This window comes from Gymnodraco acuticeps, unplaced genomic scaffold (genome assembly GCF_902827175.1).
Source record: "Gymnodraco acuticeps unplaced genomic scaffold, fGymAcu1.1, whole genome shotgun sequence".
In the NCBI taxonomy this organism is placed as follows: domain Eukaryota; kingdom Metazoa; phylum Chordata; class Actinopteri; order Perciformes; family Bathydraconidae; genus Gymnodraco; species Gymnodraco acuticeps.
In genome coordinates this window covers 848,713-920,801 of record NW_022990358.1, presented here as the reverse complement: position 1 = coordinate 920,801, position 72,089 = coordinate 848,713, and the positions used below count along the sequence as shown (strand labels likewise).

Below are 72,089 nucleotides of genomic sequence, written 5' to 3'. Positions count from 1 at the left end.
ACACAACGATGGAGAAACTTAACAAGAGTTTCAGTGTTTCTGCCATAGACTGTATAAACGTTTCTGCTCATGGTGAAGCAACGTGTCTGCGTGTTAAGGTGGAACCTGAGCATTCACGTTGATCACCTCTCATTACAACTCATTATAAATCTATAAAACTATAAATATTAAACTTTACTTCACGTGTTCATTTGAGAACAGCTGTTACATACCTGGGTGAAGGTTACAGTTCATTTAAATGAAAGATACAACGTTACTCCACACTCATGGTTCAGTCCAACTTAAGAAATAAGACCGACCTCGGAAGCAGTTGTGTTTTAAAAAAACCTTTATTGGCACGAGTACACTTTTTTATAAGAATATAACTAAACCACAGAAATGACTCCGGAAAAGCTGCAGATAGAGCCATAAGAAATGAATGCAACTGATTTCATCCGCGCGGTTTGGCTTTATGAAGCAGGCACGCAAACGGTTACGTCATGACGCAAACGATGACGCAAACGATGACGCAACGACGCATTACCAGTCGGACTCTGGGCGGTGGGAAAAGAGCCAGAGCTAAACCGAAGAACTGGTTCTGAACCTGAAAAGCTCTAACACGGAGCTTGAACCGGAGTTGCATTGGTGTGAATGAGGTATTAGACACCCCGGGCCAGCATAACGTACTTTCCACTTGCCCGCTCAGGCCACTAAAAATATTGTTTAAAAAAAATGTTTCCTGTGGTATTAGTATTTTGACTAGCAATTTTGTTAAATTGTTTCTTTTATTAACGCTACAACATAGCGTTTCGTGAGTCGCTTGTCGTTGTTGGGTGAAAAGCAAACAGCTGTTTGCTGCGGAGCGCAGCGCGAGCAGGCTCCCGTGAGCGGGAGCGCGCTCCTTCACTACAGACTATCGCGCCACCTAACCATTCGCCAAAATGTTTTTAATACCAGCGGTAACCGGCCAAGTGCCGTGCAAAAAACAATCTTCAAATAAAAGAAAGTCACCGGAGGAGTTAAATGAGAGTGACAGGGAGCATGAGAACAAGAGGGAGAGAAAGTTTCAGCTTGATTGATGGAGTTGGCTTCTAGTGGTGCAGTGACGCATCCTAAAACCCTTTTATAATCTATCGATTAGATTTATGATTCGAAAATTATAAAAGTATGACATGTGGAGATTATCCGGCTGAACAAAACGTGCATTTATCAAACAGGTTTGTTTTCCACAGACCTTATTTCCAGCTATTTTCCAAAACCCTGTGGAGAAATCCCATTGCTTTTTGTCGAGGGAACCAGCAGCTAACTTCCTGGTTTTAGGATGCGTCACTGGCTGCACCTCTCAATATGAGGCCAATATAAACAAGGTCTTCTGTCGGCTCTGTACATCAATGCCGACCTATGCTGACAAGTAAGTGAAGAGTAGAAAATATAAAGGTATTGGCTATAGGGAAATGTCCCAGCAGTTTAATGAAGGATCTAATCTAATCTATAGCCATTACATTTCTAACTCCTAATGACAGGAAGGCAGAAAGTGCATTATACAAATAATAATACTCATAATAATAGCAGACATTTTTTAACAATGACCACAATATCATTATTTTAATAAACCAAATATGAACAATTGAGGAAAATGAGGAAGAACTGATTGTTCAAATGTTGTAGTACAAGTAGTAATGTAGTTAGTGCATAAATTACTATTGCAACAAATGTGTTAATTTTCTTCATTATTAGTCGATTTTTTTGGACGAATGCTCCGGGCCAGTGGTTACAATGGTGGGGCCAGTGACAATACAATTCCACCGGCCCGGAGGGCCAGTGGCTTTTTACCCTTAATGTCTACCCCTGCAAATACATACAAGCTCACATATATAGATTGTCACTTGAGTAATGTTGTCAAATCAGCACGATATGAGATAAAAAGACAACACAATTTCCAAATGTTTAATCTGTAATTAATTTCCAGTTTCAGTATCCAAAGTTCCAAATAAAAATCATGCTTAATTTCATATTGTAGGCAAGACCATGTGTCCAGTGGTGTAAGATGAAATCAAAATATGGCTAGGTATTTCTTTGATATAGTGATTTCCTGTCAACTATTTGCTCCTGCCTTTATGAGTTCTGGAAAAGCATGCTTCAGCTGACTCTCTCACGCTCCCAAACAAACAAAACGTAGTCGTGACGCACACTTCTTACATGTGCAGCACTATTGCCCACCTGGTCCTGTCCCAATGAGTTTAGGGAAGGAGGGTAGATGCTAGGGCGAGGCAGACTGTGCAACAACATGGTGTAAAAATATATCTTGCTTTGGTAAGACGACACTTCTGTTACCATGACTACAAGAGGCCATTCCAAAGCCCCACAACAACATGCTCAAGGTGGTGTATCGTGTCTGAGACGGTTTCAAAATTGTAACAATACTGTTTTGGAGAAATAAAGTAAGCTTATGCTTAAAGAAATACTGAGCATGGCTGTTATTATTGTTGCGCTCATATACATTCTTTATTTTCCGTAATGACATGTTTTTAAAGATTTACACTGTTGACCCCCTCGCCACAGAATACAGAAAGTTCAATTGTGTTTTTCAATAAATCTCTTTATTTATCACTTTTTGCCTAACTTTTAATATGCCATCTTAACCAATAAAGTGTTTGCATAGACCCCAAATCTATTTCTTCTGAGAAGCAACACACACACACACACACACACACACACACACACACACACACACACACACACACACACACACACACACACACACACACACACACACTAAATGCTACATTTTAGTGCTTCTTAGTGACTAAATTGAAATCATGTCTAGTCGGTTTATGTGACACAATATCAGTAAAGCTTAATTTCAATGCTTTTTCACATGAATCTACTTTTATTTGTTCCTGAAAACCTACAAAGTTACTACATTACAATTAATCTTGAAATACAGAAGGATCAACTCAAAATTGTTAAGCAAAAAATGTTGAAGTGTACACAGCATGCACCAATAGTCCAATAATATTCTCTATTGCTTATTAAATGCTATCACCACAAGAACCACAGGTGGTCATTTCAAGTGTAATTTTCTGTTAATTAAGCATCGAAAGTGGACCAGAGAAAAGTGTAATGGTCCTGCAGGAACATTATAGGAACTAATAAAAAATAATGTCCAAACAAAAGAAGTTAGAGATATGCAAGGTGTAAAGTCAAAGACAGTAGGAGCTCTGTGGCAGGAATAATGCACCGACAGTTGTGAGAGCTGGATAATAACAGCATGAGATGAAATTACTTGAAGTGAGATCATGTTATGAATATGTCTTCAGAAAATTACTCACAATTAAATGAAACAGACTCTCCAAAAAGTAAATGTTCCAAGTTGTATGCAAATGTAGGCAATAATTATGCCACATGTCCAAGTGTAACCAAGCTCTTGAACAGCCTGCTACTTTTTCAAAGTGCGTTCAATATACAGCTGCAGTAAAGCAGTTGGTGGTCATTGAGCTATTATTCCCCACAAATGTATAAAAAATATAAAAGCTTACTCAAAACGTATCAACTAAAGTGTGATCAACCCACAGAGTTTAGTCAATGGATTTAACTTTTGTTACATTAAAGGAATGCTCCACTCATTAGATAATTAATCAAAACTTCAGTATTTAGTGAAACATTATGTTTAAACCATACCCTGAAGAAATCAGCGATATTCCCCGGTAAATAATGATTTTATAGCTCTTTTTTATCAAAACCTGTATATTCCGTCAGGCCGCTGCCATTTTGCCCATTTTCAGTAGTCACGTGATGGTCGTGACGTCATCCATGCGTTCACTTTGTAAACACACGAAAACATGGCGAAGTTTTGAGCAATATGAAGAGATTGGAAGGGGGAATTCAGCCATACAGGTTCGAGCCTACTTAGTACTACTTAGTAGATACAATGATTTTGATTCTCCTGTTCTGGCTGCCTTACACTGGCTCCCTATAGAACACAGGATAGAATTTAAAATTCTTCTTCTCGCCTACAAAGCCCTTAATGGGCAGGCGCCATCTTACCTTAAAGAACTCATTATACCCTACTGTCCTACTAGGGCATTGCGTTCCAAGAATGCAGGGTTGTTGGTTGTTCCTAGAGTCTCTAAAAGTACAATGGGAGCCAGAGCCTTTTCTTATCAAGCTCCACATTTGTGGAATCAGCTTCCAGTTTGTGTTCGGGGCGGCAGACACCCTATCCGTTTTTAAGAGTGCGCTTAAGACCTTCCTTTTTGATAAAGCTTATAGTTAGGGCTGATTAGATTCAGCCCCTAGTTTTGCTGATATAGGCTTAGTTTGTCGGGGGACATCTTACTTCTTCCTTCTCTCTGTCTATACCTGTGTACTCTCATGTTCCGATTAACCCAGCTTCCCCAAATGTCTTTCTTTTTGGTGTCTGTATACGCCGGGATCCGGAGTCATGGATGATCCTGCGCTCCTCTGTCCTGGATCTTGAGTCGTGGCTGTGGTCCTGGATCATAGGTCCTGGATGGATATCCTCGTGGATTAATCTTCCTATTATACACACATGCATTTCCAAACATTTGGACTACCTATGTTGCAAATGTATTATCTTTTCAATTTACACACGGCATCTATTGCACGTCTGTCCGTCCTGGGAGAGGGATCCCTCCTCTGTTGCTCTCCCTGAGGTTTCTCCCATTTTTCCCTTTAAACTGTGGGTTTTCTTCGGAAGTTTTTCCTTGTACGATGTGAGGGTCTAAGGACAGAGGGTGTCGTATTGTCATACTGATATTTTGTACAAACTGTAAAGTCCACTGAGACAAATGTAACATTTGTGATATTGGGCTATATAAATAAACATTGATTGATTGATTGATTGATTGATTACTAGATATGTATGCATGTAGTACCACCCTTGCTAGCGATTCCCTCTCTAGTTTAGCATACTCAGCCTCGTTGTCCCTGGCCCTAGAACCACGATTTTATGGGGCCGGAAAAACTGGGGGAAAATACCCACTAGCCGGTACTACGCTATATGGAAAGGCCACCAAAAACTGGCCTGGCCTGGACGATAAAGGACGTTTAAACGGGGCCGCCCGCTGCAATGGAAATGCGCTATAACATACCTTATTCTTACTCCGAGCACTACTTCTGGTCCTCCGTCGCTTCACACTTGCAGAGGGCGATTTCTCAACTGGCCGAACTGGTGTCCTGGTCGGTGATGACACCAGAAAGACCGATGGTACTGCATCTCCATTAAGTAATGGTTGTTCAATAAATCCCATGTTATGTTTTATCATACTCTCAGAGTAGTCGTCCGGAAACTTGAAATGTTCGCTGCATACATGCGTCTGTGGATCTTTCGGTTCGGGCCGGCCACATTTCGCTAGACACTGCCTCCGAACGTACTTCCTACGCTTACCTTTTGGCAACAGATGGAACCGAGCATTCCGTGGATTGTTCCCATCAGAATTGTGGCAATGTTTCGCGATACAATGAGCGAGGCATATTTGAAGAGAGTAACTACAGTAAATAACATGAACATCAACGTGTCCTCGAAACCAAACGCATGGTTTACGTCACGTGCGGTAAAATGGCGCCGCCCACAGTGTTGATGTTATTTCGGTAATTAATCAGTTTAAAATCACTGATAATGTCATCGGATTAAAAAATTTTTAAAAAGACTGGCAGAGACTGGTCTGTTGTATCGGATGATAATTATTTAAAAATGAGTGTCATGAGCATACCATAGCCTACTGGACTGTTTTTTGACAACTAACATGTTAGCTAGCTAGCTTCTGTAACCACCAACAGCTAGCCTGGTTCTGTCCAAAGGTAAGAAAACAAACAATAAAAGCTACATTCTATCATATAAAGATGATAAATTAGACAATTGTTTTTAGACTATTACAGTCCTAATACATGTTGGCAGATTTCCTTCTCTCGTTTCGAGCCAGCTGTTTCCAGGCTATATGCTAAGCTAAGCTAACCATCTTTTTTATCTAGATTTCTGATTAGCTTAAAGACATGACAGCTTGGCAATTAACAGAGCACTAGTTTCATTTAATTCAATACAGACAAAAGATAATCATTATTATTTTCCAGCTAAATGAGAATCAGGGGACCATTCAATTTATTGCACACTGAGCTGCCATCTTTATCATCAGGGATTAGCTTGTGTTCATTGTGTTGTTTGTTTATTTTTTCATCTTCTTTGCTTCTTTTCACCCGTTGAATGTAATTTGATAAGAGTCTGCTAAATGTTTCCCTCACAAAATCTAATGTAGCCTATAAGGTAACGTCAGCAAAATAAGTTGAATTACTTAGATTTTGAAAAATTCTGCATATCTAATACAAACTGCCTTGTGTTTAAATGGATTATCAACAGTTTGTCTTTATTTGATTGTTTTTTTTTCTATATGTTAAGTTGATAAGGACAGACGGGAATGAATAAGCATTCCATTTTTGTTTTCCCTCTTGCATATGAGATATCTTATTATGCCTGACGTTTCATCAAAACATTACTCCAATGTGCTTGCCTAAAGTTCCTCATGATTTCTCTCTCTGGCAAGAGCCAAAAACTTCCCTTAGTTACATTTCTTTAATGACCACAAGTCAACATCTTTATCTGTAAAGACGGCCAACACTGAAACACACTGCAAAAATAGATATTGAGTTTTAAATGTTCAAGATCGGCACATGTCCGCAATATCAGGTATCTAACTTTGTACTTGCGGGGGACAACATTTAAAAATAGACTCACACCCCGAGACTACCGGCTCAAGCCTGGACTCATACTGAAGTCCTGCAACACACGTCTGAATCCTCAACCGCACGGCTATTACAAGGGTACGTACTACACGCATGGCTGAAAAAGCCCTTCACAGGCTGTCAACTGTTCCAATACCTCAAGTAATATTTATATGTTTCATCATGTGTGAGTCAGCTGTTATGTAACTTGTTAGACATGTGTTTGTGGTCTTCCTTTGGGAATGGTAAATGTTGTCAATTCCACTGCGTTGTCTGACTGCTGACAGGTTGACACACTCGGCTTGGCTGCATTATAAACATATCATACAATTTGTGAAGCATCAGATTTGAATCCCTAAAATGATTAAAAATTAAAATTACTCAACAATATTTGTTTGTTTTTCTGTTTATTTGTAGCCCTCGGTGTTGAGAATGTCTTGAATTATGAGGCCTCTCGTTTTCTGATTTCTAAAACCGCGTTTCTTATTTACTCGAGCTCTAGTCTTTCAATCAAGTTGTTCACATACAGAGCTTTTAAAGAAGCAGTGGTCTCTTGGGGCGTGTTGTGTGCTTGAGGACGGATCTATTTTGGCACAGAGAGCCAAGTTGACATCGAATTACAAGTTCTTGCTCTCAGTCACCCAGGCGCTGACAGCTTTATTGTTTTTTGATGTTGTTATAGATCAAGTCCTATCTAGTGCATTAATCAACCAAGCCAACAACAATTATTTCTGATTCATATAACACCTTTCAAGTGCCTCTGAGAGTATGATACCACTTAGAGAATTGGGACATTAGTATGCACACGATAATGAAAAAGGTAAATATGGAATCAGTGTATGGCATATCACACAGATTGGCTTCATTTAAGGAAAACAATCCATAACATTATTATTAAGACATGTTTTAATGCATTTTGCATCTTGGGCATTGTGTGAAATGTGTTTACAGATTATCCAAGGTGTTTGTCAAGTCAGGATCAGTATTCCTTGGTAAACACTTCAGACCTGCTCTAGGTGTCCTTCACTGCAGCAGGAATGTGACGAATGCAGGTCATGGGTGAATATGTGCTGGTATTTTTCCAGTGTCGTTTGTCATCGGTTCCCCTCCTGCAAACTTGTATATCAGGGTGCATGTTTTGAAGCCTCCCCCTTCAACACTTCACATCAGGCTTGTGCACGTATATTAGGTTGGGCAATGTGAATCTAATATGGGTGCCCTTTAGACACAGATGTGCTTTTACAGTCACATTAAGTCTCTAAATATTGCAGATGTAATGAAACCCAGCTGAAATATTAAGAATCAACCCCAGTGTTACTCATCAGTTCCATGTCATTTTGGTTACCTATATTTTTAGATTTACTTGAAAACTGCTTAACAATAAACTTCTTCAAATGCGTTTTAAGACATTTTAAAGTTAGGAGTATAATGCAAAATGTGTGCATCAATGTAGTTGTTTAGTAAATACTTAAATCAGAAGAACCTGACATGTTTTACTACCTCTTAGTTGTGTAAGACAATAATGAATGTAGTCTGGGTCTGGTAACAGCACAACAACACACACTGGACATCTTTATCAGCTACAGGGTAACAACAAGGAAGGTTTCCTGTTGATAAGGTATGTCAAGGGCCCTTTAAAAGCCTCCAAAATAGATGCAACATGCCATTTAAAAAAAAGACATAAATAGATAGAGGTAGATAGTGGACCTTACTTCCAATAACTCTATATAACAAATCACCTCTGGCTGGAAGGGAACTCTCTGCTCCAGCTTCTCTTTGGATAACTGGACACACTGTACATTTTATATTTAATTTAATATTCCATTCCCTACACTCTTAATGTAAATAATAGCCTGCTTTGTATTGTATCTAAAGCCCTTCAAAAGTGTTTTATTGTGAGAGTTTATAGATTTGTTATCTTCACTCTCTACTGTATATTGTCTACTTTTTAATGCTGTTTTAATTCGATTTTGAGATGTTTAAATCCTAGTATTGTTTATATTCCTTGTTTTGCTTTGTTGTTTTTTTATGCTGCTGCAATGCAAACATTTCCCGATTTGGGATCAATAAAGTACCTCTTATCTTATCTTATGCTTCATATCAAGGAGGTAACTATACTCAAGTGCCTCAGATAAGAGATTATTTGACTGTCTGATTTCACTTTGCAGGTACTAAATAAATACAGTTGGACCCAGGGGAGAAAATGTCTCAAGAAACGCCAAGCAGAAACACGCTTCCTGCTATTTGTCCCACGGCTTAGCCTGAAGTTGGAAGCTGGAATCTAGCAGCACAAGATGGACCTGTCACTCCATTGCACAGATGAGAAAACATGTTCCCTTCCAGCTCTTACAGACTGTCTAACTGAGAATTGAGTTGCTCCTTCTCTTATGCACAGTCTTATCGAAAACATGCTGTCCGCAGAAAAAGCAGGGGCAGAGGTCGAGTTAGATATCTCAGACCCTAAAGTCAAATCAACTGAGCCTTTATTAAACACTGCCAACTGTCTCAATCAGGAGAAAACCCCCAACTCAGACTGCTTGAAGCCCCCATCATCCAGCTTTGATATGTCCGAGTGTTTACCATTTTGCTCTGATTCTTCACCAAAGGATGATGATTTCAGAGTGTGTAGCTATTTGGGTTCATCAGAACCTGTATTACCAATATTACCTCACTTCTCTCATGATTTGATTTCCCCCCTCTCTGAATCTTTTTCAGAGTTTCACTTTTCAAAAGAACCAACCCTGTCCTTTTCATTAATACAAGACAATGGTACACCTCAGCTTTTTGGGGCCATATCTTCTACTTCTGAAAGTTCGACGGAGACATCTGACACTGAGCCTCTTTCAAGCTCTGAACACTGTCGAGCCACTTTTCTATTAAAGTCGTTATCACATGAGTCAGATCGTTTAAAGAGTGATACAGCTATACCACCTGTGTCAGACCTTTATATCTTTGAAAGTGACACACAAGAGTTCCTCCTGACCCCTGATGTAGATCCGCAGGAGATTAAAAGTCCTGAAGACAAAGGACAAAGGACATTTTCAGACACAGAGGGAGGAAAGGCAGAACCTGACTGCGGTACATGTGACCTTGTGTGTGATTCAGAAAACGTGGTGACACAATGTCATAGCGGCTCGAGTGAGGAACGAGCTATGGTGGGTTATGAGTCAGACGTAAGCCAACATTCAAAGTCAAGACCACCTGCTGTGGATGCCTGTGAGGCAGGCTTGATGTCGGTAAATGATGGGAGGCGAGGAAAAGCAGAGGTCTCTGATTCGACCCACCAAACAAGGCGAAGCGACAGCCCTATCGAGCTGTGGCTGGACGCATGCCAGTATCTGACAGGTGAGGATACACAAGATAAGGATGTTTGGGACCAGACGGGACTTTATATGATTCAAGGAGAGCTCACCAGTGACGTTTCCTTTCCCCCAGGAGAGACAAAAGTGTCAGGTTACAACCCTGATGGGAGCGAGGGGATTGGCTGGTCCAGCGATGACACCAGGGGTTGGGGGCCACCAGTTGAGCGGTGGTCATCCATAGACAGCTGGGCCAGTGCACTCTCAGACTGGAGTGGGATCATCACAGCTCCACCAGAGGACTTTACAGCCGCTTTTACAGAAATAGGGGCCGGGATTGATGCTCTAACACAGGCACTAGCAGAGGTGAATACTCATATTAGGACAGAGACGTTTAAAGAAGGAAAGGGTCTAGAGCCAGGAGTACAGGCAACCATGGGCATCCAGGATCAGCCCCTAGAGGGGCAAAACATCCCAGAGAGCTCCTTCCTCTCTGGGCAGAGCTTACTCTCTTTGTGCGAAGCTGCACGACCTGAGCTCAGAGACAGAGAGGACTCCCAGAGCGTTGAATCCTTGTGTGATTCAACAGCGAACTCACAAGATGAAAAGGAGCCGGAGGAGATCCAGAGCTGCCAGGCTGAGCTCTCTGCATGCCCCACAAACCAGCACTCATCCATGGGATCATCCAGTGCTACCATGGCCTTTCCTAGAGGGTACAGTTCAGATGTGATCGTTGGCTCCAATTCTGCTTATCTGGACCTTTCTCACTTTGGATTTGAGGACACTTTTATCAGTAGTGAAGAAGATCCGGTCGTACTGAATATAACAGAGGATACAGATTTGGCGGGACAAAATAAACCTGGAGAGCTGATGATTGAAGAGGTAAGATAGATAGATTTATGCTTGTATTGTCCCATACACTTCCATAAAGTATTTAACAAACACACGCGCCTGTCCACATCACTTTTTTTGTAATATATGGCAGACAGTGAGAGAGCAGTGGAAAGAGTTACCCCTCTCGATTGAGAGAACAATCAGTCGTGCTTGGCGCCAGATAAATCAATAATGGGCTTTGTTAACACGTCCACAACGTTAAAAGGCATTCCCACCTTTGTCCTTGTCAGTCTTTTCATTCCTAGAGTATTGATAGCCAGTCAGGAGTTGTACAGTTCTGAAAAGTGATATCGATGCATGACACTCACAAGTATTGTCACCCTGCTTTGGATGGGAGCCACCTATTTTACACCCGTGACGCCTTGCATGTCTCGGCTTAATTCTGTGTGATTGGATAAGTCCTTTGGCTCCCGTCTCAAAGACTGACAGCTGTGTGTGCTGAAGGAAACTGGGAGTGCATGTGAGGAAAACTTCAGATGGACTGAAATGGCATCTAATAATAGTTTGGATTTCAATGATAATAGCATGCATCCGTGGCATGTCAGGGTGGAGGGGTGTGAGGAAGGCACAGCTGAGGACTGAAACATGACCCTCCCTTGCTCTCTCTCTCTCTCTTTATGTGTGCACCCTTTAACACACCCATTCCCACCGCATCTCCTTTAGAAACCAAGGATCAGGACACCAAGAGGTCCGTGGGCATAGGAGACTGCTTTTGATTGGCTTATGTGTGCAGGGCATAGTCGGAGCTCCTGTCTATAACAGCGACAGTCTAGGTTGGCATACAGGACATATGGACAGTGGGATTGGATATAAAAGCATGGTGTTTCATAAACGTCTGCTTTGTGGCTCCATAGAAAGGTATGTGTTAAAAAGGATCTGAATGCTCTGGCATGTTTTTGTAACCTACTATCTATAGAATCTGCCTTTGAATAATAACCTGCCAACACTTTGGTGTTATTGTAAGGTCTAGTCGATCATTTAACATCCTCAGTGTAACCGACTTTTACTGAAGAATATGATAATTTTATAAATATAAGTGTACAATTTCCTAAAATTGCCTTACATTTTCTTCAATAATTGTTGTTTTTTCATTACCAGCCCTTTAGAGATTAAGTAACCTACTATCTATAGAATCTGCCTTGATATAATAACATGCCAACACTTGAGTGTTATTGAAAGGTCTATACAATCATTTACCATTATCAGTTCAGTATGACAGTTTTTGACTCAAGCATGTGATAATTGAATACATATTAGTGTCTACAATGTACTATTTCTTGACATTTCTTGAATTAATAGTTGTTGTTTTTTTCATTACCAGTCCTTTAGAGATGAAGTGTGTGAAGTGACATACGAACACATCGTCTCCCAGCCGGGCTCTGTGGTCGAGCAGGAAGTCAACAGAAGCTGTGCGGAGGTCTTTCGAGAAGATACAGAACCTTCATCAGATCTTCGTTTTTCCCCTAAAAACACTCTGACAAACTCACGTGTGCCAAATGTGCACAAACGACCTGACACTCTACCAGACCTTAACGGGCCATGTCAGGTGGAGCAAGAGAGGGGAAGTCCCAAGTTTATTATGCCCTTAGCCCTTCTTGATATCTGCTCCTCCCTCGTCTGTCGGACAAACTGCACTTTGGAAGGAGATCAAGCTTCTCTCAATGACAACACAGACCTCGGTTGTGGTCACGTACAACCCTGCATTCTCTGGCCAACCTTGGATGGGATTACTGACAAAACTTCTTTGGATGGTGACGAGTTGATTCATAGAAAGGAAAATACAACAAAGTCTGCAGAGAAATCTTCAACAAAGAAACAACCGGACTTTGTCACTGCGAGAAAAACAATACTTGAGGAGATTAATGACCTCAGTAACGAACTTTGTCACTTGGCTGATGTCCCTGCAGATCATTTCATCGTGTCACAGAGGAACCGCATTGCATTCATCACTTTAGATTTAAATGACCCATTTGTTCCCAGGGCTGTAAAACCCATCGCCAAAGCCATACAGTCTGAGTTAAGTCAGAAAACAGCTGAAACTATGCCGCATAAAACCCACAAGTGGACCTCAGAGAGCAGAGCCCGCTCCAAGAAGGACAAAACAGCTGGCCATCATCATGGTGTACAAGCTACAAAGCAACAGGATCATTTATCTCATCACGTTTCCCCCCAGCAGGAAACTCATCCTCTTTCTGAGGAAAATCACATTTGTGAGAACATTCAAGTCGGGCCTGAGGAAAAGGAGGATAAACTGGTGATTGAAGCTGTTGTAGAAGCTGAGAAGGCTCCAAACAAACCACATGGCAAGAAGAAAAAGAAACACGCTCTGAATGCAACGGGAGTGAAAAGTGTAGCGGAGCCTCTGGTTGAGGTGGACAATGGCGCAAAACCAAAGACTGCAAAAGGAAGGATTGATATGTTTGAGGCCAAGCTGGGTGGTAAAACTTGGAAAACTGAAAATGACAGTGATCAGTCAGAGGCGAAAAAGTCCCAGAAACCAGAAGCTAAAGCTAAAGCTTCCTATGGAGATCCACTTCTGCATCGTGAAGATCATAAAGACCACAAGCCCAAGAACTTTACCAGTACTCTGAACGATGATATCATTAAAAAACGTCGGCTGTCAAAGAACAAATTTGAAAAGATCGTCAGTGGTTTGGAGTCTAAACTACCAAAGCCAGACATTTCTATTCTGGCAAAGGCAGAGGAAACCAAGGCAGATGCTGGAGCTACTCGCAAGAAGGCGTACAGTGAAGTGGTCAAACAGAAAATCCCAGCTAAAGAAGGTAAGGGATACACATCAAACTATGCATCTCACATTAGTAAAAAAAACCTATTACTAATTATTTGTCTACATATGCAGACATTAAAGTGGTACAGCCCATCCAGGCAGTGTCGGTGAGCGGAGACCCCCAGACTCTGTGCCTGTGGTGTCAGTTTGCGGCGGTTTTCTCCAACCACACTGTCACCTGGAGCAGAGGCGACACTGTCCTGTCTGAGAGCAAGAGAAGGTATTTACAGAGGTTTAAGATAAAATAGGTTCATTTGTACACATATCTCAACTTTTAAACACTCGAGATAACTATAATCCCCTACAAGTACCACATACTTAATAATTAAAGTATATTTTGCAACTAGCAATACTATGTTTTCTTTCATTTAAATGATGCCACACCCATAGCCTATTAGAAATGTATTCCAGTCCTTCATTGACACTAGCCATATACTAAATGTTTTAATTTCTTGAACTTTATTGGTACTCTTATTATTTCCAATAATTAAACTGTTCATTTTAAGCATCAGGTTTGCCTTTGTGCTTCTTCCACAAAACTAAATATTCATTACTCTGAGCAAAATCACTTAAAAGAGATATTTGCATATGGAAGCAGGATCTAGGCAAGAGGGTAACATTTTCTATCAGAACGCTAAAAGGGAAAAGCAATATTGCAATACTTTTCCTGCAATTATAAAGTAAGGTTTTACATTTTGCTTTCTCTAAATCTTTGCAAAGCAGTCAGTAGCCAACTTGGGTTGGGAGGGTTACTTTAAAATTGATGCTGTTACATCTAATAGTTACTTTAAAAGTCCCCCAATATACTATCTTTCATCAATATATTATAGGTCTCAGATATATACAATACATGTCTCTGAAGTATAGCTCGAAATACCAAACAGATCATGCATTGTAGCATCCCATAATCCTCTGTTTCAGCCCTGTTTCAAAAGTGCTGATTCTCTGTCAGTTACTTTAGATGAAAATAAGGAGCCCCTCCCCACGCCCCTCTGAGAGATATTTGGTTAAAAAGAACACCATGGTGCTCTAGGAGGAGATTCAGGTGATAAGGTGGGGGGGGTTTACCTTGGTTGATGATTGGCTAATGGTTACACAAGCCAATAAATCGTTATGACATCACAAAGTGGCCAAAATCTGATCAGCTCATTTTCAGACAGGTTTTTATAGAAATGGATCAAAAAGAGAGAGAATCTTTGTTCCTGAAACTTTCAGAATCTCTTTACACAGAGGGGACACATGTTTATGTAGAAGAGACATGAACAAGTGGATTTTGCATAATAGGTGACCTTTAAGTTACTTTTGGCTTGTCTCAATATCAAATGCAATGCCAACGAAACAAGACAAGAGAAATATCAATAATATGTTTTGGTACCACTTTACAATAAGACTACCCTTATAAAGGATTCATAAAGGGTTTATAATTAGGTTATGAATTAGGTTGTAAACACTTCATTAATCATTAAGAACCATTTATAAACCAGTTCTAACATAGATCATACATCAACACAGGCTCACTATTTGGCAAGATGACTAAGCCTTATATTGGCTACTTAGCGAGAATCAACTCTGTGAACAACAGATACCAAGGATGCTGGCTGATGAAGAAGACGAAGTAAGCTAAGTAGCCAATAGACTTAGCAGTACAGATAAATGTGGGCTCACTATTTGGCAAGCAACTGGTCACAGTCGCCCTGTTTATCTCATGTCTTATAAAAGCTTATTAATGATTTATAAAGTGTTTACAACCTAATTAATAAATTAATTACAAACTATTCGTAACCCTTTATAAGGGTAGTCTTATTGTAAAGTGGTACCGATGTTTTTTACTTAAGTGTATTATTACAGAAAACAGAACAATATCATTTTAGAAAAGAATACATCTAGATATTTAATATAAAAAATGTGAGGATTGATTTATAGGAAAACCTGCCTTTCACTAATCATATTAAGACAGTAGCCTACACCAACAATGAAACACATGAGCACACACTACAGTTTAAAAAAGCAATATACAATACATTTCCTGCAATTCTAAAGTAATGTTTTACATGTTGCTCTCTCTTAATCCTTGCAAAGCAGTCAGTAGCAACTATTGTGTAATCCATACCTTCAAAATAGGTATACATTTATCTATACGTCACAGAGGAGAAGGGAGAAGAAGAGCGGGGGGAGTTTAAATGATTTGATAACGAAAAAAGACTTACAGTCTGAAGTTCAGAAAACTGTCAGAGTACAGCAGTAAAACCAACATAAGGAATGCTAAACACTGGGATAACAAACCTACCAAACCTGAAGTAACTGATTGAAGGAACAAACAGAAGGCCTCATCAACCGATGAAATGCAGGTGTGGGGGGAAACAGGCGGGAAAAAGACAAAGGCAGGAAGTAAAACTAAACATGCCACGTAATAAAACAGGTAACAGATTACAACCTAATCCCAGGGCAACGACAGCTACCTTCACTCGCATCATACTCTAGCAATCAAGAATAGGAGCAACCAAAGCAGCTATGATCAGCTGACACTATTCTAATGTGTTGCCATATAGATCCTGGATTGCCATAATGTATATAATTCATGTAAATGCCACAGTGAACCCACATTTGATATTAGGTTTTTTTTGCAATTCCACAGGGTCAGAAATCAGTGGTTTTGTGTGGGGCATTTTGTAACACTGTACCTTTTTTTGAAGTGCAGGGGACGAGAGCAGAGTGTCTGTGAACATCTGCAACGCTTCTCAGAAAGACCTGGGCAAGTACCAGTGTCAGATCACCAGTTTACATGGATCGGCCTCCCTGGACTACGTGCTCACATATGAAGGTATACATATTGATTTAACCTCATCAACAATTTAGAAAATCATTGTGTATCCACCCCCATTTACAAAAGTTGTATTTTCTTTTATATTTGTAGTGCTCAGTGAGATTGTCATCCCTCCATCTCCAAAGACCATCTTATGTGAGTTTTGGAAAAAGGTTTCTTTCTTTACACATTTGGTTATTTTTGTGGACTTTGATGGACAACCGCTGACATGTTTGTATTTTGTATTAGCTGCCCCTGTGGAGGTTGGGAGTGAAGAGGAGGATATCCAGTGCTCCAGGCTGATTTTCAAAGAGGATTTCCTGTCTGACCAGTGTTTTGGAGAGAACCAGCCTGCCAGCATCATCACTGAAAAGGTTCACTTTGGGGAGGGGATGCACCGCCGGGCTTTCCGGACCAAGATGCAGGCGGGTCAGATACCCCTCTTACTACCAGGACACTGCTGTGTGCTCAAAGTACACAACTCCATCAGCTACGGGACCAAGAACAACGACGAGCTCGTTCAGAAGAACTTCACCTTGGCTGTAGAGGTAGGGAATGAAATAAAGTGCATATACTGTAAAAATATATTTACATAAATACCTTAGAAATGCTTCTGAAAGAAAACACTTTATGAAAATGTTTTTAGGCTTGTTATTTTCAATTAATATCAAAACATTCTCATTAAGAAGTTGACATTTATATCACGTCGAATAACATTTATGACTCAAATGCATTCCTACTGTAACTTGAACATGCTTATAAGGTGCCACCTTTTTACATGAATTTTCAATGAAAATACAATAATTAGTGCCACCAAAATATACATAATGTGTATGTGAGGTACGTGGCTTTATATTGATATGTTTATTATCCAATTGTGTGTTAAAATACCTTTAAAATGTTGTATTTAATGTTGTATGTACGTGTATTTGATTACTAGTCTATTCAAAGTATTGCTTGCTGACATGTTTGCCCTATAATACAGAAAGATATTGTTCTGTAATTTGAGCGTTTGCCCTGTAGGAGTGCCATGTCCAGAACACAGCAAGAGAGTACATCAAGGAGTACACAACTGCAGCGGAGTCTGTGAAGGCCTTCGGAGCGATCCCAGAGTGAGTCACACAACAACGATCTGTAGAGTGAATGCAAAACACAGGTCTGAGCTTTAAGATAATGTAAAATACTCAGAGCTCAATGCATTTTGTTCTATGCTTCCACCAGGATTATTCCCATCTACCTGGTTCACCGCCCGTCCAACGACGTCCCGTACGCCACGCTGGAGCAGGAGCTGATTGGTGACTTTGTGAAGTATTCAGTGAAGGACGGGAAAGAGATCAACCTGAAGAGGCGCGACTCGGAGCCGGGACAGAAGTGTTGTGCTTTCCAGCACTGGGTCTACCACAAGACTGACGGCAACCTGCTGGTCACTGACATGCAAGGTATGGGTTGAAATGTATACTAATACACAAGTTGTTTTTATCTGCAAATTATTCTGCTTTAACTTATAATGCATACAATATATAGGCTTTGAATTTAATTGTATTTATTCCTTATTTTACTCGTATTCTATTCTTATTTTATTTGTATTCTTATTTTATTCCTTTTTAATCTTATTTGTATTCTTTTTTTTTTTCTTATTCATTTTTCTTTATTCTTGTTACCCTTAATTTATTGTTTTATTCAGTCCTGTGATGGTACAGTATAACGTTCTATTTTGTAACACAAAGCTACAGTGTGTGTTGCTCTGGTTATTACCTGGGAAAGGGTAGTCAGTGTTTTGTGTATGAAAACTGCTTATAAATCAAGTTTGATTGGATTTGATTTGAACTAAAGATCATAATGTCTCTTGTTTTCAGGAGTAGGAATGAGGCTTACTGATGTGGGAATAGCCACCTGTAAGAAAGGGTGAGTATTTCTTTTGAGACCAATACTAAAGCATGTTTCCTGTTGCATGCAAACAGATATATTAATACATTATTATTTCTTTTTTAGATACAAGGGCTTCAAAGGAAACTGTGCCACTTCCTTCATTGACCAGTTCAAAGCTTTGCACCTGTGCAACATGTACTGTGAGCTGCTGGGCCTCAAATCCCTGCAGCCCAAACCCAGAAAGGCTCCATCCGCCCCCAAAGCCAGAGCCCCGCCCCCCGCTGCTCCCAAGAAGAAAACCTTTGGGCCGACAGTGAAGGGGAAGTCATAGTAGTGGGAGAACCTTGGACTATATTTCAGTATTCTATTGACTAGCTGAGGTTGTATGTGATTTGCTCCTCCAGTCATGCAGAGATTGGCCTGTAAAATATGTATAACAGAAAGGTCTCCGTCATTCTGAGCTGCGGACGACGGAGAAAACAGATGTTTTTCACTCGTTATACAACCGGCAGCTGTTGTTTCACAAGAGTTTTTATTTTCTTCATCTCGTGTTGAACATTTGAGAGATATATTTTATTTAAATGAGATGATTTCTGTTTCAGAGTGTATTTATAATCCATTGGAGGACACTTTATGTCATGGAAAACTGTGACAAAGGTAACAAACACTTGAAAACGATGCTAACGTTGAGTTTGTGTTGAAAACTGTGACGTCTTAGAGATTGCTTTATTTTTGAGGTGCAATGATTCTTCTTGTTTTTTCTACTTTGGCGATGTTTTCAAACTATTAGTTCATTAAATTAATGAACTTGTTAATTCATTGATAGAGAAAATGTATTTTAGGTAGGTTGTAAATACACACGGTGAAGGATATGTTTTTATGTTCAGTATGAGAGGCGAATTTGTGCGTTTGGTTTGCAAGGTATTGTATATTCAGTTTAATGTGACATTACTATGATGTCATAAAAGCAGGATATTCAGGATAATATCATATTTTATTCTGAAAACAACAGAAAATCCATTGTGTACACATTAACCTCACATAAAGTATGGTTGAGAGATTTATTTATATATCTTTGTATTGTCTGGTGCAGTTCTGACTGTTACTTTTATTTGTATGTCTGACATCCTTCAAGGATCTATAATCTATTTCAGATAAAGTGAACGGCTTCAAATTAATCCTAAACCTGACATCTAGAGCCACATTTCAACACCATAGCAGCTTTTTAATGATACCCCTCTCCGTCAAACCCTCACTGTTGTCTTTTATATTTCTGACCTAAGTTGCTGACATAGTTCTCAGGTTATTGTAAATATGTAAGCACACAATAGATCTGTTTTATTAAAGACATGTCACTGGTTGAAAATGCTTTCTAATTTTCTTCTTTAATGATCAAATCACATTTCAAGTTTTCAAAGATCAGGATTTTGACACTGTATGCAAATGCCTGCTTGTAATTGAACATTGAGCTGGGTTTGAAGGTATTTCTTTGTCTATCAATATATATTAACAGGCACTTTTATATAAGTACTTTATATCATAACAATTTTTCTTTTTTTAAGTTTGACACAACACAAGGAATGGCGGCAGCATGAAAACAAATGGCACGTCTATTTTTATTTATCCTCACAGGAGACGTCTCTAACAGCAAGTTAGCACCTCGAACACAAAGTAAGTGGGTCACACTCAGAGGCTCAACATCATGCACGCCGTATCAACACTGCATCACAGGCTGGTGTAGTGTGTCCCCTATGTGTTTCAGGCTGTACAGCAAGAACTCTTTAAAATAAAAGCACTTTAAAGAGTTAGCTTAGGCCTTGTACCCAATTCCCCAGCACTCACAAAGGTATGACTATGAATATATCTGCACTCTCCTTGTTGTTCGGAGCTGGAATCTCAATGGTTTTTGCATTCATTGTAAGTCACTTTGGATAACATCGTCAGCCAAATGTAATGAGGAAACTATAACAACTAATGCACGAGACACAAAACAAACAAAAAGGTGGACACCAGGAAACTGAGGACTATCATGAGGTCTGTTTCACACTGGAGCTATTTAGTGTGATAATGGCGTTTGATTCACAGGACACAAACACCATTGTCACACTCCACAGCTCTGGAGGAAAGCGTGTACTGAAGATACTGCACACGGAGGGGTTGTTAATACCAGCTGGTTGGCGGGTGATCTGGGGAAGGAAGAGGAAGAAAAAGTTATTTGTGGAATCAATAAGAGCAATGGAGAGAGTTAAAGTGAAAAAAACAAGGATTATGTCAAATGACACTTGGTTTTACACAAATCTACTATAATGTTGTACTCATTGATTAAGTAAATACACAAGGCTTATCCGAAATGTCCAAGGTCCATGTCTTTTTTTATACCGATTGTGGGGATGACTGCAGCTGTTTGCATTCAAAGTGTGTGAGAAAGACTAAAATACCACCTGTGCCATTTTCTTTCTACCTCAGAACCTTCAAACTGCACGTCACAATGGATTTAATACGTCTGTATCGTTTCTTCTTTTAACTATATAACATTTTGAGCTGAAAATGACACCATAGTTTCGTCTTAACTAATAAAACTGAGTTAAACCCATTAATAAAGGCTCCATATAGATTGTAGAACAACCAGAAATGATACATTTTATTGATAGAGGTTTTTTTTTTTTTTTTAAGTACTCAAAGACACTCTCACCTCAAGTTTCTAAAGTGGATCCTCTGTCCAGGATTCATCTGGTGACTCTCCTGCTCCTCATCCTCCAGCTCCTCTCCTCTCTGCTCCTTCCCCTCGCAGTAGAGATCTTTGTGTCTCTTCCAAACGGTTAAAAGTCCACTGGTGCGTCCGGAGCTGCAGGTTCATGATATGTGGTGCATTTTGGTTTGGTGCTGTCCCGTTCCAAGTCTTTATATAGACAGAGCAGGGTTTGGACAAACAGCCAGTTCCACATTAGTGATAAGCTACAGGGGAAGTATCGATCGACCCTGACCAGAGGTAGAGGGTGAGGGGTGGAGGAGGGGGAGACCAAAAAAAAGTGCCCCGGTGAGGCAACTGGGCCTGAACACCAAAGGTTTCTCTGAAAGTCACGAGCCGACGGTTCCTGACAGGAGAACGTGGAGGAGCTGAAAAGTCAGAGAGGTTCACAACCTGAGTCCAGAGTTTGGGCTACAATTAGCCCGTCTCAAAGTAAAAGCAAAAAGCAAAGCATCAAAGAGTCAAGTCAACCCACCTCCATTTATTTCATGTACATGCTAAAGAAAGGAAACACAGATTCTTTGTAGTTAATGGATGAAAAATAGTTAATAGATACTTTGTAGGAAGTGATATGTCCCCTAAGATCCATTGCATAATAAAAGCTGTCACTTAAGGCATATTATAAAATAGATTCTCTTCACTCTGAACCTGAACAATAAATCAGGGATTCCCAACTGAGGGGGCTTCTGAAGATGCCAGTGTCAAACAGTTTCACCCTTAGTCTGTGAAGCTTTACAGAAATAGCAACTAGCACGTTTGAAGAAATGTCTTTTGTACATTTATCATAAACCTTGCAGTGCAAAAAACGGTGCAATTTAACTGGGGAGGTACATGTTTTGACCCTATTCAGCTGTAGCGCATTTTAAAATGTATTTTTATATGCAATACTGTTCAGGTATGTTAAATAGATTATGTTAGATAAGTGTTAAAGGTGTTTAGAAGTAACAATAAGGCAAGTCTTTTAATATTTGTGTTGATTGTTATGAACAAATTGCCTTTTTGCCCACATGTGAGGAACACAATTAGAGTTGATAAAATAATCGTGGTTGATCATTCTTTTTATTTATTAGCATCCACTGTTGTTTCAGGATTTCAGAGGCCTGTTGGACTGTATTATCTTTTTATAGGAAACTAACTAAATGCTTTTGGACCTCTTCTGATTTACCTTATTAACTCTCACCTGCACTTTGTGACTTTATTTTTCGAGCCGCTGGAATGCTTTGGAAGGAGGATCTGAAGAGAGTTGGCCCTTGGTTTGTTTGTGACCAGATTGAGGGGAGCAGGGCTTGATAAAATGTCCCCGGACAGGCGGGGGGGCTTTTATTTGCTTGTCCTTGGAGCTGATAACTCTTAGATTGGCTGTGTGAATGAACGGAGGTCCCTTCACCACACCACGTGCGCACACACACACTTTATTTCTAAAGACAGGTGCTCTGAATACAAAAACAAAATCAAATAATGTCCTTAAGCAGCAGCAAATGTCCATGTTAGATTATATTTTTTTTCTATGAAAATAACCTTTTGTTGTAAAGCAGATTATTAATTTGACAAATGGCACACTTGAAGTAGCACATTTCTGTAAAGATATAAATCAGAAATTATTTAAAATAAATGTCAGATCATTATAAATGTACTTTTTAATGTTTTATTTTTTATAAATTCATCTTGCAAGTTGTATTGTTTCTAATTAGACTCGTGCACATAATATAATACTAACTTTTTGTCTGATCAGAATGAATGAACTAGCAAGTAAACATTTTAGTATTTTATTTAGCATTCTTATTTACAAAATGCTCATGTTACAATTAATAGTTGCCTGTACTTTGTGTTACTTTTGGATTGCCTCAATATCAAATGCAGTGCACATAAATACAAATGATATTGCTTTTACTTAAAAACATTAAGTTAAACAGATCAATGTAACCTTTTAAACCGGTTGTTCATTAATCTATGTCAGGCTTTGGACCAACGATGAAAGTTGCGCAATGCAAGACCACATACAACAGTTTACAAAACATCTGCATTTGAAATCTAACATAATAATGGACTGGGAGATTTGCTATAGCTTCAATCATGACCTGTTTTACTTGGTGTGTAAGCATGTGCTTCAATATAACATTCTTTATGTTTAATTTTAATGTACTGTAACATTGTAATCATGCTAGTAATCCCCATTTTAAAGAATGTACCGGTTACCTGTAATCTGTTACTCCCCAAGCCTGGTAATATATAAATAAAGCTATAAAGTGAATTCACTCAAACAACACGTTCTGAGAAGTTTCATTTTTATTTGACTGAAGTTAAATGAACCACAGAGAGTTGCAGAGAGTGGTGGAATCTTTAACAAAAGAGATATTTCCCGTCATTCATTAAAAAAAGGTCTAATCTTTACAGAGTAGTTGGGGTGGTGGGATCACGGGAGGGAGGGAGGGAGGAAACACAAGGGAGGAGAACAAGGAGACAAAAGAAAATAAAGACTTAAAAGATGTGAAGTTTCTGCTTCACTTCCGTTTTCCACCTTAGCAGCAGCCCAGATTGACAGACTATTTATATTGCACCAGGTAAGTGCTCCGAATGGGAAAAAAGAATCACATTCAAGTTAATGACAAGACATACACTAGGCGACATGACCTCAGAGTGATCTATAAAGTGCCCTTTAGGTTCAATGGTGTTAGAAAAAGGAGAGAAACAAAAACATAAAAAAAGCAAAAAACATTTTCTTTGTAAGAAACGTGCTGCTTTATATTCAGTGGCAATCACAGCTTTCTCTCAAACACCCGCGCACAGCTTCATTTTTAGTGTTTTTGATCAGTAATACTTAATATTCACATATATTTATATATCAGGAAAGAACTTTAAATGTGGGGGTTTTTTCCAAGAACAATTTACAGCATTATGAACAGCAACAGGCATGAGAATATTAATATAATCATTACGCAAACATCTCGGAGGAACTGTCCCCAAGTGTTAAGATTTCCCTTCTCGACCAATTACACGTCCAATTTACTACCATGTAGTCAAAGCAAACACAAGATACGCTTTCATGCTGCTCTCGTAGCACTACGATAAAAAAACATTTGATTCAACACATTTGCTATCACCATAACAAATGATATGGATTAAGTATTCCCCCGACTAGCCAGATTTACACTTCACACACCAAGTCGTATAGAATTGTCAAAATAGTAAACATTGTTCATCAGTACAAATGAGTTAAGAGTATTTTCCTGCAAGAATCATACCGATGATTTAAAAAAAAAAAAAAAAAACTATTAGAGGACAAAAACTATATAAAAAAATCTTTGGGGATTATTGGATCCCCCTTTCTTGAATTCTTACCAGTGGCTAAAAAAAAAAAGGGGAAACTACAAAAAGGCTGCAGCGGCGATTTTGATCACACAACAAATAGACAAGGCTCTACGGAAGGGTCTGACCGATTTCCTGAACTGTGATTGGCTAGCATTCCTAAGGTAAACTGGTGTTGGTCTAAGTGTTTGAGAGAGTTGTGATCATAGTGCCTTTGCCGTTTCTTACAGAAAATAGTGCATGTAGGAGCCAGATTAAGGCCATGCTAAATCCACTGCATTGAAGGGTGCTTAAATAATGTGCTATAGTGTATGTAAGGAGCTATTGAAATGCATTAGTGTTTTCCAGCACTGTAGATTTTCACAGGACGAGGGTAGAGGGGAAACAAACGGCAGATCAGGGGCCAGCTCATTCGTCACTCATGCCTGCGGATAAAAGATTTCAGCATTCAGCAGTGCGGCGCTCCCTTTCTTCCCCCAGCACCTTTAAGGAGTGACCTACCCACTCTGAAGAGATTTAAAGACGTAGGCGTAGTTGCTGGACAAATGGCTGTACAGTCTGAAGCCAGCGTGCCGTGGAGGGGACTCACAGTCAGGCGTTACAGGACAACATGCTCGCACACAACTGCTACAGCAGCTGCTTCCATATCCCTGTGGTGCATTCTTTCTTTTTTAATTTAAATTGTTGGTTGGTTCGATGCAGTCAGAGGCTGCCTCTCTAGTCGACGCCCTCGAAGCCCTGCGCGTTCTCCACAGCCATGAGGAGTTTCTCTCTCAGGTCCTCAAAGGATTCGTAAGTGGGAAGATCCAAGCGGTTGAAACTGGGGAAATAATTGTATTGTAAGTTATAAAAACTCCACATTTGGTTTAAAAATGCAGCATTAAAACTTAACTTTAATGAACTCCACTTAGTATTTGTACTAGCCATTGAAGCTGCATGGCTATTTGTCAACCTGTCAGTCAAACAGTCCACTTTGGTACAGGTACATCTCAACAACTGCATGCTAGAAGTATTCATGGTTCCCTGACCTGAGGGACGCTTTATTTTCCCTCAAGCATAACCATAAAGTACACATTTGTAATCTTTTGAAAAACTGGTTTTATGACAAAACTCCCTCAAGAAGTAAACCACATTCCCATCAGCCTCATCTGCACTTTGGGTCAAATGTTATTAGGTAGTTAGCATTCCCTTTTCCATCCAAAGAAAAACATGTTTATGTTCGTTTTTTATTTAAAAATATGTGTCGGAGAGAAGTTTTATTAAAAAAAACACAAGTTCCATTTGTATCTGTTCTTATTTGGCCTCTCTTTCAATCTGTCAAACCAGAGCTGGTGATTGTTGGAGCAGTTGAAGACCAATAGGCGAGGTAAAAGTACTTTTGTGATGGATTGAAGGAGAGCAAATCAATTGTATGCTTTGTATTATCAAAATAATTGTCACAAAAACTTTTATTTATTTATTATCACAATTTCCCAAATTGGAATCAATAAAGTACTATCTTATATTTAGTTCAATACATTTAATTTAGCATCGCGGAAAAGGGGCTTGATTAGCATGTCCATGCGGCTGACGTGTTCTCTTTAGAGGAGCTGTAGCCGATAGATCCTGTCAATACTGCAGATTTTCCCCAGGATTAAATAAATATTGTTACTTTTCTACTGAAACAAAAGCCAGATGGAAGAAAGGTGAACGTGGTCAAATTACACCTTGTTAGCATCGTGCTTGTGGGTGTGTTAGCAAGCTGACATTAGCATTAAGCTCATAACAACACTGTGCCTAAGTAAAGCCTCAGAGATGTTACACATAATCATCTGTGTGTGTGTGTGTGTGTGTGTGTGTGTGTGTGTGTGTGTGTGTGTGTGTGTGTGTGTGTGTGTGTGTGTGTGTGTGTGTGTGTGTGTGTGTGTGTGTGTGTGTGTGTGTGTGTGTGTGTGTGTGTGTGTCATACCATGTGTGAGCTCTTGGCAACTTTTCTGGTGTTCCCCACTGCTCGATGGTGAACAGCTGAGGTCCGTTAGAGCCTGGCAGAGAGAAATGATAATTATGATATCACAGTTCATAGTAATACTCTAACCTCTTGATAAAATCAGTACATGAAACCATTGCCAGATTAATCAGATATACATAATATTACTCACACAATGTTTCAGCAGATATCATATCTTACATTTTTGTATCAGTCTTCAACATTTATCTCTATGTGCACAGTGATAGTAACTCAATTCTTGGAAGTGCAGCTGTGTACTTGTGTCACTGCTAGATAGAGTACAGGCCATGCGGTTTAAACAGATAATATACGCTTTTAAAGAGGTGGTACCTGAAATAAAGGAAACATGGAGTTATCTGGTGAGGTAACTTACCATAAAGCTCAGCAAAACCATTCATGGGCACTCGAGACGTTCCTGTAACAAACTGGAGGAGTCGGATCCTCTTTTCAGCATCCATCAGCAAGACCACCTGCACACAGAAACAATCTCTCAAAAACTTGATTGACAGCTCACAGAATTCAATAATCAGATCAGAGTTATTTATATGATACTTTGCCATTTCTACAACTAAAACAGAGCTGTAACAACTCATTAAAACAGACGAAGAAAAAATAATGCAATTAAAGATTAAACGCAGAGTCATTGTTATGCAAAAATGCCAATTTCAGCCTCTGCTGTACATTTGAAGATTTCCCACTTTTCTCTAGTTTATAAACTCAATATCTTTGGGATTAAGGCTGAAAAAACAAGACATCTAAAGATATCATCTTGGACTCTTTATTTAGTTTTAAATAATTATTCATCAAGACAGACATTGGCAGATTAATGAAAATAATTGCAGCAATAAACTACAGATCTAAGTATGATGCAATTACTCTGTGTGTGTGTGTGTGTGTGTGTGTGTGTGTGTGTGTGTGTGTGTGTGTGTGTGTGTGTGTGTGTGTGTGTGTGTGTGTGTGTGTGTGTGTGTGTGTGTGTGTGTGTGTGTGTAGAAAAGCATTCTAACGGAGACAGTTGGAGCCAGTTCAGTAATCAAATGACATGACACTGATGACTGGCGTTGTGTGTGTGTGTGTGTTGTTTGCTTTAGTGTACGTGTGTTAAAGTGAAGGCAGATGATAACAGAGCAGCCACTACCTCAGTCTCTTTCATCAGAGCAAACAAGCCTGTTCTTCCAAATAGACTTTGACCCTTAAAAAAGCGAGGCCAGTAAAACCTGTTGCAAGCTTCAGGGAAAAAGACAACTGATGCAAATGTAGCTTTTAGAAATTACCCACATTTCATGAGCGACAGGTGGCTGATAGATTACTCAGTGTGTGTGTGTGTGCGTGTGCGTGTGCGTGTGCGTGTGTGTGTGTGTGTGTGTGTGTGTGTGTGTGTGTGTGTGTGTGTGACAGTCGTACCTTCCAGAACCACTGTATGACAGGATGGTTGGGACAGTAGCCGTTCTTGTAAACAGTGTGTTGCCTCCAGTCGTTGACGTCGACGTCACCTAGACCACACATGAGCAGCTACAGAGACAGAGGGCAGAGGACAAAGATGTGATTAAAACTATTTGTTAAGTTGAAATGCTCATTGTGTGATAATCAGAGCATAACACAGATAGAATAAAGAATCCGTACTGTACCTCCAGTTCATTTTCATCAAAGATCTTGATCAGATCGATGATAATAAGCTCAGTGAAGCCCTGCAAATGGAACACAAGGGGGATTAATTCTCTTCATGGTTGTTTAACTGTAGCAATGCAACAACAGAACCTTCCACTTAATAACTGAGATGTTTTAAAGTTTAAAAGCTACAAATATTCAGTGGAAAGGTTTACATGTAGATACAGAGGGCCTCATGCACATGGTCTGTAGTCACATCGCCCCCATGTGGCGACGGTATTATTGCACATAAATACCTCCAGGAAGGCGTTCATCTGCTTCTGGACCCGGTTGACAAACCTCCACTGGATGACCAGGCTGACAGAAGAAAGATGGTTGGACTCATGTTAATAATGACATGTTATTGTATTCATTACTTAGTGCCTGTTACTACTCGTAAAAAGAGAATGATTTGTGATGTTCTTACTCTATGTATTCCTTTTTGTTCTCATTGGTGACCACCATGTCTGAGCCGCTGGGTTTCAGGTCCACCTGGTACGTCTGAAAAAGAAAAAAACCACAAAGAAAATAAAGCCATGCATACTCCAGACACTAATCCTATTCATTTGTTATCAACATTGAAAATAGTGACTGCTTTTGGGCGTGCACACCTGTCCAAAGTTGTCCTCGTCTATACAGAACCTGAGGTCCAGCTCAGTGGGGTCGTTCTCCAGAATCCACTTCAGAGAGTTGTAGTACTCACTGTCCTGCAGGCGGGCAGATACACAGTTACACACAAAGAACACACAGTCATTCATTGGCTTATATTTGCAGCCAAATGTTATTTCTCTCTTCTTTGGTTGTTATTTCTGTTCTCTATTATTACTATTGTAGCTCTATTAAAAAGGCATTGATCGGCAGTGCATGCCTCCCTTTGTGTAGCACGCAGGAGAGCAAACGTTTTATTGACTGCAGTGAAAATGTTTCTAAAATGTCAGCAAATATTGACCCAAATAAGAATAATATTAGTTTAGCCCAACCTTTACTTGTAACTGTGCTAATATAACAAGTTTAAACAGAATGGATTGAGAAAAACATATATATAAATTAGCAGATTTAAAGCATACTCACTAAATGCATATTTTTCACAAAGCCAAGTTTAAGATTTAAAAGAATAATGATTCCTCAGTTAATAATATAGTAGCTTGAGCTCTTACCACTGACTCCATGTCTTTAAGGGAGATCTGTTTTCCCAGCATCATCTTGTAGAAGGGTCTGATGAAAAAACCTAAAACAAAGCGGAACAAAACACAGTGCTGTTACTGTAGGTGTGTGGAAACAAGCTTAAAAACATACAATAACATATCACCTTTCTTCCAAATAAATGTCTAATCTGAAAGACTGTATCCAACATCAGGCAGCTTACCATCCAGCAGTTTTCCATGAAACACGGCCATTCCTGCCACACGTCCGATGAACTTGAAGTAGGAGAGGTGATCCTCGTTGCACAGGCCGGAGTTAGGGTTGATTTGGAGAGTGTAGTTGTCTCTGCACACAGGAAGAAAGGCGATTTCTTATTTATTCATGATAAGTACTCCATACATTTCCTTCTTTTTTAACGATACGCTAGGTCACTAGACACCAAACTTAACTTGGGTAAAGTCTTCTTTAATTTGAGCAACTACTGCCTGCAGCAGAGGGGCTCTTTTTTCGTAGATTATGTTCAGCACATCATTATTTATTTTCCTTATCATGACAGTCAAACCCATGCAGACACTGTTTTGTAGCATTTCACAAAAATACTACTAAGACTGACTTAAAGACATGGAGATTGAAGTTGTTTTTACCTCAATGTGTGTCACGATCTGTCTGTGTTGTGTTGTGTTTTGTCTTGTCTTTTTCTGTCTTTGGTTTCCTGTTTTATTTTGTAAAGTGTTCACCTTCTGTCTTGCCTGTTGCTTTCTGTCTGTTTTCCCTCCCTGATTACCCGATTGTGTTCACTGTGTTTTCTCCTCCCTCCTCACCTGTCTCTTGTTTGTTTGATTAGTCCTGTGTGCATTTAAGTTATGTGTTTTCTGTTAGTCTTTGTGAGTTCCTTGTGAAAAAAGTGTTTTTTCTGAGAAATCTGCATTTGGGTCCTGCCTGCTTCGCTCATCCCTGACAATGTGGTTGTTAACCATTGGCTTTTTATCTGCCGCTGAATGATTATGTAAAAACAATATAATTGAAAATTGGTATTCTTTATTTTTGTTACCTTTGCCCTACATGGCATAACATCAGAGAGTCAACGCAGTGATCATTTATTGCTGACGGTGCCAAGAAAGGAAGAAAACATACGTCACTTTAACTATCTAAGTGTTTGCTGTATGTGGGAAACGTTTGTTCCAGGATGGCTTTTTCAATGAGAGGAAAAGTGAATCAGAGTTGAAGGAAACCTTTACAAGTCTCATAGGAAAACAATATGGCAGCTCTGCCCCTTACGCCCCTTTGTGGAAAAAGCAAATAAGAGTAGAGAAGGATTTTTACTCTACAAAGCATGGCTCTCTTAAGTGCCCGATAAACATTCCTGTTGTCATCTTGCAATATACTCATTTATATAAATAGTTATCACCGCAATTTTGTCTTAATTTACATTATTTCATTTCATATTCTGTTCTTGTACATACCCCATATTCATGTATATAGACTTGTTGCACTACTTTTTATTTTGTATTTTATTATATATGTTGCATTGTTGGAGGAGCTCAGGTCAGAAGAATATCATTCCCATTTCTACATTGTAGCTTTGTGCATATGAAAATAAAACCTTTGAATCTTTTACTGCAGCACATTTGTATTGGGCCATATCCTGTTTAATCTACTGTCTTTCACAATAATTAATTGCATTTCAGCATTTTTCCAAGAGCTGAATGCACTTTAAATTACATATTACATATACTACATAGTAATACATCAATACTGAGGAAAATGCCCACAGGAGCAATTTGGGGTGAAGTGTCTTGCCCAATCTGAGGATCAGCGCACCCCCACACCCTCATACATCTAGAGCAAGAAAACCAGCAGAGACTTACGTGGCGGAGTACTCGAACAGGCCGTAGTAAGGGTTGAACATCTCCTTGGATAAGAGGAAGAACCACTCTCGGGCCACGCCGCCGTAGTCCAATCCTTTCTCCGACTCAAACTCGATCCACAGCCGCGACTTCAGAACATCCGGCCTCTTCAGGGACATGATGCGACGGTACGACTCCTCGAAGATGTTGCCCCTGTGTAACTTCATCTCGAATCGGTTGGGAATATCAGCCTGGAATAGTTCACAAAGAAATGACTTTTATGTAAATACAAAAAAACTATACTGTGCCAAATACTGGGGGGCTGGGGGTTAAACTAGGGGAATGGTATGTGAGAAGTAAAGTGTGTGACCTTATTACACAGACAAGCTCAAATGTAGATTTATGAAAGACAATCAGGAAGTGAAGCTGCTGTTAGAGATGCTTTTACAAACTGCTGACTCTAGAGTCTGAATAACATTTTAAATAAATATTATAAATATTATTTTATTGTGTTTACAACAAGCTTCTGTAGAATCATTCTTACTTTATATTTTATACAAGCCATTAGTACAACTTTTTGTGTATAACACATTATCTGAAATGTTATGTTTTGATATGCAAGTGTTATCTAAATGCATGATTATTTCATTAATTTCCTATACATTTAAGGGTAAATATCTTGTTATACAACTCCATGATGGATAAAATATTGTCACCATTTTATTTTAGCAAAATACTTTTGAATTAAAATGTTATAAAAATCAGGCTTTGAATGATGAAAGAAAAAAAACCTTGACAATATAGAGAGTGAGGGAAAAAAAGAAAAAGGTTAGGTGTATGCAAGTGCTACTGAAGTAGAGATTTATGAGGAAGAAAAGTGTGAAATTAATACATTTATATTATAAAATTAGCTTTTCGCCTGCAATTTCTGGCATTAAACATTCTCTAGAATAAAACTTGGTGCCAACTAGCCTCAACTCTATGTTATATACAGTAACATCCAATCCTAAACTACTAGGTCCTAATCATAAGGAGACAGCCTACAGGCTCGAGGTGGAACATCTGACTGACTGGTGTAAGGAACACAACCTTGTCCTTAACACCTCCAAAACTAAGGAGCTCATTGTTGATTTCAGGAGGACAAAAAAGGAAGTCCATCTCCCCCTCCACATCCATGGAGAAGCAGTGGAGAGCGTGGAAGACCTACGGTTCCTTGGAGTCAACATCTCCAATAAATTAACATGGACCTCAAACACCTCAAACCTGGTGAAAAAGGTTTTTCCTGATGAAACTAAGACAGGCCAGGCTTCCACAAAAACTGCTGGTAAACTTCTATCGGTCGACCATTGAAAGCACCCTGTCCAGCTGCATAACTGTGTGGTACACCAGCTGCACAGCCGCGGAGCGGAGGGACCTGCAGCGGGTGGTGAAGGCTGCTCAGCGCATCGTTGGGACTGAGCTGCCCAACCTTGATAACATCTACAAAAGTCGACTGCAGAAGAAAGCCAGCAGTATCATCAGAGACATCACACACCCCGGCCACTCACTGTTCGAACCGCCGCCATCCGGCAGACGGTTCAGGTCAATAAAAGCACGCACCAACAGACTGAAGAACAGCTTCTTTCCCAGAGCTGTGGCCTCCATCACTCCCATCCCTGTCCAACCACTAAACGCACTATAATATGCACACATACAAACACACTACTTCCCATCAAAGACTGCAGCCTAAAATACCATGTTATTTATTTGTATATTTATTAAGTATCAACTGATATTTTTTTTAGTAACTATTTATATTTAAACATTGTAGCTTTATATATTTTAACATTCTGGTAAAGTGCATATGATGACCCTGATTATTATTGCTACTATCTCTGCTTTATCACTGTTTTTATGGATGTGTTCTTATTTATGTTATGTATTGCATTGAGAGATGCCAACTGAATTTCGTTGCACTGATGTGTGATGACAATAAAGATATATTCTATTCTATTCTATTCTATTCATTGAGAAATGTAAAATGATTGCAATGGCTGTCTAGATTAGAATGCCCTAAACATACAGTATCAAACTCAGTCATGCCGTGTTAAGGCAGTGTGAAAAAAGCACCCAAAAAAAAGCACAATCAAAATACAAGCAAATTACACTGCCTTCTTGTTCAACATAAAGTCGTGCATAAAATGGAGCTTTGTTATGAACACTTTTCCAGCATGAACCCAAAAACACCAGATGTATCATCGTATAAAACATTTCTTACCGGTTTCTTCAACTTCTTCCTGAAGTAATCGTATTTCTGCTTGAACTCTCTGGAGTAGGGAACAGCCTGCATGGGCAACAAAAAACAAATGGATCAATAGCCTTATAGACAATGGGAGTGTGGTGTAAAAGTGAATCAGGAATATATGCTTCCATTTCTTGTTAAATGCAATATTGAGGTGTAACTTTTGGAGGGGACGTTGCAACGGGTGAAAATAAAATCTGGTACACAGAGTGACTTGTTGGCATGAGGTCACCTATCATGCTATTTTTAGGCAATAGCATGGGTCTCAGATATATACAAATATATAAAAAACATGTCTATGAAGTGTTTTGCTCAAAATACCAAACAGATCACCCATTCTAGCCACGCCTCATATCCCTCTATTTCACTTCCTGTTTCAAAAGTGCTGATTTTGGGTATAAAGCTTTACAAAAAATAAAAATGTATAAAAAATAAAAAAGGAGGGGTCTGAGCTCATGCGGGACCCGGCAGCTACTGTCTAAACTAAATACTGCCGTGATGAAACGCCATATCATGGATTATCAAGGATTATCTCTGAAACAGTATGGAGCTCAAAGGCTTTCTCTCTTGCCGGTTACACCACAAGGTGAGTTCCTTTTTACTTCCTGCTTCTTCACACACATGCTCTCCAGTACAGGTTAGCTCTGAGTGTTAGCGATGCTAATGTAAACACCGACCATATTACATCCAAAACAGTCGGGCATTGTTTCCGATAGCAACTTTCTGATAGTGCCGTGGGTCCACATTTCCGATATTAAGTCATATCGGACGCAAATCTGGATCAGCTCCGTTGTACCCCCATTTTTAGAGATTTGGGTACGGAGGAAAAGAGAGATGCTGCGTGAGTTCCCAGACACACATTTATGTATAAAAGACATCAAAAAGTGCATTTTGCATGATAGGTCCCCTTTAAGTAACAGCCATAGCTACAAAGTGACTGTTGCACAGAGAGTGTGACAGATGGGAAAACAGTGTTAAACATGGAGGACGTGTTGCTGTCTGAGTAGTAACGCTGCTGTGGCTGCAGAGAGGAAACTACTCACTGGTCCTGTGATGGCCGGATTCTGCAGACGAGGGTCCTCCCACTGCGTGTTCTTTGTATCTGGATCAAACAAAAAATAAGACCTTACTTAGATCCAGTGCAGAGCCTATTAGTCAATGTATCAAATCGCCATTTGACTTCAAATAATCAACAACTCTGATAATTAACTTATTACTTAACCTATTTAGCAATTACTGGAAATATTTGCTGGTTTCAGCAAATCTGAGGATTTCAATAAATCAATTGTTATTGTTGTTGTCAAATTCACAAGAGCTACAGAGTTGCCTTGGCAATAGAACATCTACAATCTTCCTCCAACAATGCAACACAAATACTCTATACAAAAGACATAAACAATAGAAATTGTACAAAAAGAAACAAATAGAAATACAATTATGCAAGAGTGTGCAATATGCAAGTAAATGCAGAAATAAGTAAATGATCTACATGAAAAGATGTGTATATAATATAAAAAAGCAATCCAAAATTAAATACCGCACAGTGGAATAATATACTGCTAATAAATAAATATGCGAGCCGTACAGATGTATGCTATACTTTTGTGTTTTTTATCCATTTTATATAAATGCAAATAAAATATATCTGGGTTTCTGACTCTTAAATTGTAAAAAATAAGTTATTCAAAGAGCTCTTTAACTCTAGGAAATTACATTTAAAAAACGTTTACACATGTCAAACACTAAACAATCAACAGATGTATCAGTAATGAAAGTAAGTGTTAGTTGCAGGTCCTTCTCTCTTATGACCATACATCTTTCAGTTAGAAGACACTGTTGTGCTACATCAGGTCACTATAGCAGAAATGTAAAACAGCATGACCTGGCCTCAGATTGTTCTGCTTTAATGGATGAGGAGGTGCTTGCTGTCCCTGACACTGAACAATCTGTGGCTGCACTGAAACCACTACTCACTATGAAAAGTAGCTAGAAAAAGAAAAGACACGCATAACAAAATACAATGATGGAAGGGAGAGAAGGTGTTGAGATGGAGTCGTCTTACTGTGGTCAATGTAGAAGGTGCGTCCGTCTGAATGAATCCTTTCTTCCCATCCAGGCTGAAAAAAGCAGAGTCACCATTAGACTGCACTTTTAAACAGGCCATGCTCAAATAGTAACTCAGTGATAGTAAATCCATCCACTTGTTCCCCCTTTTGTTAACTTATGTTTGATTGAACTTGACCGACCATTAGAGGATCCGAACACTGACTGCAAGCTCAATCAGACACCACAAAGGAAGTGAACGGATTTTCTCTCCTATTTGAGTCGAGGTCTGAGACGTCAGCGAGGAAGGGGTACGACAACAACATAAAAAGGTTAAATCACCACTACGTTTTCAGACCACCACTGAGACGGTGACCACTCGGTGCAGAGTCACAGGCCACACACATACTCGTACAGCAGTCAGGCATTAACACAGTAGATTGAGTTTAAGTAACCTACAGTATGTGTGTTCCTACGTATGCTGCTACTGCACCAGTGAATAGACCCGATTGAAAAGCTGATAACACATGCAGCCAGTTCCTTCCTCTAACGTACATGTATAGCTCCTTTTAAATCAACCCTGTTCTTCTCTTTCAGTCACGCTTGTTTGTTCTCCTTCCCTCTCTGAAATGCATGCCGGATGATTCTCAAATTTGTAATTCGAACAAAGATCTGGGTGGTCCTCCAACCATAACAAAAAAGGGTTATTTTCGCTGCATTGCTTTACCTTACAAATCATCTGACCACTGTATGAAGCCTGGTTTCCATATTCAAATCAGTGTTATTTTTATTTTAAATGTAAGTATAGTATATGTTGTTCTTAAAGTTAGCCATTTCTATTGAAATGTTTGGATCTTGTGTTTTATATAAGATTGTGATTTTTACCATTATTTACGTGGAGGCTTTAAATAAGCCCAATGGGTTTTTTGCCTCATTTGTTATGTTAGTGTATTATAAAAATGTGCAAAACCATTAAAAGCAAACCATTGTTCCACTTTCCCAACTCGTCTATCTGTGCCTCGAAAGCTGATACACATGGAGAGATTAAAGAGAGCATCAATGTGATGCACAGAGAGAGGAAGTGGGGTAAATATACTGATGGAAATGAAGGGAGAGGTACAGCCCATCCATGCCGGTCATGAGAGAGAAAGAGAAAAGACAGAAAGAGAGAGGAAGAAGGAAAAATAAAGACAAGGAATAAGCGCAAGGCTGTCTGCAGGCATTTTAACCAGACCGGACCAGACAGGAAGGAAGGCAGGCAGAGGGAGAGAGCACCAACCAACCTCCTCTGGCAGGAGCTGCCAAACAGACATGGCCAGGTGTAGAAGAAGAAGAAGAAGAAGCATATATTAGATCCACCAGAACGGAGAGAGAAAAGTGACAGAAAGAGAAAGAGGGAGAGAGAACACACACACATGCCTGTGAGATGTACACGCCTATGAAGCCTTCATTAGTATAACAGCTAGCTTCAGTAACGTTTAGCCCACGTTTCTCTTTGTCACACAGATAATAGAGCAGGTGGCAGACAGCCTTCACCTCCTAATTAGAGATCATCACTCAGCCCCCACACTCTCATCCTCCACAGTCACATTCTCCAACTCACACCCTCTTTTCTAACTGACAAAGACATGTCTAATATAGTGTGATCATAAGATCATGTCTCATCTTTTTCAAAATCCACTTCATTTACATAGCTATAAATTAAATATGGACCATTTAGTGGAGGACATTTCACCCCAAAATCAAAAATACATATTTTTTTCTTTTACCTGTAGTGCTATTTATGAAACTAGATGTATCTGGAACTAGAGGGATCTCGGCTCCAAAGCGCCACAAATACATTTGAAAAACTCAACAGTATGAAACAACAGAAACTAAAGGAAAATAGTACCTTCATGAAACTGCTCTCTGTATTATGTGCTTCTACTGTGACATCTTTACATCAGTTATTGTTCAAAAGGGTCTTTATTTTTCTCATACTGCCCTTTTCACCCTCTGTCTGAACCCAGAGCCCAGTCTGCTCTGATTGGTTAGCTGGCCGGCGCTGTTGTGATTAGTCAGCTGCTTAGAGATGTGTGAAAATGTCCCGCCCCTTAGCCCGTAGAGTGTTACATAGTCATTATGTTACGGAATAAAATACAAAAGAGTTCAATGGAGGCGGGGGGTGGGGGGAGATGTCCCACCTCTTATCATGTACAATGTGTTGGAGCGCTAGCCAATAGAAGCGCGAGTGTTACGTAGTGATGTCACTATGTTAAGGAAGAAAACAAAGTGTCCAATCGAGGCGCTTCAGGCAGGGGCGGGGCGGGGGGGGGGGGGGGGGGGGGGGGGGGCACAAAAACCTATACAACACACTACAGCTGTGAACAGGAAAGGAAAACTCCAGAAAGCACAATTGGGTCTCTTATTCATGATTTCTGGAAAGATACATTGCTGTAATTTTTTCTAAATAAATATTTATTTTGGCCACCTTGTTCAATTAGATTTGAGAGATGTAGATTGATAAATAGCACTAAAGGTAAGAGGAAAAACCTGTGTTATTGATTTGGGGTGAACTGACAAAAAATACATCTTCCAAAGTCTCTTATATGCAACAAGGCAAATGACACAGTTTCTCATTTACAGTGATCAAAATAAAAAGCTAACACAGTTCCGGTAATCTACCTCAACACATAATAGAGTACTTCTCGTAACAACATGTTAATGAGTGAGGGAATGAGTGAGCAAAGCAGTTATTGGTAACTATGCGGCTGTTCTGGGCCAGAGGTTAAACATGCAGTGGTGTCATTGTGAGTGTACTTACAGGAAGAGGACCAAGTTCCCCGGGCTCCATTGAGGTCTTATTCCTCATGTGGACCGGATATTTCAACCTGGGGTCCTCCTGGTTATCAAAAAAGGGAGGGATGAAAGATGCAAATCAATTATTCCAAAACAGTTTGAAGAATTATATTGTATTAAACACAATTCCTTAAATCATAGAACGGTAACAGAATGGACTGAAGTAAATGTCAAATTGGCTTTCCCACCACCAGGTGTCACTGCAACATGCTTAAAGAACAACGCTCACCACTGCCCTAGATCTTTAAGATTTGAAGTGTCTATTTAATAATTCAAACTGCACAAACAAGATATACTATAATCCGCTAATCAAATGTAAAGCTTCATTTGATTTGTACAAATGATTCGGCTTTAATGAGCTAAATAAATTGGTACCTATTACAAGTAAGATGTGAACCCATATGTAATATAGTTGTTTCATTGGGTTTTTTCACGGAGCTGTTGATTTAGAGAGCAATATCCTTAACATTTTAACCAAAGGAAATATTAATAATTAATTTGTTATGTAAATGATATATTTGCTTGAGTTTATATTATATTTACTTAGCCTGTGTTCCCTATAAATACGACCAAACTACATAGTTATTTTCTGGAAACTTTGTAGGAAACTGTAGGCAAATGACTGACATGTAAAATAAAGCTTTACCCTTCAAACATATTTAAAAGAATATTAGCCTCAGGTACAGTTGAGCTGCAGCCTGTGACCACAGAGTGTGTAACTCACCCAGGTGGTGACTCTGCTGTTGTGGTCGATAAAGAATGGCCGTCCGTTGGGGGCTATCCTCATCTCCCAGCCCGGGGGCAGGAAGCTCTGCTGGGTTTTGGGCTGGGATTTGGGGGAGCTGTAGGGCGACGGCTGGGGAGACTGCGGGTTGGACACGGTGTCTTTCACAGCCCTCCGCACCGGAATATTGTTGGCTCCCTGTAACCAAAAAGGATAAATAAATAAAATGAAGTATAATATTATCAACCCTATATTTAAATCTAGCTGACTGACAGCCTGAAACAAAACAGAACTGATCCTTTGAAACACCTTGGTAGTTGCCTTGGTATTCTGTTGGAAAATGCAATAGGATAAAAAAAGATTAAAAAACAACATCACAATCGTGAACACAATATCACATCTGAGAAACCAGGGGTAAAGGGAGGGAGCGCATCAACATGCAACGCACTCCATGGGCCTGTCAAGCTGTCAATCCAAATGTCAAAACTAAATTCTACAGATTCCAACCGATTCCCTGGATATTGCCTCTGAGATTCAATGTTACAATAACAACATTTGTGGACTTTAACTCCTCTGTGGTTCCCTGGATGTAAAATCCCACAAAAGTAAGAGTCATTCACTGTAAAACTAACAATTCTTAATTAAATCTATTTCTGGGGATAAGCGGAAACATTGCTCATCATTTTACTTCAGAAACCATTTGTCTAGAGAAAAAGCATCCTTAAAGCTTCTAATGCAGTATTAAACAGACTGAAGTTACTTAGGCTAATGAGTGTTTCCAAATCACATTATTCCTCTGCAGTAATTACCACAGACTGATCTGATTTTACCAGGAGAAAAGCCTGCATTAATTAAGCCCCAGACCTCCCACCTCCTGTAGAATTTGTAATTAGGACTTTCAGCAACTTCCTTTCCCCTTAACGATGCTTTGCTATCACACAGACACACCTTAATTAAACCTTCTCCAGGTTCCCTCCCTTGATAGCAGCACCGAATCAAACCATTAAATGCAGTAAGAGGTCATAGTGAGACGGTTTGTTTGTGTGGTGTATTTATAGCTGCGCTCCATAATTAAAAGTTTGAGTGAAATCTACTTTGTATAGATGATAAATGTTCACAGACGACTTCGTGAAATGTTAGCCAAGTTTAAAATGTCAGCTGCTTTAAGTTTCAATAGTAAGTGTGCAGACCAGTCCCGACAAGCCTAAAGTTATGATAAGAGCATAACATCTGAAACTCAAGAACAGTAGATTGTAATTATCCTAGGCAGTTTTTGGTATAATGTCACAGCCTTTGCAAAAAACAAACGAACAAAAAGTGGAAATGTTTCAGTTTTTATCTAAATTCATACGGTTAACACATTAACCAGCCAAGCGGTCTAAACCCCAAATTATTAAACCCCAAACCAATGAGTAAGAAAACAGCCTCGTTTATGAGAAATGTTACGAACAAAGCCAGAACGAGATTAGATAAAACTGTTAAAAAATTATTTTGTGATCTATTCTTGGTCAATCACACTTCATCATTTAAAAGCAGTGACTATTTGGGGTACGTTAACCATTTTCCACTCTTTTTCAAACGAAGCAAACATGGGGAACAGTCAACATTTCAAATGTGCAGTGGCTGCTTCACAGTAAAAGCCATCCACAGATGTTTGTTTGTCCCATGGCTTACTTTCATCAAATGTGGTGCTAACATTGTACATTGTCTGTACATATGTGTTGAAGAATCAGGCGCTGCATCTCCAACAGAGCGGAGGAGCAGAAGCTAATGTCTACAATCTGATGGCCCCAGTGTGACTGGAAGTTCATATCGCAATGCGAAAAATGCAGAGAGGTTTCCTAATGTTCCTTTAAGGTATTCACAAACGATGCCCTGTCTTACAAATGTATCTTCAATTACCCATGAGACCTTCTTTTTATTAGATTCTGTGGTTGCCTTTGTGTTACTCTAATGGCCTCTGGATTCAAGCATATTACGTTTCCAAAATCAATATCATTGATTTGGATATCCCCTGGTTTGCTTTAGCAAAATACAACAATGGTTTTGGACCTGTGATCAATTCAAATAATGTATTCATCCGGTGGTAACTGAATCTTCCATATTGGATTTACCCAACCAGCATTTTTACTATTTATACACTAGGCTGCAGGATGTAACGCTGACTGCGCCACGAGTGCATATTCTTTACAACAAACTCATCATGAACAGCAAAGCTGGAGTAAGGCTCAGACCATTTCACATGACTAGACAGTATGAAGAAAGAAAACCATCCTGATGAGAATAAAACATTCGTCAAAATAATATTATTTCCATGGTATTGTTAAAGATGAAAAGAAAGAAAAGCAGCATCAAGCCAGAATAAGCCTGAAAGAAGTATAGATGACAAAAGAATGGTGTAATATTAATGCAGGAAATGTGGGATTATGTGATACAGATGGGTGAGGATCAGGATTTGATCATCTTAAAAGGGATGGGAGTATAGGATTCCATTACAAGGAAGTGTGGAAGGGTAAAGATTGGAGGAAAGAGGAGATACAAATAAGTCTTAGGGTGTTAAAAGAGGAAAAGGATGGAGAATTCTCACCTCCATGGGGGTGGATAGGGTGACAGTAGGGGAGCTGAGGCTACGAGGTCGTCGGACTTGGGGCTCATGGAGGTGGTTGTTGGAAGCATTGGAAGAGGAGGAGGGGGTGGGTGGAGGGTCCAGGGCCGAGGCTCCTCCTGGGGATGCTGCTGCTCCTGCTGCTGAGGTGCTGGCTCCGCCTTCAGTCAGCTGTCAGTGAGAAAAGCACTTTTAAGGTTAGGTGGGGTTTGAATAAGGCAATCAATGTTGTTGGCGTAGAAAAATAAACTTGTTGTCATCATAGGTCATGCTGTCGGCTGATGCTTTTCTGCACCGGAAAGGACTGGATGCAAGGTTTTCTCTCAGGGAAGTCATAATAAAAGGTAAAAAGAGCATGGTTTGTATAGGCCCAAGAAGATAGTCAATTCTGTTGCTTTAAAGAGGTCGTATTATGCTCCTTTTTAGGTTCATTTGTGTATCCTGTGCCTCTACTGTGACATGTTCACATGCTTTAATGTTCAAAAAGCTCTTTATTTTTCTCATACTGTCTGTGCTACAGCACCTCTTGTCACCCTCTGTCTGAAACCAGAGCCAAGTCTGTTCTGATTGGTTAGCTGGTAGGCACTACTGTTGTGATTAGTCGACGTCTTAGAGATGTCCCAACTCATAGCCCTGAGGTTTCTCCCATTTTTCCCTTTAAAACTGTGGGTTTTCTTCGGAAGTTTTTCCTTGTACGATGTGAGGGTCTAAGGACAGAGGGTGTCGTATTGTCATACTGATATTTTGTACAAACTGTGAAGTCCACTGAGTCAAATGTAACATTTATGATATTGGGCTATATAAATAAACATTGATTGATAGCCTATCACGTAAATTGTTTTGTAACGCTAACCAACGCTAACCAACGCTAACCAATGTCACTATGTTTTGGGTAAAAATAGGAATCCAATCCAAGCGTTTCAGGCAGGGAACTTTGAGATTGTAGCCTTTACAGACCATTTACATGCACAAAAACCAACACATTGCAATAAATGGAAAACCCCAAAAAGCCAAATAGGACCTCTTTAACTATTATGATTAAGAAGATGCATTTAGTAACACAATGTAATTCCAAAATGTCACCTAAACCCATAACCCAAGTGGCTGGTACAGTGGGCCATGACTTTAACCCGAAAACAAAGTCATCTTTGTAAAAAAAAACAGTGGCAGTATCCTCTCCTTCGGAGTAATAACAAACAGATGAAAATCAGAGAATGAGAAGACCATGTGATGAAAGACAACAGATATATAATATCATCAGCGGTGTTCTAATAAAAGCAGAGATGAGGAGGGATTTCAAAGAGGAGAGGCAATAAACATACACCCAGTCCCATGAAGCAGTCTGTGGAGCTGCTACATTTGCAGACTGAAAGACAGGGGGAAGACGAGTGGAAAAACAGGGAAGAAATGGGAAAAGAAGTGGTTGCAGTTCCATGCCAGAGGTGACCACTACAGAGCTGCACTTCATCCAGAGTAGCACACAAAATGCTAGACAGGAGGAGGAAGACATACAATAAAGTTGCAGAAGAGGAAACCGGGCAGAGAGAACGACAGAAAAGGAGACTGAGGCTGCAGAGCTGGGTCTCTTTCCAGCATTCTTTATGGCTACACAGAGGAGAAACACAGGGGGAAAAGAGGTCCGACACACAGGCCATGACAGGGGCCTAGGAAAGGCCCGGTCCCATGCATAGAGTCCAGCTCAGCCTTCAGACCTGCTGTACCTGCACAATGGGCCTAGTCCACGTAGTGTTGCGGCTGTTATGGTTGACGAAATAAGTTCTTCCTTTGCCGTCCTTCCTCTCCTCCCATCCAGGGGGCAGGCCGGGGGTGGTCAAGGCGTAAGCAGTCGATGAGGGAGACTGGCCGGGTGTAGAGAGAGCAAAGCAGAGACAATTCATCAGTACAGGCTGGTATGTGTGTGGAGATGTGGAGGGATCAAATGGTCAAATCACAAGAGCTTTAAGTGATATTCCCCATTTCAGCTGCGCAGCAAAGACACAATGTAGGAAAAACAACAAGAGATGATGACTGGATACGATGTGAACCTGTGTGGTACTAAAATAAATAAATCATTTTAAATGAGTGAACTACTAACCATTTGTAGTATAAAGATGACTGAAATAGACTAATAGAACATTAACCCAGGGGATATTTTAGACAGGCCTGCACAAAGATAGCACCCTTAAACACAGGACACCAGAGTTGTCCCGAGCCGGACCAGGACATATTTGAATGTATGGGTATCAGCTGATCAAAATCTTAAACTTTAAAGTACTCTACTGTGCTTGTCCACCACAGCTTGCTATTGTTGCAGCCTGCTTACCTTCACCATGGATATATGTAATCTTGGGTTGTGTAAATGTAAAATATAAATTGAGTTGAGACACTGAGGATGGGATGCGAGGTTTACAGAGTTAGAGGTTTTAAACCCGTTAGTAGAAGTGTGAGTTACTATAGTTACAACCAATCCAAGAGAGTGATACATCTTCTCTTAAATGCATAATTTCACCTCAGCTGTAGCCTTTTAAAGTGACACTTGTATTCATATAATCTTAATAGTTTTTAACTGGGACCTCCAATATTTCGATCAAGTAGCTTGTGAAAAATAAGTTGTTTCAGATTATGTGGCGTTCAACCGTGATATCAATGTTTCAGGGACATATATTATCAATATTTAAAGTGAACACAAATCACTCTCTGTTTTGGCAGACTGCTCTGATCAGAGACAAACAAAACCTTGATATCCCTTTTTGTCACATTTTTTATCAGAGGCCTTACTCAATATTGAGTAGCAGGTTGCTACATCAAGGGACAACACATGTGCACACACAGGTATTACTGTATCTAAGTGACAACTGCAGAACTAAATAAGCACGTCACTACATCACCAATAAGCGAACTATATAAAAGACAGATTAATTCAACCATAGATGGCTTCTTCTGTCCATTTCTGAAATGGTGTCATATTAGAAGGTTGATACAACTTTTTAAGTGACAATTTCAAGTACTTTTTAAGCAAGGTAAACCACAAATGTCTTAAAGACTTAATCGTGACGTTTAAATTGTCTATAAATATAAAAAAAGTTTACAGAATTCCTTTATACATACAGCAATCAATGTGTTTTGTCATGTTGTTTATTTGACTAGATGTTTGTATTCACTTTTATTGTTCTATGATTACTCGATGCTTGTCTAGTCCTACTCCAGTAGTGTGACAATGTTGAAAATCAAGCTTTTTTGTAGAGAATATTCAAAAGTAAGCATATTCGAAACCTTGAAACGGTTAAAATTGTGAATGTTCTAAACCTTTAAGACTTTGTACAGACCCTGATCATTCATGAGAATTAAAAAAGAAAATTGCCTTCTTGGATAACATAGTAGTGACAGTCAATATGTGGCTCTCCACCCAAGTGCAGGAATTTCTCAAAGTGACTCACTAGACAGGGACCTGGGTGGTGACTGGGGACTAAGAGGTGTACGACTGATTAGGTTTAAACTTTATTTAAACTGATATTACCATGGACTCCTCACCACCTGAGACTGTTTGAGCTCTCGTTCTTCTGGTCTGGGAGCCCTGCTGCTGGTAGATGACAGGGGAAGATGGTCTTTAGTTCACAGTATGGTATGTTTTCAATGCCAGGGTAGGAGGAGTTATGGGAAAGGGGGGAGTGTTTGTGCAGCAGTGAAGTGAGTAAGTGCTTATTCCAGAAAGGGGGGAGTTGATTCTCAAAGGAGGTGAGGAGTGACAGAAAGGGGGGGATTCATCCATGAAGCAAATGAGCTGTGAGGTTAATGGGGAGCAGGGTGGATCACAATTAATTTGTAAGTGACCTCAAGTTGTGATTGGCTGACATGATGACACAAAATAGCAAGGTGAGGACAACTTTTTGCAGTGCAACTTTTGTAAAGCTTTGATATAAAGAAAATAAAAAACGATGAATTTCCCTGCACACTATATTTAATCCCCAGCCAGTGCAGCATCTTTAATCTCAACACAAGAGAAAAATGATTCAAGCTACAGTAACACCAGAGAGGGAATCTAGCTCCGTGTCCTGAACATTTTAGAGCAGCGGAAGGGAATTGCTGGGCTGAAGTTCAGCGAATGGGCACCAAAAAGGGTTTGAATCTCAGAAAAAGTGTAAGAAATGATCAGGTGCAAAGGGAGACAAATATATCAAATGCAGTTTCTTCCAAACAATCAAAGAGATTAGTAAAATGACATTTTCAATATAGCTCAACCAGCATTGCTTGACAAACATACTGTAGGTGACATTTTCTAAACTACACAACCTGGAAGACATTTAACAACCTGATTTTCACTTCATGGTAATATCACTACCATCCCAATAACAAAACACAGCCGTTTAACTTCAGTAAAGAATGACCTCAATGTGGACATACATGCTCAGATCTGTATATTAGCCATTGTGACTTATAAAGGCAACACTCAGCCTCCAATCAAATAACTTTGGCAATATTCAATATTTTTATCATTGTCAACAAATCTGAAGACCAAAACCAATACTTAATTGAAAATACTAACATATATTGTGTCTGAAGCAAAAGCTTGACATACAGAAGCATATTTGATTGTGTATTTGAAACACTATTCACTCTTGTTTGAGTGTCATAAAAACGACATATGGCAGCTTTTTTGAGGAGATAGCCTTTTTTCATGAAACTACATATTTATGATTTGTCTATCTTCAATAGGAACCAATGGGTTTGATGATATGTGCCATAGACAGATGTAGGTCAATAAGAAATAATTTTATGACAGATTAACATTCTGTTGGTTTTGGTCTTTTTATGAGAACAACAAAAATATGAAATAATACCACCCTATTCCTTTGATGATATCTAACTTGTTGCCACAGGTGGAGGCTACCTTTATCCATGGACAATGTCATACTCATTGGGCTGCCTACACACACACCTAATATCATTAGGAATTGTGGAACTGTAACTGACCTTCCCTTTGTCCTGGCAATAACACATGCTGATTATATTTCTTGACGAGCCTCGTGTATTCCAGTACTAGACTAATCATTCATGGGAAAGGCTGACATCAGCACCTGTACTTTTCCTTGGCTTGACTGCTGTGACTCAGCCCCGTGACAAACATCTGACTCAGATCGTGTGACAGTTTTCTCGAGCTGAAACCCCACTGATGCTATGACTCAGGACTCTCTGTGGATTGTTTCATCTGAAGTGGTGCTGTCCCTAATGTTACTTGGGAATGATTTCTGCTGGAATGGTCATTCTGCTGGCAAACAGCTGTAACACCAACATTCATAGAAAACACAAAAACACTGCTGCGAGTGAATCACAAAGGGCAGCGAGTAATAGTGGGAGGAAGAGGTGTGGTAATCCTACAGAGGCGAGAAGAAAAGGAAGAAACCGTCAAATCGAAGAAGCATAGAGAGCGGGAAGGAAAGGTGAGGAGGAAGCACAATACGAGGCTAGTGTGAAAGTGGACATTTTTAAATGCAAATGCAAATTTTGAGTGTGCTACACCAACAGCACTGCAACATGCCAAGAAAAGGGAGGGAGTCAAGAAGATGGAGAAAAAAGGTGGGGGTTTAGAAATATGTACCATAAGAGGAGCAGCCTGGGCCTGTTCACTGACACCATCCGTCATACTCGAGGACCGGAGTCTGTTTGACAGCTGGTTCTGCTATAAAAAAGAAAGCAGGAAAATAAAATAAAACACTTACACCATTAAGTCATTTAAATGTGGGGTGATTGAGGTTTTTATTACAGGAAATTGCAGTCTCACCAGAGCAGAGCTGGGCCCCGGCAATTCGCCGTTGGTTTCGGGAGTGAGCGTCAGCCTCAGATTTAAATCTTCAGAGAAGTCCTGGGCGACGGATGTCGACGGTAGTTGCGGGGGCAAGATGTTGGAGGGGCCGGGCAGCGGCTGGGCCAGGCTGTCGCTCGGATCCTCCTCTGTGATGAGCTCCCAGGACTAGGGGGTTAACAACGAGACGTGGACATGAAATAATAATAACATTTCGGTGACCTTATCACTGGAGGCAGCTGAGGCTCAGTATGTGTATGATGCGTGCGCGTGTGTGTGTGTATATTCCTCTCTCACATTGTCTAAGTCTCTGGGCTCCATGTGCTCGTTCTCTAGGTCTTCACTGATGTGGCGCCTCGAACGGAAAACACGATGTGCTTCCTGATGGATCTGCCGCTGTTGATTATCACTCTCAGTCTCTGAAATCACATCCCTGAAGGAGAAGAAGTCGTTTCATACACAAGAACGTGTTACTGTAGGAAGTAACAAAATGAATGCTAAGAAACTTGCCCTGAAAATGTGATTACGGCATTATTGCTGCCATGTAAATGAAAACAGAAGAAGCTTTAAATAAATGAGGTAGTATTACAGTCAAATTACCTTAAATAACCCATTCATTCTTACAGATAATGGATATATATATATTTTTGTAATAAAGTGAACACATATGTGAATTTATATGTTGTGCAAAACTAAGATTTCCTCGTATAACCAAAGCAGGAATAGATTCTACAACAACAAGAAAAGGAGATAAATCAGTACATGTTTGAGGGCCGTTTCCACTGTGTACTGCGGTTGTTGTGGTTGACGTAGTAGGTGCGTCCAAGGTTGTCCACCTTCTCCTCCCAGCCGGGGGGCAGCGGAGGGAGCAGCTGCTGGGGTCGCTGGGAGCCCGAGTCAGTGGACTCATCCCATCCCTGAAAGAGAAAGTTCAGACCGCTTGACACGAGGCCGGATGAGTAACTCACTGCTAAACCGCGTCACAGATATCCCAGTGAGCTGACAGCTTGTCAGACACTCATGAACTTCTGATTTAAGAGGGGACTCAAGCATGGAAACACATTAAGGATGATGGATTCACTTGTAGCTGGTTAGAACGTGTTGCTGTGTTGTGGTTTAAAAAGTCATTGTTAGAATATAAAGATGGTTGTTTTCGGTTTGACAAACTGTCTGCCAATATCTCCTTGACCACAAGATCTAAGACTGCGCTAATGTCCAGTGACATAGCACTACAAGTATTTACATTTTGAGGTAGAAACCATGATAAATACTGAGCTGTTGTTTTGTGGAAGTACAGAAAGACAAGACGTTTTCTGCTAAAGTCACAATATCTTTGAAGCCTTTCACTGGCTGAAAATGTCTAGCACTCTTCCACAAGAAATCCACACATGAACACACAAAGTAAAAGAGGAGAAGCTCCTATTTCTCTAAATAACAGGCAGTATTGTAAATGGGTTTTCCATACCCTGACCTGGATAAGACTTTCCCCAGATTCTGGCAGCAAGCTACGGTCCAAATTCTTAAAGAGAATAATAAAAAGACGAGCCATCCTTTCTCCTCTCACCCTAAGCAAAAAACACAGTTCTATTGGTCAAAGTCTCACTTTCATTTTTAGGCTTAGATGTGTGTTTTCTTTGAGTAGAAGGAAGAAATAAAACTAGATTCTGGTTTGGCTTCATGTTATTTTGAACAAGAGAGTGAAAAGCATGCCTTAGGTAATGCTAAGTCAGCAGTTAAAATGAAAACCATGAGTGGCCAAGTCCTTACCTCAGCCTCCTCCCTCATGTCTCCAGGCTCTTCCTCAGGTCCTCCAACTTTGGGCAGATAGGCCATCTTCAGACGCAGATAACCCTTCACCCTGGACTTGTGACTAGAAGGATAAGAAGAAATGCACCCTCTTAAAAAAAGCACATAAAAACCAGGTGGTCTGCACCCTCAGAGCCCTTATTAGGCTAGAGTTGAGAAATGCAGGGGAGTTTCCAAACTGCCTATTAGCACCAGCTGCTCTTTCACCTTCAGTGTTCAATTGACCGTCCCATGAACTCACTGCTTTCTGGAGACATCAGACAGTGTAATAATCTTTCAATGTCAACTCAAATTGCTTAGGGGCGAAGACTCAGACACAATTGAACTAAAGAAGTTACGTTACTGGTATCCAATTTCACATCCCGTTAGTCAGGTCCAGCAGAAACTGACCTTCTGGGCCGCAACAGGAAGTCTTTAAACGTGTAGGGCCGCTCCATGGCAGGGTCCTCTGTCTGCAAATGAAGAGGAGGCATTTGTTGACGCTAATCAATTGAACACACAAGTAAACACACATGTTCGACAGGTTTAAAAATATCTTGAGTGATGATTTAACAGCCATCCCAGGATCATTATGCAACAGGGAGCTTCTCCTGTTACATATGGAACAGCAGAGAGGTCTTTTGTTATTCAAAGCAATCTCACACTGCTCTCCACGGGCCAAACCAGTCCACAATGGCTGCTCACCACAAACGGCTCTGAAGCACCGCCAAATCAGCCAGTTTTCTATATCAAAAGAACAACCTCATTATAATTTGAGATGTGGTGAAGCTCCAAGGAACAAACTGTCCATCAAATCGTAGGAATAAGGAATTGGTTTCAAGCTTTGTGGATAATGCATCTAATTTGTTTAAACACATTGCTGTTTAAAGTCTGAAACAACATGATATCTACCTTATGTGTGACTCGTAAATCAAGGTACGGTTAAACGAGCTGGCATAAAGTTTCATGTCGTATGGTGACATGTTTTCAGTAAGTTCAAGCTGGTAAAAGGCAAATGTAGCTACCAGATTTCTTCAGATGATTCAGTATGGCTGAAGGCAAGAACAGTGATGACTAGTAATGTCCAGTAACTATGAATAAGACTTCCTATAACACATAGTCATTCAAATAAATCGAATAAAAACACACCAAAAACTCAGATCACATCATCTGTATAAGCATAGCAGTAGCTTATTCATTCTCAGTTTATTATTTTAAAGGCTAAAACAAGATTTCCAGCATCAGGAGCAAATATCCTCCAGCCCTAAGTCTCTCAACATGACTCAGCTGAGGCTTTTATCTTCTGCTAATTTTCCTGAGCTTATGGGAGTCAAAAGGGACATTAATAATTAACCCGGACATCTTTTACTGAAATGCATTTCAGGTCCACAGCTTACAGAACTCCAGAGAGCCTCATCAAGTCTGACAGCACAGTCTCAGATGAGTTGAGGAGGCGAGAATGATGAGTTTATTTGAGCCCTTTTCTTACATCCAACCTAAACTCTGCATGTTATTGATTGTAGAAGTTTGAATCTCACAGAAGTCCAGTTTTCAAGCGAGTCAATTTGATGTGTAGGTCTTTTGCATTAGCTGTGAGGCTGCCCGCAGGATACCCTCCTCTGTTTATAATCCAGACATGCTGCTTTCCATTTCTAACAAGGAGTGTGCTGTCTCATCACATCAACACACTACTTGTGAGGCTAGCACTTTCTCACACTCAAGAGAAGCACACACAAGCACACTTTTTGTCTGACCTTGGCAGAGGTTATTCAGACAGCGCTACATTGTAGATAAGAAACAGCCGAGTATGCGAAAACACTGATATAACGGTCAGTCAGTCAAAACACTCACATGCAGACATACAAAGAAATGCAAATAACTCACCGGTAAATGACTGAGAGGAACATCAACCTGTCCCAGGAAATCATCTCTGGTCTGGGAAAGGAAACAAAGAGGTCACCTTCAGCAGCTTGACTTTAGAATTAGCATTTTGTCATTAGTGCGACTGGGGAATACCAACATTTTCAGCAGGGGGAAGAGAGGGGGAAAACCACAATGAACCACCAGAAGGTCCAGCAGCATTTTGTGTTTAAATGTCACAAAGAGTGAAAAATATATAATTTAATGGACAGCCCCATCCAGAAATCACTTCTAGCCTTTTCTATGAACACCTGTAGTAATCTGTGAATCTCATATGGAGGTGAAATTATGTTTGAGCAATTTGATACCACATATTGTTTTTTTTTTAAAAAGAAGAGGTCATACAATATTTGCTCTAGTATTAGGCAAAAATGCTTTCTATTTTCTCTACCACAAGTGTTCATTGCAAAAGGCTCAGTATGGGATTGTATTTATGAATAGGTGTTTGGTTTCATTTGAGAGGAGAAGAACCCGTGAGCCCAGCAAGGAAAAACAACACCCACTGCCACCAGATTGAAGCAAAGTCAGCAGGACAGAGGGAGTGAAGGATAGAGGTGCCAACAGGGGAGAACCAGGGAAGGATTGTGTTTCAGATTCAAGAAGCCGTAGATTTGTCCATCCTTTTCGTCGTAATTAATGCAGACTGAGAGGAAAAGGGGGAGTGTGGCGGATGATCAGCTACACAGCAGCAGCCTCCAGTGGGAGTTATGATTACCTGTGTGAGATGGAAAAGGCCATTCTTGGAAGTAGCCTGTGTGTGGGACACAACTGATTTAGACAACAGGCAATACCTAACAATGATGTTTGTTTGAAGTCTCTGGTGTGACAGGAAAGGCTGAGTTGAAACAATGCGTGGCACTTCTATTAGTGCACTGTTTCTCAGTTTGAGTTACGGTCCACCAGTGGATTGTGGGGAATTTCACAGCAACCTGGTCGTCTGCTGTGCTGCACACATTTAGGTTATTTATTTATTATGTTTTAATATAAAATACAGGACATTACATGTCATTTGTTAGACACTTTTATCCAAAGCGACTTACATACTTGTCAATACTGTGGACAATCCTCACAGGAGGTGAAGTGTCTTGCCCAGGGACACAACGACATGCTGACTGCAGTGGGACTCGAACTTGCTATGCCCTGATTCGAAGTCCAGCACACTACCCACTTAGCCACAGCCTCCCTTGTGCTTTTCAATGTGCTGGAATCTATAAAGTAGCTTCACGGCTGTACAAAGTAGCACAGTCAAAGAACCTCAGTATGGAGTTCATATCGGTCATATCTTCTTGATTTGACAATAACATGTCACTTATGGCACCTTTTCTATTTTTTTATTTGAGTCAGCAAAAAAGAAAAAGTCCAAAACCACTTATTAAGTCCTTAGCGCTTCCTTGAATCTCATCAAATGTAGCTTTGCAATGTCAAAATAAAGTAATGAAGATAAAACAAGCAAACCTAGTCTGGTGTTAATTATTAAGGTATACAGCAATCAATCAGTGTTTTTGTTCAATCTGATTAACAGACCTGGTTTTTCTTGGTGAAAGGTCACAAATAAGTCACGTAAAAAACACAAAGTAATTAATGCACAGGCACGTACACAGGTCACTCTCTCTCACACACACACACACACACACACATCCAAACACACGTGACATATCAACAAAGTCTAAATAATATCTTCTTGGAAATGTTATGCTACGTTATGAAAGTATCTGCTTTCATTTCCCAAACCAACAACACAATTAATTAACTTCTTGCATAACCATTGCGCATGTTTGATAGTATTACACTCTATCACATGAGCTGACTTACAACCTACAATTTACATTTGAATCACTTAGTTGTACCGTTTTATAAATGAAGTTCAGAAAAACACTCAATGCTGCAGAGATGTTTTCTAACCAGCTAAGACTTTAAGACCGATGATGCTCGCTCCTTCAAAACGTAGTGGCACCGTGGCGTGTTTCCTATGGGATAGTCAGTAGAATTGGCACCATCCCATGGGGGATATGTACTCTTGGGACAAACGGCTGTTTTTTTCTGTCCTTAACAATAACAAGCATTTTAAGCTGTGGGTATGTGTATGCAGAGGGATATAATTGCAGAGTCATCAAAGGGTCACAGTTGAGCCTGCAGCTGCCTCCCAGGGCCAGGTTACACTCAGAGAGGGAGGGAGCCGCTGACGACCAACAGAAGGAGGGACCAAGAGTGAAAGAGACGGATGAAGGATCATAAAAGTAGCTTAAAGAGAATAAAACTGAAATATGTCAGTTCACCCATCAAACTTACATCTCACGTAGTTGTCTGCAGATATGTTTGGGGTTTTATATATCCTCCTCTGGGATTTCCACCTCAACCCCAGTACAATAGAGGTGAATGCAAGTGGATTTGTGTTTTTATAAGAAGTGCAATGAGACATTTAAGACATTCACAACAACATTCCATCAGAAACAATAGGCCTCATTCACCAACCATTCCTAAGAATAAACAAACTTCAACAGTTCTGCAGTGCTCCACCCAATTTGGACTGAACCCTCTTAACTTTAGATTTGAGAGACGGGAACCTGAAGTGCAAAAATGCTAACTCCTGCAGCACTCTAGGACCCTGCGCTTTAAGAGCAAAACAAATGTTCGTTTCTACTATTTTGCTGCTATTGTCCCAGTATTGTCCTAAACCTGCCCATAACATGCGCCTCGGTATAAACGTCACCCATCTCACACAGCAGATACAGTAACATGTACAGACCCCTGTAACCTAAAATAGCCATACTGGACAGATAGCGCCATGAATCAATAGCACAAGTAGGCTAAGTAATATGTGTTGGTTAAATCACTTTTGATGTCTAGCTAGCAAAATAGAAAACTCATATCTCCCTGCAGCGACCCAACCATGGTGAAAGTGTAATGGTTGTTGAGTGACCATTGTTGTGCCACTGTTTACATATTGCTTAATATAACAGATTTGGGTTTTCTTTTAAACAATAGATACTCCTTTTGTTTAGCTCTGAGCTTCTCCGCTGGTTCACCCTTCTCCCCGCCAAAAGACCTTTGACACACCGCTTTAGGCCAATGGCCCCAACATAGCCCACCCATTCTTACACATGAACTAAGAACAGAAATACAAATGGAAACAAAACTGGCCTCTGCACACATCATCTTGCCCGCATTTAGCAATGCTAACTGTAGTTGCCCTGAGCTGCCAAGAACATGTTTATGAAGAGGTGGTAACAGACAGAGTTTATGACATACAGAAACCTGGAGCGGATCCAGGCTGGCACTGAAGTGAGAAAAGGTTCTCTCAACTACCCGACAGACTCGCTGCTGACACACAGAATTACAATGCCATGCATTGTAACCAAGATCAGGGCTGACCCCCTGCAAACAATAGCAATTAGAAACCCTCGTCAATGATACTGGACCAAAATAAAAAGAGAACCCCCCACTCATCCATCCAGAATCCAGTCTCAGGTAAATATAGCCCGCCCAGTGGCCTGCAAAAGCTCTTTGTGAATGACGTTGAGGCAGGGCTGTAACGAGGGCATGGCACTGTGGCATAGCTGTCTGCAGCTAGTCTCGCTGGCACACACACACAAAACACACACCCGTAGTATCCCATGCACAACTCTAAAAAGGGGGCACACAAACTCTAGGCTACCAGTTGGGGAAGACCTGTCATTATGGTCTAAATGAGGATTTCCTTGTTGCATGAGAAAAGGGAATGCCCTGGGGCAACACAACACACCAAGTCTCTTTAAAGAAAGGGGAAAGTTGATGTGTGGAATGCATTCAATTATGGTGGTCAAACATAAGACTTCAAATCTATTAAGAATGTAAATGCTTGAGTGGAGAACAGCCAATTCCAATTCAGCCAATTCCAAAGTAAGCCAGTCCCACCACAAGTCTATGAGAAAAACTGAAATATTTTATCTAAAGTTCATTTTGGATTTAAAGTTAATGGTCAGGATGCAAGAGAACAGTAACTGGCTTATCATGATGTTTATCATGTAATAAAAGCCTGGTGAAGGCCCGGCCTAGGGCACTGTGGCACACTACAACGGTATTAATTGAATCTCCTTGTTGTGGTAGATAATAATTTTGTGTTCAGTATTAAAGATGCCATGAGGATTCTTCTCAAGCCAAAGCATTGGGAAACAAAATTGTCAAGACTGTATAAGTGTGAGGCAGGCACACTAATTAAGATTCTGTTTTAGAAACACCTACTATGTACTTCTAGTAATCCTGTTATATTTGATGACATCCTGAATGGGTATTAGTCAAGAGCTGCATGAGAGAGAAGTGTGGTAGAGAATGTACTTGAGAGGAAAGCTGTGGATGATAAGTCAGGTAATATGACACACTAATTAAAAAGTGAAACCTTTAGATCGGTTTTTCTCTCGAAGTTTGAGCTACACATGGGGGAAGAACAGACAGAAACATAACGGGATTTTTAAAAATCAAAGATTCTGAAGGCTTGTCCAACTTTTGATCGTAGAAATGACATCTTTAGTTGTTAACCACTTGTGGAGCAGCTGCGAGGATACGGATCCATAGCAGCCAAGGAAGACATGCCGCCTCCCGCTCTCAAAATCAACAACCACACTAGAAACAGACTAAAGATAGAAACAGCCAACTCTCAAAGAGCACTGGCTGCAGTTAAGGGTATTACCAAACTTAAGTGTCACATTTCTGTGAAACAGAAGACAACAAGTGCATGGGGAGAAATGATCCATTCATCCATAAGCCTGTTGTTGCTTTTTCCCTTTCATGACTGAGTGAATTGGCTGATGTGTGTAAAACCTCAAATGCCTGTGGTTTTAAAGTGAAAGAAAGCCAGTGTGTGTGTTTCTGTCATTTAGCTTGAGAACCGTGTCTGTGCTTTTCACTTCCCAAAATGTCACCACCCTCTTCCTGCACCATACGGAGCTCTTCTCAACTTGGCTTGATTCAGAGTGACAAATGAGATATTAAATGTGCGAGGCATCTTATAACATTTACCCAATTTAGGTAAAACAATGTGTTCCTGAATCTTATTTGTTATACCCATGGCCCTACTTAATGCACACTCCCTATTTTGGCAAGACAACATTCAAGCTATCATGTGTTCAACTAAATGTCATATGAGTAAGTTGACCTATCCACTGTTATTGTTTACGATTCATTCGGAAAGTGATATCTTCATCATCACAACTATAAATCGTGCACATCTCATTGTTAAATGCCATTACAAAATTAACAAAATGTTTCCATTGAAAAACGTTTTCTGTCATACTTTAGTTTTCCAATAGTCTTTACCTTGGGACTATTCCTCGTTGAATCATTGCAAATGCTCACATCCTGATCTCCACCTCCACCTGGAGTAAAATAGATCTTGAAATGCGGCTGCCTCCTGGAAGACTCCCCACTGATTTTGAAAGTACAACCATTAGATGTGTTTCTTGCTTCCATGAGCTCTGTCTCAATGTCTGTTTGGTTCTCCTCTCTAGCTTTGCCATCTGAGCAAGTCTCTTGGTTTTGATTTTCCAGCAACGGCATCTGATGTGATGATCTTCTCTCCAGTCGAATTCTGGGGTAGCGTACCACCTGGCTACCTCTTGAGCTGGTAAAGCCAACATCTGTGCATTCTGCCTGGGATGCGTCAGCCTGTGGCCTGCCCTGGCTCTGATCCTGGTTATGGTTTTTCTGGAGCTGAAACACTAGTCTCTGTGTTCCACCATTAACAACAGAGCACTGGTCCACACTCTGCTGCTGGACAGACCAGCCGGTGCCCCCATAAGGGTGGATTCTGAAATGTTGGGTATCGGAACCATCTGCAGAGTCTCTCTGGATACAAATACCACCAACACTGATACCAGGTCGGCCTCTGCTGTACATAGTATGGCCATTGGGGCCAATGTTAAAGACCCTGTGTTTGGGCAGGTTCTGCTCTGTTGGAAGAGTTTGTGAGTTTAAAGTTTCTGGGCTGTAGTACGGAGGGGGCGGCTGTCGTGGAACGTCTGTTTGGATTTCTGGTTCTGTATAGGCAGGCGCCGGTCCTGGAGGAGTATAACAGGGTGGCGGGACATCATCATCAGCAGTATGACCACGGGAATCTCCATTACTTGATCCATTGGAGCGCTGAAGCGAGATGTGCATGGAGGAGCTCTTGGTGGGCCGTGGCTCAGTGTAGGAGGCAAGCTGGGGTATGAACATGGAGGAGCTGCGTTTAAGCGAAGGCTCCAACCGCCAAGCTCTTGGTGGAGCATGTGACGCAGCTGGCTCCGTTGAATCTGGAGGTGGCTGCATGCGGAGTGTCGTTACCACATCACTGTCTCCCTGCTGATCCTCAGAGTCTCCTTCCAGTATTTCCGGGGCTGTGTTACTGCGGCCTGAGCCGAAGTACAAACGCAGACGTTGAGCCATTTTCACCAAACGTCCCGCAGCTCCCGTTCCCTCTCACTTTCTCCCTGACAAGCTGTTTGCTTCTCTCCTCTGGATCCACTCTCTGTCTCTTAGTGTCGCCCACTTCTCTCCTCTGGCTGGCTGTATGACTGATCCCCCTTCTTTTTTTTTCTTCCACTCTCATTCACCCCACCCCCCTCCCCTCCCACTCTCTCTGAGTCTCTTTCCGAACTTTCCTTCCACAGTCAACTGTATTAAGGAAATAAGTGGCACCACAAAAACTAAATAGCCCCTGCAAAAGAGCTGACAACTTTACACTGCACACTAAGTGGGTAAGTGGGGGGGGGGGAAGAAGGATCCCTGTATGCCACACTCTTAGCACTACCAAGCACAGGCAACAGACAGCAGAAATAGCCTGAGCCCAGTGACGGCTAGCATTCCTGACATGATTGGATAAGAGCGGCCGGCGCTCCTGGTTTCCGAGGTGACAGTGGGTTGCTTGTAAGTCATGTGACCACAAATGGCCCCAGCACCTCAAGTTACAACCCCATGCTGCCCTCAAGTGCCAACTGGCCCTCCAAACACACCCCACTTCCCATCAATGACCAAACTCTTAGGTCCATGCAGTCTGGCAATTTTGAATCTCAATAAGTTACCTCTTCATTTTGCTATACCTCCATCCTCATTACTAAACTGTGTCACAACGTGAAAGATGCAGTTACACAACTGTATGTGTGTGCAGTTGAGACCAAATGAGGGCAGAGTTTAAAGACCGGTGTGGTTTATGCAGAGACCTGGAAGTAGGGGGGTAAGGAGTAAAGAAAGGTGCCATTGGCTCTCCCAATTGGCATAGCAGCTGGTGATATCCATCGCAAGAAGATCTCTGGCCATAACATCAACATTTCTACTATTACTGATCTGCCTGAGCATCCTGCCATGTCCCCAAGGAAAGGGTGGGTTTAAAGAAAGATAAGGACAAATCACAGAATGCCCCCATAAATCTGACAATGTAATATCCATATCCTTTTAGGTAATAGCCACAACAGGAAGCGATGATTTCCTTACTAAATTGTCCCACTAAAAATGATAAATGTATCAAGAAATCTGGAAGACAGTCTCTTGTCCTCTTGTAGCTTGGAAACAACAAAAAAGGTATAAGGAAGTTGCTTCTAAAAATGGACCTAAAAAAAGGAAGAGGCAGAGTGAAGAGCAGAATATCTGACAGATTGCAGCTTTGATAAGGCAAACAGCACCGCCCTCTCTGGAGAAAGCATCCAAGTGTTCTTCAAACAGAGTAGACTACGCCATCTCCCAGACACTGCCAAACACTTAACTGTCTGGTGGTTTTATAAGCCACAGTTTGCATCCAAAAACCACCCAAGATACGATCAGCTGTCATCGTAGTCTGCCATACTGAAATCATGATGCTGAGGCACTTATGCACTATTATGCTACAGAACAAGGTCAAATTGATTAAGACTTTTCAAAACATACAGTACTGTACATTCTTGAGAGAATTCTTAATACTGCAGCGATCCACCGTTGGATCAGTAAATGGGTGTTTTATACTACGTTAGTAGGCGAACTGTCTGCCTCCTTGAACTGAACGGACAATTCGGCCTTTCAGAACGGCATTGTCCAAAAACTGTAACTAATTCCAAGTATGGTTTAGTGTTCAGTGCATTACTGTATCCATCTCTAACTAGCTGACAGCCATGTCACTGATGGTGGTGAACCGCAGTGGAAAAGTACAAAAAAGAAGAGGACAAAAAAAAGTATACCATTGTGGACAAGAGGGCATCAAGAAGCTGTATTGATTGAGGCAGAGAAACAGCAAGAAGAAAAAGACTGTAGAGCAAGAAGAAATCGTGGCTTGGCAACCAGTTACACTTTGCGATGACACACTGCTTACAGTGTTAGGCACAGTCAATAAATGTGTGTGTGAAATGTTATGGAGAGTGTTCTGTATAAAGAAACAAAATGCCAATGTGTGGTCCAATGGCAGCAAGCCCAGCTTGCCAAATGACGTAACACGTCTGCTTCAAACAAAGCACCACAATGTATTGGAGGTCTATTCAACATATCTGTTACATTCCATGTTAGCTGTCAGCTTGATATGTAGTTCTCCCATATTTTGTAGGCACTTACATTAGTTGAGGGTATTTACAGCATTAGTATCTCATACAGAATGCTTAGTCAAACAATGAATCTTTCCAGAGAATTAAACATGCGTAAATGTAATGGATCCAAGAGACAAGCAGCCCCTTGAAACAAATACTGGCCAGCGGTGGAGGAGCTGCCTTGGCATGCACCTTGAGATAGACACAAAAGCGGCTCCTCAGACATATAAGGAGAGGACTGGGCTTGAGACACCTAGTGCTGTGCTGTGTCTTCCTCTTCTATACAGCAGCTGAGAGCTCCCACTGTACTGAGGACAAAAATAAAGCTGCCTTCTTCCCTGCAGACTGAACAATAAGCAAATCCCGTCCATCAGACTCAACACTAGTGTGTGCACTGATTTTATCACTTAAAGTACATTCAAATGACTGTATGGGATTTAATCATATAATGTATCTTCACTTTATTGAGTTATCAGTTATCAGGAAAATAACAAAAAAAACTCAAATCAGAAGCTGAAATCTTTCGACCTCCCACATCGGTACTCCGTGCACAAAGATGTTAGCCTGCGAGGCCCAGACAGAATGTGCTCCATCCAGCCAAGAACATCAACACTATGTTGGGCTGCATCCGCTGTTTGTTTTATCAGACATCAAACTGAGAACACAGACTCTAGAGTTACTGTGAATCCATAATAAACAAATATTACTGCAGCCCTAAACCCCCTAATCTAGTTGTCATGGCAACTGAGAGCCCACAACAGGCTTAATTTAACAAGTGAAGGAAATCAGTGTTCTAGTAAGTGGTGGAAATTGGAGAGATTTGACATAAGGGGAATGTAGGAGTTGTTAGTGGACCACAACTCTGTTAAATTAGAGCAATACAACTACAAGATACACAGACTGCACACTGTCTATGTCCATGTTTCTTACATGTGTACTGCAGTGTATTGGTTTTATTCAGTTTTCTGACCTAAACTGTTGTTGAAATCCTACGATATCAAATATAGCAATATTTTTCACGAGATTAAAATGTGTGACGACAAAGGGTGAAGACAAGGTCAATACAATTGGATCAAGGATTTCTATGATTAATTAATAAAACATCCCATGAAATCTTCCCATTTCATTTCTGACACAACAAAATGTATTGGCATAATTGACACTGAACTATTAAGAAGTTAAACTGCAGAACCCCATTATCACCAACGAAAGTGGAGCGAGATGCTAGAGAAAATAAGTGGGAAACAAATTGCATGAAGACAATTCAAAAGAGTCATGAGGTTTTGCTGTGGCTGGAAATAAATCTTATCAAAATCTGTCAAAACATAACAGACTGAAATTAAAAAATGATATGTTATATATGCAACAGAGGGAGTGAAGGGGAACAGGTTATGTAGTGTGAAGCTTACCAATCGGTTTTCATCAAACACCTCAAAGAGTAGCCTGTGATTCTGCGGACACACCTGTGTTGGCAACAAAACAGTGATTATACAGCAGCCATCCAGTGGTTATCGAGCTAAAGCAGATACATACAAACACTTTGAGAGCAACTGGGTGCTTGCTTTTGAATCACAATAACTCGTGATTACTTTAACTAGAAGATAGTCAATCTTTAAATGATGTAGCACAGGACTAAACTATCATTCTTTCATAAATAGCGAGGAGTAATCATACACATCCAAAGTCCAGTACTCTCAGAATGATTACAGTGTCAGTTAAACTGCAACCAAAGATTTACAACTCTAACACTACCACTCTAGAGTAAACAAGTGCAATGCCAGACTATCGTAGTGGAGAGTACCGGGAAGAGGGGGAATCTGACACATAATGAAGCACAGTGAGGGGCGAAATCATAAAAGAATGGATTGCTGCACTGATGGTACCATAAATTGCATCGCCATCTGCCTGTCTCAATGTTTGAAAGGTATCAATGTGCTCTAGGCCAATGCATCGTTATAAGGGTGAGAGTAAGCCTGAGCCAGAGTGCATTTAGCTAATGAGGAAGGGATTTATATATTTATTTATATAGGCTAAGAAAACAATTTTTTATATATTTTTTCATGACACAACTCACAGCTTCCAGTTACTGCATGCCAAAATAATTTAAACTAAGCGGACACCCGTTATAAATGTGCTTTAGTTACGATCGACTCTTGTTAGACTTTATAACTGTGTGAGTCTAGTAGTGCTAGTATTTGTGAATTGGACTGTATCTGCAAAAAGATTCATTAGTATAGATAGACCAATTTTACACCAAAATATATATATTTTCCTTATTGATCAGGTGCAGAAAGATGCTCTTTGCTTGGCAGTGCAGGGTGGGTTGCATTATACACTTGGACTTTTGCCTTATTTGTTCAGCACAACCCTTTTATGAATTCACCCCAAAGAGTTTAAAACCTGAACTCACTCTGAAGTAGAATTCCTCGTTCCATTTTGGGTTGAGGGTCTGAAAAACAAAGTAAAGATAGGGTTATTAAAGCACAGGTAACAACATCATTAGTTACACAGAAAACAAAAACAGACTTACAAAACATATCTAACTTGCGTCAATAATCCTTTTACGTTGTTAGAGCAGGTTTGTAGCTAACATGACCCGGTGACTGGCATTAGTCCCTAGATTAACAACCATGAGGATTATCATCCACTTTCTGGATGGATCAGCTCAGTAAGGAGATGCACAGACTCCCCTTCTGCCTCACACATTTGAATGTATTGGACTCAGAACTATGTGACACTTCTCATTAAAATGCCATTGTTGATTGCAATGACTTAACACTAGAATGTCAATGAAGCCTTCATTTTACAAGCAAGTCTGAATAATAAACACTTTACAACCTTTTACGGCAGTGATAAAATAACATCTCTGTTAAAACAACTGCAGAGATAGCAGAATTACAAATGAACCCACTGCCCTTTGACGAAAAGCCATAAAGTCAACGATGAAATAATGAGGAATTCCAGAAAAGTATACCAAAAATCAATCATTGTCATTAGGCACTGATGTAGGTCAAGCGTGGCTATTCATGTATCATTATTTGTCATGCCATCCTGCCACAAGCCATATTCTCCAATGACAAAGATGCCATCAAAGGTGTCCCACTTAAAGACACATAGAGCCCATGGAAGAGCTGAGCGGGGATGCTTCATTTTCTGCTCCACATAGCAGTGCATTGTCAGCTATTTTTATCCAGTAAGGCAACCATGGCCACTGGCAGCATATGTGTGCCTGCATGGAGGCCCGAGCTGCCGACTGCAGCAGAGGGTTGGCTGGCAGCTACATGTAGCTAACCTAAACAACCAAGAAAGGAGCCATTCATAAAAGATATAAGAAGCTAAGTCAGGATACATAACAGTGTTGCACCCCACATGTATTATATAACAGGTACGGTAGAATAAGATTCTGCATTACATGAGAACAATATGTGATCTATAGACATTTGTAATCGTATAGACCAGAGCATTCCACAACGTGAGCAAGGAATATATGAAATCACAGCCCACTTTAACCTTAAAATATCATCTGAATGTACTTTACACAAATAGCAAGTAATAGCTCCCCCTGCTGTGAATAGATTTCCTCCCCAAAATAGGCCACTGGGGGGGAAAAGGGCTCGCCTTTAACACTGTACTGCGCAGAAAAGGAAGCACTGCCTTCTGGTGCCTTCCTGTGGTTAACGACCTCAAAGATGATGTGATTGCCTTGATTTGAAGGAAGTGTGGTAGTCGTGTTGGGGTTGGGAAGGTCTCGTGATCTCAACACTGACTTAAAATGGGAGTAAACAAAGCCACATTCAAGTGGCTGCATGGTAAATGAGTAGTGCAGGTGTGGGAGGAGAAAAGGTCTGAAACTCATAATACATGCTCCAGAGGCATTTCTACCTTAGGACTTACCTTTTAATGGTTTTTGTCTGGATTAGGGCTAGCTCTTTGTTTTCATCCGCAACGTACAGCGATAGTTTGACGTAGGGATCGCTGCCGACAAAAAAAAAAAGGAAATGTTACAAAGTCAGTGGAGTGAAAAAATATGATATGATCTTGAGCTTTTCACTGTTCTCCCTTTTTAACAGCTTGAGCAAATTCAAAAAGGTACACATCTTCTCCTCACAGTCATACGAGTATTTATCAAATAATATCTCACATATGTTAGCATTGCTGACAAGATACATTTCCATATCAAAACAATCATTTTCCAATTTCTTTCAAGAAAAATCTTATAATACACAAAACTTAAACAATTATGATTTAAATCGGTTATTATCTGAGTAAGAAGTAAGAACTTGACCAAACATTAAGTGGCAACCTTAAATACCTGGACTTTTTCCATAGTTTTTACCATTAAAACACACCGTTTGGTCTTGAATGGAAAAATCAGTGTGTGTGTAAAGCCTAGTGTGCCTCATCTGAGGTTTTATCATCATATTATCTGCAAGTTCCAGAGCTCACATTGTTAGGCTACACTCTCACACTCTGCCTGTTCCCAGACCTGAAACCTGAGCCTGCCATCAACACACCAGCAAGAAAAAACTGCTTCCATTCGGGTATTTTGAGATAAGGCTCAAGAGTTTGTACACATGATTCTGTATTGTCGTCGCATTTTAGAAGTATTTTATTGTAGGCAACAGAAAATATCTGAATAGATCATTCTACCACAAAGTGCACATTTTGATTATAATGCAGTATCTGACTTTAGAGTAGAGCTTAAACTAAAGATTATTTTCATTACTTTCTTGATGCGCAGATAAATAATAAAGATACATTTATTTATTTATAGCGTTCCATGATACACAAATTAAAATGATCAAAGCAAAGAAAATGCTCAAAATATTAATCACATAATCTTAAACAAATTAAAAGCTGAAAGGTGCGTTTTGATTTATGTTTAATCGTATATTACTGTCTATAAAAATGTTAGAAAACAATGCCCATCACAATATCCTAGAGCTGCATTATATTATTATTACAGCATCAAATTGAATTTTGACTGATAAATATTACGTAAATGACTAATCTGTGATCCAAAGATTAGCTGATAAATGTTCTCAACAAATAATTGACTCATTGATCATCGGCTTCAAGAAGGGTCAAAGATTTCCCATAACGCTTCTGGTTCCTTTACATTTTCTGCTCCCGAGCTGTGTTTCCTGAAATAACTTAAATCAATGTGTTCACCATCTGTTACATACAAGTTATTTCAGGACACAGTAAAACATCATGCTGCAGGCTACATGAAGAATGGAGACATACAATTCTTTACACCAACACAATATCTAACGTTCACTCTTCTGAGATGATGACACCAAATCTCTCTTTTGCCCAAGAAGAAAATGACATTTTGATTGCAGTGGCTAGACTCAACACGCAAGGTAGAATCTGATTTGAATCGCATTTCAAGCCATTTATGAATGCCTTTTAGATCTGATTAGCCATAATCCGTTTCCAGGGATACAATTTGGGTATTAATATTTGCAAAATTAGATTTGGCCTGCCATTAAGTGTGCAGCCCATATTTTCAAGGGAAGTAGAAGGCTCAAAAGTAAAAGGGCACAAGGGATGGGAAATATGAAAAATGAACAGCGAATGCAGCCTGAGCAAAACTGCTGTTGCTTGATTGGTCATTAACGTCTTCCAGTAACCCCACAGCTTCGTACTGATTGTTTCTGTTGATGTGCTGTGACTAAGCTAAAAACAATGGGCCTACTGTATCTCGGCAGCACTGAGACTCCTTCTTGTCTCCTTCCCTCTTTCAACAGAAATCCTGCTGAAGGAGACCGGCTACTTCAAGTCAACACAGAGATGAAAGCGTGCATGGGTCGCTGGATTTAAACGGTAGCTAGGTCCACTTGTTGTTTGATTGCATGAAAGTTTTTCGAGAGTTTCTATCAACACCTTAGGAGAACAAAAACAAAACCTCAGGGTGTTTCACTTAGGGCAAAATAACCGGGCAGAACACAATGGATCAAAGAAGCAGCAACAGGAACGAGTTTGAAGCAAAGAAAGAGGAGGAAAGGAAACAAGCCAGCACTGTTTGAGCCTCTTATGAGGGGACAGACTGCCAAGTCAGCACTGTCTCCCGTGGTAAGCAGCCAGGAGCTACACATCCAGACCTCATTCACTGCTTCTTCATTACACTTCACATTTCTCCTGAGCGACACGGCGCTGTCCTGCCAGCAGGGCATCAGGATGCTAACAAGAGTAGCAGTCTCACAGCGCTAAACTGTCAGGCTCAGTCTCCCACACTGTCCGCTCTCTCATGGCTCAGATACAATGCATGACTGTAAACCCCAGTACTGACCGTGTTCACATTGAGATGAGGCTTTAGACTAGTCATGGGGATTTCAGCCCGATACCAATTGTATTATTTCACCATTACTGTATCTCGGGAGGAATAATTTAATTCTGATGGCACGAGTACAGCTTTGATCCAAATGGGTGTTTTTTTTTCATCAAGCTTGCCGTTTACCAGCAGAACAAAAAAATGAAAATACTTCATGCAAAAACAATTTTACAGTAGGTATTAGAGTGGACCATTGTAAAAGAAAATCCGACTCAGTTCAGGCATCTGAGAATTTTCTTCAAGTTGTTGAGAATGAATATGAAAAAAAAGCAGACATTAAAGTGCACCTATCATGCTATTTTTATAGCATAAGTCTCAGATATATAAAAATATATAAAAAACATGTCTATGAAGTGTTTTGCTCAAAATACCAAACAGATCACCCATTCTAGCCACGCCTCATATCCCTCTATTTCACTTCCTGTTTCAAAAGTGCTGATTTTGGGGTATAAAGCTGTACAAAAAATGAAAATTGATCAAAAATAAAAAAGGAGGGGTCTGAGCTCATGCGGGACCCGGCAGCTACTGTCTAAACTAAATACTGCCGTGATGAAACGCCATATCATGGATTATCAAGGATTATTTCTGAAACAGTCTGGAGCTCAAAGGCTTTCTCTCTTGCCGGTTATACCACAAGGTGAGTTCCTTTTTACTTCCTTCAATTCAATTCAAAACCTTTATTTATCCAGGTAAAATCCCATTGAGATCAATGATCTCTTTTTCAAGGGAGACCTGCAGCAGTAGGTTCCACAAGAAGACATAAAAACATAAACAACAGAACAACAAAAGGACATCATACAGAAAGATGTACAGGGATTACAATTTACATATTTAACCACATGTACAGGTACCAACAGCATCTGATTTTGTAGCATCCAACCGAGCTTTAAAAACATGTAGTGGTACTAGCTTGGTAATTTTCCATTCTTTTTGCAGACTGTTCCATGTTAGTGGAGCTGCACATCTAAAAGCTTTCTTCCCTAAGACAGTCCTAGCACTTGGCACATTTAATAAAACCACAGCATGCGATCTCAGGCAAGTACTTTCAATTCGCAGAGAGATCAGGGAGCAGATATAAGATGGTAGTTTATCCAACATGGCTTTGTAAATGAAAAAGTACCAGTGACTGAGCCTCCGTACAGTAAGTGATGGCAAAACCGCCTTGGTATACAGGGTACAGTGATGCGTAAGTGCTTTACAATTTGTCAAAAATCTCAGTGCACTGTGATACGCAGCATCTAACTTGCTCAGGTAATTGGCAGGTGCATTCATATATAACAAATCACCATAATCCAGCACAGGTAAAAAGGTCACAGTGACTAGCCTTTTCCTGGCCTCAAGCGAGAAACAGGACTTATTTCTGTAAAAGAAACCTAGCCGAACCCTCAGCTTTTTAAGCAGGTTATTGACATGAAGTTTAAAAGTGAGACAGTCATCAAGCCAGATACCCAAGTATTTTATTTTTTGAATTGAATTGAATTGAAACAATATGTCACTGAATGTGCCTTTGAAAATAACTTTCCTTATTGACTTTCCTTCTCCTTAATGACTTCCTGAAGGCAAAACAGAAAAGATGGTTGGTCATTCTGACTGTAGCAAGTCCATGAATGGATCAGTCATTTCAGCAAAACCAATAATGATGCCTCTGGCCTAGACTAAAAGCACACAAATAGAATTATAACTGATTTAACAGCAACTAACGGTGGGTCATTTACATTTACAGGGAAGAAGTCACAGCACTCCATGCGAAAGAACACAAAAAAGATTTAAAATACAACTCCACAGAGGGATATTATGTAACATTGCATAAAAGTTGGGATAAGAGTTACTCATCATCACAGAATCGCACAGTAAGAAAGAAGGTCTGACAACAAAAGAAGAAAGGGCCCTTGATGAGCATTCAAAACCAACAAAGGTGTAAGTTAAACATGTCTTCCTACATGTAAGAAAGCACGTGGGGGTGTATTATTATTACTCAATTATTTGCTTTAACTATCATAAAGGTGGGTTATGACTAATGAGAATAGGAGAGGCAGGTAGGTAATGATTGATTCAAACTTGGTCTTTGTAAGGAAGTGTAAACACTCTGCTGGCCAAGGATGAAAAGACTAAAGGAGTTCCTCAAATGGCAGGATGCTATATTCATTGACATTCATTTGCTTTTCCTCACATAAACATTGTATGTTAAAAAACAGTTATCAAAATAACAATACATATGTGAGCTTTAGAGAGCCAAACAGCAGCAAACATATTAAAACATATACATTGACAAAAGAGGTGCAATATGAGGGGCAGTGTACCTGATCTGAAGCACTGACCAGGCCTACATGTCGAGTACACAATGATGACATAATGCTAAGGACCCTCTGAAAAACAGCATCTTCTGGTGTGCCTTGTGATGCTCACCTGGCTCCGATGATGTCTTTCTTCGCCAGATCCATTCCTGCAATGACCTTAACCCGCAGCACTCTCGTTTCATTCTGCGGAAGAAAAAGAAATATGGACAAAAACATCAAATCAAATTAATAGAAAAACGATACAATAACCCAAGCTCGTAATTGGCAACATGGTACCATTCTTCTATCACATACTATTGTATACTATGTCTCGATAACAATATAGTATGTTTTCTTCTATATATAAATAAATAGTCCACACAAAATAACCACATGGTAATGCCTATTGTTGTAAACTCCTGTGTAAAATCAACAATAGTATAAATTAGTATTTTCGCGATTAATTAAGAATGTGAGGGTAAAATGAACACAAGTTTCAAGTGAAATTATCAAGAAGAAATACATTTTTTAAATGTCCGTATGTTCACAGTATGTAAAGTTCGTTTTAAGTGTGATTTAAAAACAACATATTAAAATCATTTTCCCTTTAACTATTTCATTACATTTTCCGACAAATTTGAGTTAATCTGTGGTTGCAACATCAACTCAGATAATTTAATTGTGTATCCGGTATAAGATTACATCTTGATACAATTCAATTGAACGGCAATAAATGATTCTTTTGAATTATTGCCAAGCACTATATCAACCCACACACATATGTGAACCTGCGAGATAAAGTCAATAACCCTGACCGAGAAATGGAATGAGTTCTGGTACATGACAAAACAGAAGCTATATTGACACATTTTATAGCAAAACATGATAATATTGTAGTTCATCAGTTTCTATAAATCTAATTCCAAAAGCAACTCCTGCAGAAGAAATTGTACATTGAGATAAACCACTTTAATGCTGTATGGTTGGTTCACAGATTAACAAACTAATTACTTGACTGCAATTAGAATTGGGGTCTTAATAGGAGACCTGACACTGCTTTGTGTGGGTATTCTGAAAATATATCATTATTTTTACATAAAGCCTTACAGCAAATGTGGTTATATTACAAGTGCTTAGTGAAAGGAGCAAAGGAAGGAATGAGGAAGGGGGGCAGACCCAACCCAGCTGTTACCTGTTACCGTGGTCTTGCAGCATATCTGAATGTTTGCCTGAGAAGGAGTTATAAAGATTTAAGAAGTGCAGCATCTTGGGTATGTAGGCCATTACAAGTGGAGATCACATGAGGTGATGTAATACCTGCAATACGGTGAATATTAACCAAAAATAGCCAGTGTTGCCATGTGGGGAGTTTTTACTGGCATTCTTCTCCGGTAATGACTGACAGACAGGGAGTCAATAAGCTATTCAAGTGAACCACGTAAAAAAACACAATCACACACTGGCTGGGTTAGATTGATAGCCTGTGAAATAACGTTTATCATTACCTGGTATTCTACCTAATCCTAAAAGTTAGCTATTATGCCCCGACAATCTGGAGCAAACTGCCCGAATCGTGCACGTCCGCTGAAACACTTCCTATTTTCAAAACCAGACTGAAAACATATCTATTTGCCGCTGCTTTTAATTGAGCTGTTCATACCAGTCTATGGTTCATACTCACACTGCAGTATGCCTTTTATTCATGTTTTATGTACCTGCTGTGTTGATTGATTTATTTCATTATCTTTGCTTTTTATGCCTGTTTTTAAATGCCATTTAATAATGTGTTTATGCTGTATTTATTCTTAAATGTATTTTGTTTTTATGTTGTAGAGCACTTTGTCGCGTACTGAAAGGTGCTATATAAATACAATTGAGTTTCGGATTATTTAGATATATGGCATCAGAGACATATTTCCATAGATGGGCATAACAACGCCACATGCAAATGTTGCCAGCATCCTGCTATAATAGTGACAGATTGGTCCATTGTTGACAAACTTAAAGATCTGAGTCAAGCCCCTAATTTTGTTTTCTAGAACCATGGATACACATATGATTGTTAATCATCAATCCTTGCTATTTCTGACAGGTAGTTGACTGATCTGTCTGTTAGAGAGAGGATTTTATTCATCACTATCGTGCTCCTATGTAAAACAACATTTTCATCATCGTATTTACGTTACACTACGTTATTGATGTACATCTGTATGTCTAAAATGACAGAGTTCATCACTAAAGCAAATATCGACCTCAGTTGACAGGGCAAGACGTAATGTACATGCCTCCGCTTTAAACTCGTTTAGCGGTCAGCTCACCATCAAACAGCTGTGATCACTGACAAAAGGCGGTGTTTAAATCAGACAGAGTGCTTCAGCTTGACATGCCCCTCGCATCTGGGCTTCACAATATCACTGTGGAGCTGCAAGTCGTGCAGACAATAATTGAAATACAGGGCATTGTGAGACTGTTAAACTCAGTCGGTTTGATGTCAATGCTGTGAAGGCAAAGGGGTGCATCTGTTTCTAAAAAGAGTAAACTAGTGGACACGCAGGCATGGAGGCAGGAAACTGACAGCTGCCTGAACATTACTATGGAATGTGGGAGAGGGCTTGTTAGCTTGACTAACGGCTAGCGTTGGTGTAAGCTATTTACGGCAGTGAGACACCTACTCATGACTGGTGTCTACATAACAAAGCTTTGTTGAGATTAAGGCTTACCTCATCTTCTGATAGTCCATATATCGGCTCGTAATTCGCAGCCATATAGCCTGCGGTCCACGCTATACACACAAAAACAAGCCGCTTGGCAAAGCTAGCTAGCTAGCCTTAAACAATAAAGTCCCACTTTGCTCTCTCTGCCGTCTGGTGGTGGTTAAGTCCACGGTGAGACCTTGTCCTTGGCACAGCACGGAGAAATTAGGTTGGCAGCCGGATAACGTAATCCTCCCAGTGTGGTCCGTATCCAGGACACAACCTGGAAATTAAAAAAAACTGTGTCCAAAATGTTTCAACTGAGACAGATCGCTTTTGTCAACTCCGAGCTTATCCCCCGAATCGTTTTGACACTTGACTTCCTCCTAACAGCTCAGCCAATAGTGTGCCGAATAGACGCTATTGCTGTCAACATTGACCAATCAGACGGGACGTGAATTCCTCAAAGCTCCTCAACGGCCAATTAAATATGCAGAGGGCGTGGAACTGGAGTGTGTGTGTTTTTTCCCTTTTTTCAGGGTGTGTTAGGCTGTGCCTTTCAAAGTAACTAAGTTTAACATTGTGTTGTTTATTTTTTAAATAAAATATATAACGTTGCATTTCCAGCTGACAACTCTGATAATGGTGGTTACGTCCCTCTGGTCTTTACCACTCAGCCCTGAGCGCGTTCCTGTCAGGGGCGGGTCTTGTGCAAAAAACAGCCAATCAGAAACAAACAGATTAGATAAAACTAGTGATCCCCATCATGAATTTAGGTCGATGAAGAAAATTGAAGTTAAGGAGTCAACGTGCAAAATTAAATAAACTCTAGTTTTATGTAGATCAGCATTCATAATATTGTATACAAATAAGTGACTGAAAATGAGGATGTAAAACTGATTAAAATAGGTTTATATTGAAGTAAGTGTAGTATACTGTATGTTAAATGCATCAAAAATATAGATTTATAGTACAAAGACATATCTAATTTCATATACATTTAATCCATAAGGACTATAACAATGATGAACAAACATACTACAGTGAGACGGTTAATGAGTATTGTTCTTGTAATAATTTTGGTTCATGTATTATGTAGCCTACTTATTTGTATGTTGTTGTTTTGTATTGATTGATGTTGATGGGTAAGGCTTTGATTACCACATGGGCCAGTATGTTAATTCATTATTTATTTATTTATTTTATCAATTTGTTTCTTGATTGAGTACAAAAAAAGAGG

General features: G+C 40.0%; 2 protein-coding genes across 18 annotated transcripts; one reads left to right on the top strand and one right to left on the bottom strand.

Moving 5' to 3' along the window:
* Positions 1-9,869: 9,869 nt before the first annotated feature.
* alpk2 (alpha-kinase 2) lies at positions 9,870-19,730 on the top strand. The gene is made up of 10 exons (XM_034224096.1): positions 9,870-10,898; positions 12,232-13,693; positions 13,771-13,918; positions 16,392-16,519; positions 16,613-16,657; positions 16,751-17,049; positions 17,525-17,613; positions 17,723-17,940; positions 18,358-18,406; positions 18,494-19,730. Exons 1-10 carry the CDS (start codon positions 9,870-9,872, stop codon positions 18,699-18,701), a joined length of 3,675 nt encoding a protein of 1,224 aa, XP_034079987.1. The 3' UTR covers positions 18,702-19,730.
* Positions 19,731-23,387: 3,657 nt separating this feature from the next.
* On the bottom strand, positions 23,388-71,203 carry nedd4l (NEDD4 like E3 ubiquitin protein ligase). Of its 17 annotated transcripts, XM_034224046.1 has the most exons (33): positions 70,877-71,203; positions 68,287-68,360; positions 63,439-63,518; positions 61,954-61,994; positions 60,953-61,006; positions 51,761-51,796; positions 51,010-51,060; positions 49,537-49,598; positions 49,108-49,210; positions 48,103-48,257; positions 47,638-47,773; positions 47,320-47,508; positions 47,137-47,217; positions 45,058-45,120; positions 43,262-43,399; positions 41,523-41,711; positions 38,936-39,133; positions 38,177-38,254; positions 36,657-36,671; positions 35,393-35,447; positions 34,374-34,432; positions 33,307-33,372; positions 31,071-31,300; positions 29,426-29,547; positions 29,217-29,287; positions 28,671-28,766; positions 28,487-28,560; positions 28,317-28,377; positions 28,041-28,100; positions 27,817-27,924; positions 26,786-26,882; positions 26,374-26,446; positions 23,388-25,245 (listed from the first exon to the last, which is right to left on the bottom strand). In XM_034224046.1, exons 1-33 carry the CDS (start codon positions 70,919-70,921, stop codon positions 25,143-25,145), a joined length of 3,063 nt encoding a protein of 1,020 aa, XP_034079937.1. In that variant the 5' UTR covers positions 70,922-71,203; the 3' UTR covers positions 23,388-25,142. The 17 variants fall into 17 exon arrangements, 16 of the variants coding, with proteins under 16 accessions (XP_034079937.1, XP_034079938.1, XP_034079939.1 ...); XM_034224047.1 differs by lacking the exon at positions 51,761-51,796; XM_034224048.1 differs by lacking the exon at positions 51,761-51,796 and having other exon boundaries at positions 45,058-45,117.
* Between the last annotated feature and the right edge of the window lie 886 nt (positions 71,204-72,089).

Coding starts and splice junctions, on each gene's coding strand:
- nedd4l (XM_034224034.1), bottom strand. CDS start 57,444: ATGGCTCAACGTCTGCGTTTGTACTTCGGCTCAGGCCGCAGTAACACA. Junction 49,211..49,536: donor TTCCTGTTGCGGCCCAGAAG/GTCAGTTTCTGC, acceptor TTATCCTTCTAG/TCACAAGTCCAGGGTGAAGG. Junction 28,101..28,316: donor AGATGAACGCCTTCCTGGAG/GTATTTATGTGC, acceptor TTCCATTTGCAG/GGCTTCACTGAGCTTATTAT.
- alpk2 (XM_034224096.1), top strand. CDS start 9,870: ATGGTGGGTTATGAGTCAGACGTAAGCCAACATTCAAAGTCAAGACCA. Junction 17,614..17,722: donor GCCTTCGGAGCGATCCCAGA/GTGAGTCACACA, acceptor TGCTTCCACCAG/GATTATTCCCATCTACCTGG. Junction 18,407..18,493: donor ATAGCCACCTGTAAGAAAGG/GTGAGTATTTCT, acceptor TTTCTTTTTTAG/ATACAAGGGCTTCAAAGGAA.